General features: G+C 46.3%; 1 protein-coding gene and 1 pseudogene across 1 annotated transcript; one reads left to right on the forward strand and one right to left on the reverse strand.

Annotated features, from left to right (window-relative positions):
- Positions 1–15,940: 15,940 nt before the first annotated feature.
- On the reverse strand, positions 15,941–39,768 carry LOC126990065 (neogenin-like). The gene is made up of 11 exons (XM_050848630.1): positions 39,396–39,768; positions 38,940–39,065; positions 36,071–36,196; positions 30,245–30,365; positions 29,317–29,460; positions 26,893–27,016; positions 21,288–21,736; positions 19,055–19,203; positions 16,994–17,294; positions 16,602–16,823; positions 15,941–16,110 (listed from the first exon to the last, which is right to left on the reverse strand). Exons 6-10 carry the CDS (start codon positions 26,970–26,972, stop codon positions 16,762–16,764), a joined length of 1,041 nt encoding a protein of 346 aa, XP_050704587.1. The 5' UTR covers positions 26,973–27,016; positions 29,317–29,460; positions 30,245–30,365; positions 36,071–36,196; positions 38,940–39,065; positions 39,396–39,768; the 3' UTR covers positions 15,941–16,110; positions 16,602–16,761.
- Positions 27,458–28,697, forward strand: LOC126990064 (signal transducer and activator of transcription 5B-like; annotated as a pseudogene).
- Positions 39,769–55,000: the final 15,232 nt, after the last annotated feature.

The raw sequence follows: 55,000 nt of genomic DNA on the forward strand, positions 1-55,000 counted from the left end.
AGAGAGAGAGAGAGAGAGAGAGAGAGAGAGAGAGAGAGAGAGAGAGAGAGAGAGCAATAAGTATATTTTTAGTTAATTAATTAACGGACACACACACACACACACACACACACACACACACACACACACACACACACACACACACACAGAGAGAGAGAGAGAGAGAGAGAGAGAGAGAGAGAGAGAGAGAGAGAGAGAGAGAGAGAGAGAGAGAGAGAGAGAGAGAGAGAGAGAGAGAGAGAGAGAGAGAGAGAGAGAGAGAGAGAGAGAGAGAGAGAGAGAGAGAGAGAGAGAGAGAGAGAGAGAGAGAGAGAGATTCAGAGGAGCGCGTGTCTTGTGCTAGGTTTAAGCGAGTCTGCCCTGGAAGTCGCCCGCCGCGTCCCGTTCTCGCCGTGGTGCGAGAAGTGTATACAGTTGGTGAATTTGCCGCCCGCAAACCTTTCAATCGCGCGCATTTCGCCACCCGGTGCAGACTGACTGCTTTAAGCCACGGAGCGTACCATATTATGAGTATGATTAGAAGCAAACATGCAGTACTCTGCCGCTGCCTTTATGGCAGGCCATGGTCGAAAAGCTCATACTCGATTCTCTGTGGTGCGGATGCCGGTGGGTATCGTGATTCCGGCCCCGCACCCCTGCGTGGAGCTGTTGAGACCCGTGCCCTTCTGACTAAACATCGGCTATTCGGCGCGAGAAAGTCGTTCAGTTTGATACCTGATGCCCTCAGTACTCACCTGTCCGATGCGTCGTACCGCACTAAAGCCATGGCAAAATACCTTCCAAATGGAGATGTACGATTCCCTGTATTAGGCGGGGCTCCACGCTCCTGCCCCTACTGGCTCAGTCTTTTGTGTATGGGACTTTGGGTTGATATCATGTGGCGCGTTTTAAAGGGGAGGTGGAGACCGCAGTAACTATAATGTTTGTGAGCTTCTTATGGTGAACTAGGGGTCAAGGGACAGGGTCCAGCCTTATGAGACTAAATTGTGTCACTCGTAACACTTAGAGCTTACTTTAATTACTTATAAACCAGCACAAACACACTGGATAAACTATCAGTTTAAACTAACATATAAACACGAAAATAAGTAGCACCGACACACCAAGAAAACATAGCAAGTGTTCCCACTAACATGGGGTAACATGTTACCTGCTCACTCGGTTTTAACAGCACGGAGCCTTGACTACAACTAGTGAGTATTTGCATTCCACCGTTGTTACCCCAGAGAATGACACACATACCATTTGTCCTTTTCCCTCTCTCCTCCTCCCGCACACTGCTGCACACAACATGCTGGCTTGGGTCCCGACGGCGGCCAGCCAGCCTACTATCAGACAGACTTGCTTCTACGCCTCTGTATGGGTATAAGAGTCCTCATATATAATATTATAGTCAAAGTATATTGAACACTGAGAGCGGCTCTGCCCTCACCTGCATGGGGCGATACCTCGTACAAGAGTGAGCTCGCTCCCTCGGCCTAGGGCGAGGGAGGACTGGCGCCACCATAAACACTTGCCTGCGCCCTGACGGGCTGGGGCCGACTACCATCCAAGCCCTTCAAGCAAGCCTACCAGCGCTAAAGGCGTAGACGTAAAAAAAAAATCTCTTCCCAAAAATGCTTTGGTGTGTTGTCACGGAGTGCCAAAAGTATTCGCAGGTTAGGCCTGCTTGAGACCTGAGATTTCCTTCATAGGCTTCCAATATCAATGCGTATAAAGTTACTGCTATTATAATTCCATTATAAATATTTCCCGATATATATCTATATATATATCTATATATATATATATATATATATATATATATATATATATATATATATATATATATATATATATATATATATATATATATATAATTACTGCAGAGCGGGGCTATGTGGGACACTTTTTCATGTTTTGGGGGTTACTAGGGTCTGAAATGAAAATCTTGTAACATTTGAAATGCTTTGTTTCATATGAAAAGACGTACAAAACTATGTACTTTCATATACATCTATTGAAAATAATGATACTCTAAATGCTTTTTCCATAATTCAACATAATTAAAAACATTTTCTACCACAGGCATTGGGGCAATGTGGGACATGCTAAATTAGGGCAATGTTTTTTGTTTTGTTTTAATGTATGTACCTATTGCGCCAGTAGGCTTGCTTGAGGGGCCTGGATGGTATTCGATCCCAGCCCGTCATGGCGCAGGCAAGTGTTTACAGTGGCGCCATCTTCTCTTCTGGGCTCATGCTGCCCCCCGGAACTCGTTCTGGATTCTTGGACTGCTTCCTCTAGAGTCCGGGGTGCTGGGTGGTCTTCAGGACAGCATGTGGGTAGTTTTAAACCACTCGGAGGTGACTGAAAATTCCGAGGTGGTAGCGTGAGGATTCGAACTCTTGTCGTCCATCACGCGGTGAATGTGGGCCCAGCACGGTACCACTTGAGCCACCGCCTACCCAATGTTGATCAATCTTAAAGTGGTAGAGACACCAGATTAAAAATGTCATCACCTATACTGCTAATAAATTTGACCTGTGGTGCCCTTCTTGACTTTGAGTGTTTTTACAACGGATTTATTAATCCCCAGTTAGCAGCAGAGGGTAGGGGTGTCCTGCCCGAGACAGTCGCTTGCCCCGGACGGTCCCTCCCTACCTTCTCTGCTACTACCTGGGGATTAAGGACTCCTTTGTAAGGAAACACTTAAAGTGAAAAAATGGTACCACAGGTCACATATACTAGCAGTATAGGGATGACATTGTGGGATGCCAGATCAGTGGTAGTCCTGAGATATGCCTTTGCAGCAATGTGAAACGGTGAGTGCTTAAATAGGAAAGTTATTATTTTTTTTTTATTAACCTTAGTTATGTGGAACACCCGCTGGGGCAATGTGGAACACCCTCTGGGGGTAATGCGGAGCGGCCATCTACACAACGCAAATGAACCTCATTCTAATTTTCCAGGGAAAGGTACCAAACAAAACAGATCCCAATCTGCAGCCGAGCGTTGTGGGTTGCCAGTAGTCGCAGAGCTACACTGTTGCCAACCCAGTGAAACAACTCTCTCTCTCTCTCTCTCTCTCTCTCTCTCTCTCTCTCTCTCTCTCTCTCTCTCTCTCTCTCTCTCTCTCTCTCTCTCTCTCTAATGAGAGAGAGAGAGAGAGTTGTTTCGCTGGAATGGCAACAGTGTAGCTCTGTGACTACTGGTAACCCACAACGCTCGGCTGCAGACTGGGATCTGTTTGTTTGGTGCCTATCGCTGTAAAATTTGAAGGAGGTTCATTTGCATTGTGTAGATGGTTATATATAGTGTTAGGAAGAGAATAGATAAACAAAGGCGGAGAGTTTAGTACATAGAAACAAAATTAATGTTTAAATAGCGTCTGCTTGTCATCCTTTTTTTTATTTTTTTTACAGCTACAATAATGTAAAAAAGCCCGCTATTCGCTGCTCCTATAAAAGCTCAGTGGAGTGGCCGAAAGAAAGATAAATTTCGGAAGAAGAGTTTTTTTTTTTTAACAGCAGAGGAAGCTGTTCTGGGGAAAAAAAGGGAAAAAAAGGATGAAAAAAAGCCCGCCAATCACTGCTCCTACAAGAGTCAAGAGGAATGGCCGAAAGATTGGTCAATTTATGTCCTGATACCCTCCTCTTGAAATAGAGATACAGGTAAATGAAGATTGTTCCAGAGTTTACAAGCGTGAGGGATGAGAGAGTGAAGATGCTGGTTAACTCGTGCATAAGGGATTTGGACAGTACGTATAGGGGTGAGCTTGAGTAGAAAGTCATGTGCCGCGGGGCCGCGGGAAGGGGGCGACGGAATTTAAGAGGTTGAAGACTATCAGTAGGAGGAGGAGAGCTGATGAGACGAAGAGCCTTAGACTCCACTCTGTCCAGAAGAGCTGTGTGAGTGGAGCCCACCCCACACGTGAGATGCATACTCCATACGGAGACGATACCGAACGCCCAACATCGAGGAAGCTGATTTAGTGAGAGACGAGATGTGAAGTTTCCAGTTAAGATTTTGAGTTAAGGATAGACCGAGGATGTTTAGTGTTGAAGAAGGTGACATCTGAGTGTTGTCGAAGAATAGGAGATAGGTGTTTTGAAGATTGTGTCGAGTTGATAGGTGGAGAAATTGTTTTTTTAAGGCATTGAAGGACACAAGGTTCCTTTTACCCCACTCGGAAATGATATTAAGGTCTGAGGTTAAGCGTTGTGCAGCCTCCAGCCTTGAGTCATGTAATTCCTGTTGAGAGGGTCTTCTGTTGAAAGAAGTTGAATAATGCAGAGTGGAGTCATCAGCGTATGAATGGATAGGACAGTTTGTTATGGAAAGAAGATCATTGATGAATAACAGGAAGAGAGTGGGTGATAGGACAGAGCTCTGTGGAACACCACTGTTAATAGGTTTATGAGAAGAACAGTGACCGTCTACCACAGCTGAGATAGAACGGCCGGAAATGAAACTGGAGATAAAGGAACAGAGAGAAGGATAGAATCCGAAAGAGGGCAGTTTAGAAAGCAAAGACTTGTGCCAGACTCTATCGAAGGCTTTCGATATGTCTAGTGCAACTGAGAAAGTTTCACCGAAACGGCTAAGAGAGGATGACCAAGAATCAGTTAAGAGAGCAAGAAGATCGCCAGTAGAACGCCCCTTGCGGAACCCAAACTGGCGATTAGATAGAAGGTTAGAAGTGGAAACTGGCTTTTGAATCTTCCGGTTAAGGATTGATTCAAAAGCTTTAGATAGACAGGAAAGTAAAGCTATAGGGCGGTAGTTTGAGGGATTAGAGCGGTTACCCTTCTTAGCCACAGGCTGAATGAAGGCGTACTCCCAGCAGGAAGGAAAGGTAGATGTTGACAGGCAGAGGCGAAAGAGTTTGACCAGGCAGGGTGTCAGCACAGAGGCACAGTTGTCGAAGGACAAGAGGAGGCACTCCATCAGGTCCATACGCCTTCTGAGAGCTGTGAACAGAAATGTTTTTACTGCTAATATTTTTATTGCCATTTTCATTGACACAATATTTGTCTTTATATTATGGGCATTGTCTTGTTCCCTTCATATTATTGTCATTGTTTTTATTGCCAATATTTTACTGGCACTTTATCTTGCCATTATTTTATTCTCATCATAATACTGCTAGTATTTTATTGACACTTTATTGCCATTATATTACTCCCATTACTTCCTTATTACTTTATTTGCATCATTTTATTCCTATTATTTTACTGAAACAGAGTGATAACACGATGCTAAAAGGTTATAATTCTTTACCGACCAGGGCAAGGTAAAGTAGGCTACCCTGAACGCTCCCTTATTAGACTATATGTATTCAGTAGAAGATCCAGGAGGTTGTTCCTCGGGGCAAATAATCTTTACTTGAGGAGAACGAGCAGGAGGGAATGAGGGATGGCTGGCTGCAGGGCGTGGCTGGACGAACCTTCCTTTGGCACCTCTGAAAAGTGTGAGATCGTATGAAAGTTGCAATACCAGAAAATATATGGAAACTTGTTATTTGGGGTAAAGGTACAGGCCCCCGAAGTCTTGAACGGTTATGATGAAGCTAGGAAAGTAAATGGACCCTTTGTATTGACTAGTATACTTTAATTAAACCATTTATTTAATTATATTCACTTAACTTTCGCGAACATAAGTACAAAGTCGGTAACCAGTCGAGCTATGGATGTCCCCACTCACAGGATACTTGTTCTGCATCTTGTGAATTAACCTGCCTTTGTGTGTGTGTGTGTGTGTGTGTGTGTGTGTGTGTGTGTGTGTGTGTGTGTGTGTAATTCACCTCTTGGTCTGCTGCGGGTCTCTCCCGAGACAGACAGCCGTTCCCCTACGGAAGAGCACAGAGCTAGTAGTACCGATCTTTGGGTAGGACCACTCACACACAGCACACCTCGACAACGAGGTCACAACTCCTTGCCTGACGTCGCGTACCTACTCACTGCTAAGTGAACAGGGGCTACACGTGAAGGAAGATAAACCCAACTTATCTTCACCCGACCTTGGAATTGAACCACGGACCTTCTGGTTGTGAGTCAGACGCTCTACCCTGTGTGTGTGTGTGTGTGTGTGTGTGTGTGTGTGTGTGTGTGTAGAATTGGAAATTCAGTATAATTTGAGGGGATAAAAACATTCCGGCGAGTTAGTGAGAGATCTGAGGCTCGAGACGTCCACAACAAGGAAGGAGTTAATTAGACAAATAGACCCTTCGTGTTTGATGATGACGATGATGATGTTGATAATGCGAAAATAGATCCCTTACTAAGGCCGGTGTCACACTGGGCGGTTTTGCCGCGCGGTATTACGCGGCAGCCGCCCAACACCGCAGCACGCTGCGGCAGAATCGCCCTGCCGCGCTGCCGTTGCCCGCCGCGATTGAGGACACAACACACAATTCAATGCACGTGGTCACACAAGGTGGTTCTGCCGCGCGGTCGACCACCATGCTTGATGTTGATTTGATAGTTCATTTAGTGTAATTGTCAATCTTTCCCCGGCAGATATTGCCCTCCAATACTGTGTGTTTTGTTTGGAGATGTGAGGCCTTAGAACTTGCAGCAATTTATCAAATGACCTTGGTCATTCGGCAATTAGAAACATAAGAACGTCGGAGTCTGCAAGAGGCCGATAGGCCTGTACAAGGCAGCTCCTTTGAACCTAAGCTCCAGTGAATCTAACCCCACCTGATATCACTGTCCAAGAATTTATCTAATCTATTTTTTTTAATGCGACAGTTGTATTGCCACTCACCACATGACTGCTTAGCCGGTTCCTCTCATCTACCAATGTTAGTAAACCAATTTTTGTCTATGTCCTTGTTGAATCTGAATCTATCCAGTTAAAACCCATTACTACGTGTCCTACCTGGTTCTCTTACCAACATAACCTTATTAATATCCCCCTTATTAAAGCCCTTCATCCATTTATAAAACTCGATCACGCACCCTTCGCCTTCTTGAGAATGCATGTTTAACTGTTTCAGTCTTTCCTTGTATGGCGAGTTTCGTAGCCCTTGAATCATCATAGTCATCCTTCTCTGCATCGATTCTAACATTTTGATATCCATTCTATAGTAAGGTGACCATAACTGAACAGCATAATGAAGATGAGGTCTAACTAATGCTCCATATAGTTTGAGGAAGACTTCAGCGCTTCTATTGATTACGCTCCTTGAAATAAAACCCAGTACCCTGTTTGCTCGATTTCTAGCTTGAATGCATTGTGCCCTTGGACCAAGAGCAGAGCTCACTAACACCCCCTATTCTCATAAAACTTCTCAAACTTTTCTCTTGTTTTCCTCCAAGCATGAAATGGGTGAACCCAATTTCTCAGACATGTGGACTCTTAAGTAATCCCTCTGCCTCAAGGACACAAACAACCTTGAAGTTGGCGCTGCCGCGCGGCGAAACCGCCCAGTGTGACATGAAGCTGGTCAATGTCATTATAAGGAATGTCAGGACACGAGCATCGGGGGGAGGGAGTATGAGGGAGGGATGGGAGGTATAGCTGTGACGTATAATGGGGTAGCGATGACAGAAAACGGATGAAGTAATGCTTGATTAGAGACTACAGTAAAATGTCAACTTTTAACGTTTATTTAGTTCTTACATTAAATTTTTGTTACCACACGCAATGTAATGTTATAGTTTTTTTTTATTGTGAAGACTTGGTAATAGGTTAATTTTCATGACGATCAAGAATCGATCAATTTAACAATTCGTTTATGAAAAGTTAGATTGGAAAACTGGTTTAACGATAGACTTATATGGTTTCCTTGCTCTTCATATGTGTTTCATAATTCAGTAAACATGAGGATAAGGTAGGACATCTACTACTACAACATTTATAGTTATAAAACTCTTTGGGCCCACTCATTTACTACAACCATAGGCGGCGGGGGAGGGTGGCTTTTAGGGCTTCAGCCCCAGATCTTTCATCAAAAGACCCAGATCTTTCTTTAAGGTTTTAAGGTGTTAAGATATTTTTTTTTTACTTAATTCATTATACAGTAAATTGATTCTAGTGTAGGACGTATCATAAATTAATTTTGTCATTATACCAAAGCCCCTTATATCTCCAGAAGAAGAAGAAGAATCTATGGGGATGTTTTTCTTTTTTTCCCAGGAGCATACGGACCCTCCCCATTGCCAGACAGGGTTTAAGTCCCCGATGTCTACAATGACTGGCATCGATCCTGATTACAGCAGAGGATACTATCTGATGTTACACCAGACAGCCTATATTAGTGACATCACTGCCATAGTAAATCTGATATTTTGCTTATATATATATATATATATATATATATATATAATATATATATATATATATATATATATATATATATATATATATATATATATATATATATATATATATATATATATATATATATATATATATATATATATATAAAGTGTTCTGCAGCCTCTAGCCTGGAGTCATGTAATTCCTGTTGAGAGGGTCTTCTGTTCAAAGAAGTTGAATAATGCAGAGTGGAGTCATCAGCATATGAGTAGATAGGACAGGTTGTTATGGAAAGAAGATCACTGATGAATAACAGGAAGAGAGTGGGTGACAAGACAGAGCCCTCTGGAATACCACTGTTGATAGGTTTAAGGGAAGAACCGTGACCGTTTACTACAGCAGAGACAGAACGGTCGGAAAGAAAACTGGAGATAAAGGAACAGAGAGAAAGATAGAATCCGAAAGAGGGCAGTTTAGAAAGCAAAGACTTATGCCGGACTCTATCGAAGGCTTTCGATATGTCTAGTGCAACTGAGAAAGTTTCACCGAAACGGCTAAAAGAGGATGACCAAGAATTAGTTAAGAGAGCAAGAAGATCGCCAGTAGAACGCCTCTTGCGGAACCCATACTGGCGATGAGATAGAAGGTTAGAAGTGGAAAGGTGCTTTTGAATCTTCCGGTTAAGGATTGATTCAAAAGCTTTAGATAGACAGGAAAGTAAAGCTATAAGGCGGTAGTTTGAACGATTGGAACGTTCACCCTTCTTAGGCAGAAGCTGTACGAAGCCGTACTTCCAGAAGGAAGGAAAGGTAGCTGTTGATAGGCAGAGACGAAAGAGTTTGACCAGGCAGGGTGTCAGCACGGAAGCATAGTTTTTAAGGACAATAGGAGGCACTCCATCATGTCAATAAGCCTTCTGAGAGTTGAGACCAGAGAGGGCATAAAAAACATCATTCCTAATAATCTAAATAACAGGCATAAAGGAGTCAGAGGGGGGGTGAGTAGGAGAAACATGCCCAGAATCGTTCAGAGTGGAGTTGTTACAGAAAGTTTGAGCGAAGAGTTCAGCCTTAGAGATAGATGAGACGGCAGTGCTGCTGTCTGGGTTAAGATGAGGCGGGAAAGAGGAAGAAGTGAAATTGGAGGAGATAATTTTGGCTAAGTGCCAGAACTCTCTGGAAGAAATAGAGAAAACAAGGTGTTGACATTTTCTATGGATAAAGGAGTTTTTTTGATAAGTCGAAGAATATATTTGGCACGATTCCGGGCGGAAATGTAATGATCATGGTTAGAGGGAGTTCGAGGGCCTTGGTACATTTTGTGAGCTGCCTCTATCTTTGACAGCACGAGAACAAGCGTGATTAAACCAAGGTTTTTTAGCATGGGGAGTAGAGAAAGTACGTGGAATGTATGCTTCCATTCCAGAGACAATCACCTCTGTGATGCGCTGAGCACACACAGAGGGGTCTCTATCCTGGAAGCAAATCGGAAATCGGAAAAGTACATCCTCAGGTCGTCCCACCGAGTTGAAGCAAAATGCCAGAAGCATTGCCTCTTTGGAGGGTCCAGAGGATGTACAGGAGTGATAGGACAGGATACAGAAATAAGGTTGTGATCGGAGGAGCCCAACGGAGAGAACAGGTTGACAGAGTAAGCAGAAGGATTAGAGGTAAGGAAGAGGTCTAGAATGTTGGGCCTGTCTCCAAGACAGTCGGGAATACGAGTAGGGTGCTGAACCAACTGCTCCAGGTCGTTGAGGAGAGCAAAGTTGTAGGCTTGTTCACCAGGCTGGTCAGTGTAAGAGGATGAAAGCCAAAGCTGGTGGTGAACATTGAAATCTCCCAAGATGGAGATTTCAGCGAAGGGAGAGTGGGTCAAGAATCAAGATGTGCTCCACTTTAGAGTTCAAATAGTCAAAGAGTTTTACATAGTTAGCAGAGTTAGGTGAAAGATAAACAGCACAGATGTATTTAGTAATAGAATGACAATGAAGTCTTAGCCAGATGGTGGAAAATTCAGAAGAGTCAAGGTCGTGGGCACGAGAGCAAGTGATGTCGTTGCGCACGTAGGCGCAACATCCAGCTTTGGATTGAAATTTAGGATAGAGATAGTAGGAGGGAACAGAGTAGAGGTTGTTGTCCGTAGCCTCAGAAACCTGTGTCTCGGTGAGGAAGAGTAGGTGAGGTTTAGAGGAGGAGAGATGGTGTTCCACAGAATGAAAATTAGAACGGAGGCCGCACATGTTGCAGAAATTGATAAGGAGGAGGTTCGAGGAGTTATCAGGACACCTCTCAAGTCGGCAGCCAGAAGGGGAGTCCTCCCTGGGGGAATTTATGGTCCCCCCCCCCAGGTGGGGACTCCGAGGTAGTGTTTTCGTTAGCCATTTTGAATTTTGAATTTTGGGAAAAGGTGTTTGTGTTTTGTGAATGTAGTGTGGTGTAGAAAGAGAGAGGAACTGTCTTTAGAGAGCATGCTGAACTGCTCTCTGGTGTTAATGAGACAAAAGGGAAACGGTTAGTGAGGACATGGGAAGGGTCTTTGTAGGGCTTCAGCACCCTCCTCGCTTCTCATATATCCTCACCGGAAGTAGCTCACGCCCGTTCGGTAGGTGTCTTCCTACCTACTCCTACTAAATATATGGCTCTTCGTCTCATCAGCTCTCCTCCTCATACAGAGAGTCTTCTACCTCTTAATTACCGCCGCCATGCTGCCTCTCTCTTTTTTATTGATATTTTCACGAAGACAGCTCTGCTGAACTTGCCAACTACATATCTACCCCCCTCCCGCGGCCCCGCTGCACATGCTCGACTTTCTACTCAAGTTCATCTATATACTGTCCAAACCCCTTATGCAAGAGTAAACCAGCATCTCAACTCTTTGATCCCTCACTCTGGTAAACTCTGGAACAATCTTCCTGCATCTGTATTTCATCCTGCCTACGACTTGAACTCTTTCAAGAGAAGGGTATTTGGACACCTCCTTCCGATATTGACCTCTTTCGGCCACCTCTGGATTATATTTAGGAGTGGTAAGTAGAGGCATTTTTATTATTGTTTCTTTTTGGGTGCCCTTGAACTGTTTCCTATGTTGTATATATATATATATATATATATATATATATATATATATATATATATATATATATATATATATATATATATATATATATATATATATATATATATATATATATATATATATATATATATATATATATATATATATATATATATATATATATATATATATATATATATATATATATATATATATATATATATATATATATATATATATATATATATATATATATATATATATATATATATATATTGATTAATGTTAAATTAAAGGTCTTGCTGTATTGTAAGTTGCCAGATAGCTACATGATGTTCTCTTAAACTGCCGGTAAATAATAAGCATGAAATGAATAACTCAAGTCTAAGCTATCCACACATATATTGGCAAATACTGCTATAACTCACTGACAGCCTTTGCGTCGTCATTGAGGTAGATATGTATTATGTAAACAGTCGCAGCGCTTCAACATGAGTTTTTAATACGAGTCTATCCTTAAAATACGTTTTCTTCGTTATTTACTTCTTCAAATCGTGTTGTCGGTAAACAAATTTGTAGAAGTAGAGAAAAAATATATTAATGAAATCATGAATGTTAACCAATAGATTGCATGTAAAATAACTAAGTGACTTGAAAACTCTTTGTGAATTATTTAAGTCCTGAGTATATTTGGTCATTAAATGCTTAATTTTTTTTTTTTTTTTTTTTTGCGGAAAATTTAAAACTCAAGCCAAGGCTATCCACGCTTATGTTGTCGTATAGCGCCTCTCTGACAGGAGAAGGATGCTTGGACGGGTGATTTCTGACATCAGTGCCCTAAATTACGTAAGATAAGGCCATGTCCACACTTGCATCACGTATGGTGGAGCGAAAGACTTTGATTGGCCCATAAGAACCGTACTATATAGCGACAATCTCTCTCTCTCTCTCTCTCTCTCTCTCTCTCTCTCTCTCTCTCTCTCTCTCTCTCTCTCTCTCTCTTTCCATAGACTCTGGCTTTACAGCAATGCCTGGCAATGTTACCCGGAGACCTCATGACCTATTAATACCATTGTGCAGGACATCACATCGTATGGAGTATGCATCTCATGTGTGGGGGGGCTCCACTCACACAGCTCTTCTGGACAGAGTGGAGGCTAAGGCTCTTCGTCTCGTCAGCTCTCCTCCTCATACTGATAGTCTTCTACCTCTTAAATTCCGCCGCAATGTTGCCTCTCTTTCTATCTTCTATCGATATTTCCACGCTGACTGCTCTTCTGAACTTGCTAACTGCATGCCTCCCCCCCCTCCCGCGGCCCCGCTGCACTCGACTTTCTACTCATGCTCATCCCTATACTGTCCAAACCCCTTATGCAAGAGTTAACCAGCATCTTCACTCTTTCATCCCTCACCCTGGTAAACTCTGGAACAATCTTCCTTCATCTGTATTTCCTCCTGCCTACGACTTGAACTCTTTCAAGAGGAGGGTATCAGGACACCTCTCCTCCCGTATTTGATCTTCCTTTCGGCCACCTCTTTTGTTTCTTTTTAGGAGCAGCGAGTAGCGGGCTTTTTTTTATTATTGTTTCCTTTTTTTGTGTGCCCTTGAGCTGCCTCCTTTGTTGTAAAAAAAAAAAAGAGCATCCTATCAAGAGGAGCTAAAATCTGGAATGACTTACCACAACACTTAAAAACTGATGAGAATATAAGATTGTTCAAACCAAATTAATAAAAAGGCTTCTTAGTACCTATGAGAACTTATGGTCACATTGATTTTTGAATTTATTTTATAGTGTTTTTGAATGGTTCATTGCGTTTTTTTTCTCACATTATTTTTGCAAACTCCGACTGATTGCTGTAAATTTCATTATTTCAATAATAATCAAGCTATTTTCAAGTTTTTATTTCACATGTACACTTGTTTACTGCTAGAGTGATGTCAACTAAGTTTTTTTTTCACATGTTCGTATTGTATACATTTTTCACTTCGACTGACCTATACATTTATACATTGTTGAAATATATGTAAGTTATTATGCTTTATGTGGCCTAAACCTGTCCCTTGTTATGTACTTTCTTTACGAGTCTTCAGGTCCTAAGAAAGCCTCGGCTTAATGGCCCTGGCTTAAAATAAAAACTACATTTGTAATTTACCAATATGTATATAACTATTAAGCCAAAAATAAATATATCAATATATATATCAATATATATATATATATATATATATATATATATATATATATATAGATATATATATATATATATATATATATATATATATATATATATATATATATATATATATATATATATATCACACACACACACACACACACACACACACACACACACACACACACCGGGTTTAACGTTACCAATAATTTAGGCTTCTTAGAATAATTAGCGTATTTGTATAATGAATCGAGGCCGAGTGTCCATTTATGAGGGAGTAAGTCTGTCATTACGTGTGTTGATGGTTTGAAGTTTCTGGTTTGTGTTTAGTGAATGTGTTGGTGTGTGGTATGTTGGTATGTTGTGGCTTTTGTTGATATATGTGGTGATGGCGTTGGTGATACTGCGGTGAACTAACGTGAGATAGAATGTAGATTGAGGGGTAGAAACACATATGGCAATTGATAGACTCTCACAGAAGTAGTTGGTGAGGCAGAAGGAAAAGGAGTAAACGAGTGTCAGTCTTATTGTTGTTACCATTAGAAAATCCGCCTTCAACCTTATGGTACCTTCACTAAAAACTCTTCAGGTTACCTTGGCGGATATCCCCAGCCAAGGAAGTACCATTAACCAGCACCATCTTTTCCCAAAAAATCCCCCAATCACATGTAGCCGGAGTTGAAGGGATGTAGGGAGTGGCTTTCTTTTCGCTTGGCTAATGATATACGCGTAATGGGGAAGGGCAGGAGCTTCTATGCGCTGGTAACTGGGGGCGGATAAGATGTGGAGCGATGCAATGCGGACGTAACGATGTTGTTGGGCTCCTCATTGTTAGTCTCGTGATCTTACCTGGCGGCAGTGCTGGAATTGTATGCGTATAGTTGTGTGCTGCTCATTATTCGCTTGCTGCCTTGCTTCCTCTGATGATGCGTGTTGTGTCAGGAAGCCAAACCCATGTCCCTGCCTCCCGTCCTCCTTACACGTGACAATCTTGCCAATAATAATGGTAGTAAAAGTTGTGTGTAGCTCAATATTCTCTTGCTATCATGCTTCCCTTGATAATATGTATTGCATCAGGAAGCCAAACGCATGTGTCTGTCCCCTCGTCCTCCTTATGCGGGGAACAGAGTAATAAAGCTTCTGGTAATGGTAATAATGAAGAATAAAGCGAGGAAGAGAAGGTAGAGTGTGGGAGAAGACAGTTATGTCATTTCCTGCGGCAGTAATGATCAGGAGAGCGAGTCGAGTCAGACTGCAGCAGCTGCTAATCTAAACCAGAGTGAATGTATAGGAGGCGACACACACACACACACACACACACACACACACATGCACACACACACAGCTCAATCGGTAGAGCGCTGCGCTGCAAGGCTTTACGGCCAAACAGGCAGCGGTTTGAGCCCCCATCAGGCCGGATTCTTTCTGTTGACAAGGAGTGGTTACTGTCCTCCCTTGAGCAAGGGGGATGGGGGGTGTGGTGTGTGAGGTCCTGGCAGTACCCAGAGATCGATGATGATGAGCACTTGTTCACGTCGGGAGGGTACCTGCTGGCGGGACCGAGTCCAACTCGTGATCAGGCCGAGGTGAATTACACACACACACACACACACACACACACACACACACACAAGACTTTTTAATCAGTATTTATCATGGGAAGAATACTTTCTCTTTGTAATGTTGACGGGTATTGTATTATTGCGTGTGTGTGTGTGTGTGTGTGTGTGTGTGTGTGTGTGTGTGTGTGTGTGTGTGTGTGTAGCTTCGCCTCCTATACATTCACCGGTTTTAGGTTATCAGGGTCATTGGATCAAAATGTACATCCGCTGCATCAAAATCCACAGCCTCGCCCAAGTTTATGTTATATATGTACAGTGTGTAATTGTGGTCTCGTGGGCTCTCTTTGTGGCGCTGTGTCGCTTCAGTCTGTACATTACGTTGGTTGAGCTCCGTCAAAGCCTCTCCGACCCTAAGCTGTATACGCTCTCTGCACTAACCTGCTCAAGGAAATGCCGAGAAGCAGGACGCGGGAGAATATTTGGCAGGGCGGGGACACAGGAACAGCAAGAGGAAAAAAGAGAACATGATCAGTAGGGACAGGAAAGAGAGGGTTACAGGAGGAGGAGGAGGAGAACCAGAAGGAAATGGGAAATGAACAGCGAGAACAAAAAGTATCTGTGGCTACAATTCAATGAAGAAAAGGTAAGTCCTGCACCATGGGAGGGATATCCAGCACACCAATACCACATGGGAAACACTCCACTATCCACCATAGAGGCAGAGAAAGACCAGGGACTGTATGTTATCAGGCTACCAGTGAAGAGATATCCAGCACACCAATACCACATGGGAAACACTCCATTATCCACCACAGAGGCAGAGAAAGACCAGGGACTGTATGTTATCAGGCTACCAGTGAATGTGAAATCTGTGCCAATCGCAGCAGACGGGTTAAACCTTTATGGAGTATGTGGTGCTTTTCTTGAGGGCAAAGAGTCGTCTGTTTCCGTCTGTGGCTTTGGTCTTGGAGGAACCTGACTCGCCGCGCTCTTTGTAGCGGATCTTGCAGCTGGTGATGATCCCATTCTGGTGCTCGGCCAGCGGAGGCTCCCAGCAGATGATGAGGCTCTGAAGGGAAAGGCCGTGTGAGGGAAAAAAGTTATACGATAAATTATCAAAATACAATCTTAAAAAGTTTGAACATTGTGTGAGGCCATGAATGCTTCAACTTAACCCCCTGACTGTGGATTTCCTACCAGAAGACCTCACCAAGCTACAGGAATGGAACACAAACCGGCTGCTACAATTCAGTGGAGAAAATGTAAAGTCCTGCAGCTTGGGAGGGATATCCTGCACCAATGCCACACTGGATACACTCCACTATCCACCACAGAGCCAGGGAAAGACATGGGAGTAAATGTTTTCAGGCTACCAGTGAAGGCCAAATCCGTGCCAATCGCAGCAGACGGGTCAAATATAATGAATGTGCAAGGGTTAAAATACTGAAACAATGAATGTGCAACTTGTAGAGATGATGTGAAGGAAACGAACAGAGCAGAAAGCTATTTAAAAACGAGTTTCACAATGTATCTTTGCCTTGGAAGCCTTCCACAACTCACCCTTGAGCTGGCAGCCTCAACGCTCACATTCTGAGGCTCCTTTGAGGGCACGTCTGAGAAGGTTCTGGCAGTGACCTCCGGGTTGGCGTCTCCCCCGCCATTACTGTTGACGGCGGTGAGCCACACGCTGTGCTCAGTGAACTGGTCCAGGCCTTGGAGGTCATGTGACGTACCAGTGACCTTTACTTCGTGTTCTTCTGCTGACCCAACCTGAGGAGAAAACTACAAGGGAGACAATGGTTAAGATACACACTGGGACTTGTACAAACACACGGCTATGGTCACCCTCTACTCAAAGGAAGGTCACTAATGACACACAAGGATATGGGGAGACTTTTGTTAGGCAACAGAGACTCCACATTTAGCACACAGTTCTATAAGGCCGTCCACACCTGCGTATAGAACATGGTGTATCCCGTGATGGGCGTTTTGGCCAGTACGGGCGGCGACCAAGTGGCCTCCAGACTGGTGGGTGAGGTGGAGACAACTTTCAGACTCTGAGGCGGAGGGCAGGTCCAGGTCCGGCTTGGTGAACACCCGCACCTCGTGTATGGAGGCGCCCACCAGGCCGCCGGAGGTGTGGGCCGCCACCCGCACCATGTAGTTACTCCCGGGTCTTAGGTCGCTGATCTGGGTCTTGTATTCATCCCGTCCCTCGCTGGAGGAGCTGCACTCACGTTCTGGACGCGTTCTCTGCAGTGAAGGGAGGAAAGTGATGTGTGAATTACTTACTTTTGATGAAATGTTGTATATGTACTCGCTAAAATGTTATTATTTCTTTATAATCACTGAAATGGAAGTTGGATAACTCTGTATTTGCTAAATACATCTTAACAGTAGTAGTATTGTGTTGAATTTTTTATGCAATAAATATTCCCAGGTTGTGTCCTTTGGTTCTGACCTGAGTGATCCTTCCTGCTTGTAGAGGACTGAGTATCCCAGGAATAATTATTGTGAACAGCATAAAGACTAGTAGGCACAGTGACTGTCAAGGCCCACACCAAGAGAAGGCAAATGCTGTAAACAAGCTGTGTCAACAATGAGCAGACATTCTAAGTATTGAAAACAAGGAGTAGTAGTAGTGGTGTGCCTGAGCTGCCCCACTTACTGTGTCTGTGACCTGCCTTGTGCGTGGGTGGTGGCATGCTGCTCCTCCCTGAAGGTGAGCCCAGACAACTTATTATCAAAATACCACAACAAAATAGTCATTCTCGGGTAAATCACATTTTAGTGAGTCAGTAACTCTCAGCACCGGCTTTGATATCTCCAAACACATTACTGAAGACGTGTGCTTTGCCCACAGTGTAATCTATGCATTTTATTCAGTCTTCAAGGAATAATAAACACAACAAAGGGTTATGCTTACAGCCATGCTAAGAAAATCACATGCATCAACATCAATAACTTGGGTAATGTACACTTTTTAAAACTGCAGCGTCTGTAGCAGCGGCTGCAGCTGCCCGCCAGAAACATTGGAATACATTCAGTAACCTTGTAAATGTTTGCGTCTGGGCTTATTAGCAACCTGGAATTATCTGGACTAGTCACTGCCTGTGTCCAATGCAGACAACACTACATCAGTACTCATGAATGCAAACAAAGGGCTACAGTGTGAACAGTGTCTGCCCCGCACGGCACCGCTGCTTACTTGACTCAAGGACACACAGCTGGGCGTCCCCGGCGAGCTGTGCGCCACACACTGGTACATCCCGGTGTACTCCTGGCGCACCAGGCCAAGGATCTACAGGTTGTTGCCGCTCACACTCTACAGGGAGGCTTGGCATTACACACACCTAACACAACACAGCTGTGTTTTGTGTAGCTATTGACAGCCTTATATTTATCTCCCTGCATAGAGCCTTATATCCCTTATCTACTGAAATCCCTTATGTATCTACTTAGAACCTTGTATCCCTTTTCCTTTACTTATCTCTTTAGAACCTTATGGATTCTGATGTATCTCTTTACATACCTTATGCATCCATTTAGAGCAGTGGTTCTTAACCTTTTTACTTCCCCGCCCCTTCCAGGAAGTAGTCCTTCCCTCCACGCCCCCTTGCATCTAGCAATAAAATTTCCTTACAGATGTTAAAGAAACTGGCAAGCCCTAAGTAGACTATAGGAAACTGAAGTAATGGCGATACTTTTGCATTTGTTCATAAACTTCTCAATATTAGCCCACGCTCTTGGTAAGAGAATAGCAAATATAATTAGAGAAATTCCTAGTTTTCCCCTAGGGCTCGCACCCCCCCTGGAAATTACTGTGCTCCCCCTCAGAGGGGTGCACCCCCCAGGTTAAGAACCACTGATTTAGGGCCTTACATTCCTTTCCCCTTATGTATGTATGTATGTATGTATCCACCAATCTATCTATCTTATGAATCTACATATCTCTGTCCTTTTAAACCTGTAACAGCGATAAATTTCCACACCGCCACAGAAGTCCGGCTCACCTGAAGGTATTCCGTCTCCACCAGCAGCTCGCCGTTCTTGAGCCAGTGGAGCGAGGGCTCTGGCTGGCTGTACACGCTGCACTCCAGCTCCACGTTCTCCTTCTCATAGGCGAGAGCGTTGGCCGGCTGCCTCAGAAACCTCGGAGCAACTGTCACACAATTTTCAAGCTTTAGTAACTGAGAGAAACATGATGACTGAAGAACACTAAGATTCTTACTATGCCAAACTTTATACTCAAACCGCAAAAATATTGCTAGTCTTTGTTATTCCATTTTCAACATTTTTACCACTCTAGTAACTGAGAGGAACTTAATGATTGACAAACACTTAAGATTTTTACAATGGCAAAATTTATCCACACAAATCACAAAAAAATATGCAGTCTTTGTTATATCACTGAAAACACTTTAGTACTGAGACAAACATCTAACCTAACCTAACTTAACGATAACTGGCAAATGCTAACCTTTCACAATGCCAAACTTTATATACTCAAACCACAAAGATATGAATAGTCTTTCTTATACCATTTTCAATACTAGTAACGGAGACAAACATATGATCATCATTTCCTGGATGCCTGCTCCTAGGAGCTCCCAGCAGGGGATGGCCACGGCAGAAGAGCTTCCATCTTTCTCTATCCAGACACTCCCTCCTTGCCTGCTCAAAGTTTCTCAAAGATTTTCCCCCCCTCTCCCCAACGTACTCTTGCACCCTATCCCTCCATTTCACTGGAGGTCGTCCTCTAGAATTCCCTCCCTCTATCTCACTCACATACACCCTTCTGGTCATCATACTCTCCTCCATTCGCTCCATGTGGCCAAACCACTTTAAAGTCTGTCGCTTCACTTCTTCCACCACTCCACACTTCTTCCCTTCACCCCTGTGACACATTCCAAAATGCTCGTACACACTTTCATTACTCATTCCATCCAATCTACTCATACCACAAGCACTCCTCAAATAATGTATTTCTCAAATCCCTCTTTACCTCCATGCTCACACTTCTGCCATTCATGATTCGTCCCAAAGACCCTAAAACCCTTCTTCCTTGCAATGCCCTTTCTCTTATCTCTCCCTCCATACCACCATGCTTACACATAACTGATCCAAGATACTTAAACTCATTGACCTCCTCCATTTCTTCACCATTCAAAATTATTTTGCATTCTTTTTCACATTAAATTCTCACTCTATATGGGCATACAAAATCTACAACCTCACTTCTATTTCGCTCACAAACCATCACTTCACTTCTGTTGACATTTACTTTCAGCTTTCTCCTGTTACAGACACTATCAAAAACACTGACCAAATTTTGTAGGTCACTTTCATTTTCTGCAATGAGCACCGTGTCATCAGCAAACAGTATTGAATTCAGTACCCACTTCCTTCCCTCATCGAACAGTCTTACTCCATCTTCTCCAACTTTGCCCTTCATTTCTCTAATGACACCATCCATATAAATATTGAATAACCATGGTGACATGACGCACCCTTGTCTTAAGCCCACTTTTATCTCAAAATGTTCACTTGTTTCTCCAGTAATTTTGACACATGCAGATGCATCATCATATTGAGAGACTGTATTAGCTCTAGCTTTTTCCATATTCATGAAGGCAGCGTATAGTTTCTTTCCTTTTACTATTATTTTTTCTACTTCCATCCTGAAGGCAAATATCTGATCCACACATCCCCTTCCCTTCCTGAAGCCTCCTTGTTCTTCACTGATTTTCTCTTCTGTAAGTCTTTGCACCCTCTATATTATGATTTTTCCATATACCTTTCCGGGTATACTCAGGAGACCTATACCTCTATAGCTCCCACATTCCCCTCTCCTGCCCTTCGCCTTGTAAACTGGGACAGTGATGGCTTTCGTCCAGTCTGCTGCCCCCCCCCCATGCTACTTCACATATCTTGACCATCCATTTCACGACTTCATCTCCTATGACAAACATATAATTCACAATCACTAAGATTTTTACCATGCCAAACTTTATTCCCACAAAGCACAAGAGTTAACCAGCATCTTCATTCTTTCATCCCTTTCACTGGTAAACTCTGGAACAGCCATCATGTGTCTGTATTTCCTCCTGCCTATGACCTCTACACCCAATATTAACCTCTCATTTTTTTCTTTATAGGAGCAGTGCTTTATTGTTTTCATTGTTTTTTTGCCTTTGAACGCTTTCATTGCTGTAAAAAAATATATATGTCATAGTTTTGTCTCACCTTGGACCTGTATGTGGGCCACGGCGTCGAGCGAGTCCTCCCTGTTCTCCGCCCGGCACTGCGTCCCTCCGTCCTCCCTCCTCCCATGGGATGTGATGTGCAGGCTGCTGCTGCTGGTGCCGCAGAACAGTGTGTCCAGGTCCCTGTTCTCCGCCCAGCACCTGTACGTCCCCTCGTCCTCCTCCTGCAGGCCATGGATGTGCAGGCTGCTGCTGCTGGTGCCGCAGAACAGTGTGTCCAGGTCCCTGTTCTCCGCCCGGCACCTGTACGTCCCCTCGTCCTCCTCCTGCAGGCCATGGATGTGCAGGCTGCTGCTGGTGGTGCCGCAGAACAGTGTGTCCAGGTCCCTGTTCTCCGCCCGGCACCTGTACGTCCCCTCGTCCTCCTCCTGCAGGCCATGGATGTGCAGGCTGCTGCTGCTGGTGCCGCAGAACAGTGTGTCCAGGTCCCTGAGGAAAGGCAGAAAGGTACTGTAAGCAAGTGAGTTTTGTATCTAATTGCTGTTTGTCCCAATTCTTTTTTTTTTTTTTTTTACAGTAGAGAAAGCAGCTCAAGGGAAAAAATAAATACCAACAAAAACAGTCCATTACAATAAGCCTGCTGCAACACTTACCTTATATACAGCAATAACTGCAACACACACACACACACACACACACACACTAAAAAAAAAAGTAATGGGTATATATTTATTTGATTCTGAAATCTCTCCCTCAGTCACTGTTATCCAAGCTCTCAAGACACATCAAAATACCCCTCTCAGTCATCATCATCATTTCATCGACGCCTGCTCCTAGGAGCTCCCAGCAGGGGATGGCGACGGCAGAAGAGCTTCCACCTTTCTCTATCCAGACACTCCCTCCTTGCCTGCTCAAAGTTTCTCAAAGATATTCCCCCCCTCTTCCTAACGTACTCTTGCACCCTATCCCTCCATTTCACAGGAGGTCGTCCTCCAGCATTCCCTCCCTCTATCTCACTCACATACACCCTTCTGGTCATCTTACTCTCCTCCATTCGCTCCATGTGGCCAAACCACTTTAAGGTCTGTCGCTTCACTTCTTCCACCACTCCACACTTCTTCCCTTCACCCCTGTGACACATTCCAAAACGCTCGTACACACTTTCATTACTCATTCCATCCATTCTACTCATACCACAAGCACTCCCCAAATAAGTCATTTCCACTGCCTGCACTCTAGACCTCTGACTTTCATTCCAGGCCCACGTTTCATATGTGAGGGTTGGTACTATTATTGTATCTCTCAAATCCCTCTTTACCTCCATGCTCACACTTCTGCCATTCATGATTCGTCCCAAAGACCCTACCACCCTTCTTCCTTGCAATGCCCTTTCTCTTATCTCTCCCTCCGTACCACCATGCTTGCACATAACTGATCCAAGGTACTTAAACTCATTGACCTTCACCATTTAATGCGGAAGATTACTTTACAGTTGATCGATCAAAATAGAACAAGAAGAAATCACAATTTGAAGATAAGCGGTAAAAGATTCTCGTCACACGAAGCTAAACACTTCTTCTTCAATCGAGTTGTTAAGGTTGGAACTCTCTACCCTGTGATGTCGTTGATAGTACAACAGTTATGGCCTTCAATAATAGATTAGACAAGTGTTTTGAATCCAACCAGCAACTAAGATATTACTCATTGTCGTAATAACGTTAAGTTATTTCGAATACTGGTGTCCTTGTCCGCTTTATCGCCCAGGTAGTGGTAGCAGTAATGGTAGTTCTTTCCTCTTTCCTACATAATTTCCATGCAGTTTTTCCATGCTGCATGGTTCTTTTACATTTCCTGCCAGGTTTGGCTGGAGGGAATGGGGGGGTGGGGAAGAGCCTTCGCCTTTGCTGTCCTTCATCTTCCACCTTTGATTAGATAGTTAGTGTAGCTTGTCACAAACAGCCTCGTAAGGACCAGCAGGTCTGCTGTTGTTTGTTCTTCCTTTGTGTCTTTGTGTTCTTCAAAATTCAAAATTATTTTGCATTCTTTTTCACATTCAATTCCACTCTATATGGGCATACAAAATCTACAACCTCACTTTTCAGAAACCATCACTTTACTTTTGTTGACATTTACTTTCAGCTTTCTCTTGCTCTTGTTACAGACACTGTCAAAAACAGTGACCAAGTTTTGTAGGTCACTTTCATTTTCTGCAATGAGCACCGTGTCAACAGCAAACAGTACTGAATTCAGTACCCACTTCCTTCCTTCAATCAGTCAGCCTTTGAAATGATGAAGGCTGAGCACCAGGCAGGGAAGAGAACATTCCAGCAAACTATAATGTAAAAAATGTAAAGCCAATAAAATATTCCTGTGGATTGATGAACAACTCATGATTGTATAGAGCCTGTGGCAGCCAGCAACATAAAACATTTTCTTGTCATGAAAGTGAGCATAAATACTCACTTTAAGGCAGTTCACACAGCTACAAAGAATAAAATACAAAATGAACAACATACATCACAAGACAAAGCCCCTGCTGAGAGTGTTGGCCACACAGTGTTAGGCCTTGGCACAAGTATGAGAGAGTATTAACATGCACAAGGTGTCTTAACCATCCTCTTCCCCGCCGCCTGTGAGGAGAGAAACCAAGCATGAGTCTTGTCAGCCGGGCAGGGAATTGGTCAATGCTATTTGTCATGCCATACACTGCTTGTGGGAATATTTACAGGTTCATCACATGCAGCAAAACCATTCTTCCTTGTTGTTACTAAGGCAAACAGCTGATGTTGAGTTTTATTGTAATGCCTTGAAAACTAAGGACACCTTCCTGTACAAGATACTACAGAGATACTTAGTAGCATAACCACTTTTTAATGTATATGAAACTAGTCCAGAATTCTCCATTTCCTGCCTCTTGAGCCACGAGGCTGGGGGAGTAAGGCTCAGCACTGCCCACAGACTGGCTGACCAGCTCCAGGGCTCTCTCCAGGGCCGAGTCCTGGCCAGAGTGGGCACCATGGGCAGCCTCCCCTAACCTGAGTCTCCTCTACACCCACCACTGAATGGGTATCACGTATCAACAGGGGCTGTGCCCTTCCTCCCCAGGGGGGGCTCTAAACTCTATGCAGAGATCTGTCACTTATGAGCTTCATGCCTTCTCGGGGAAGGTAGTGACGGACAATCCTGAGTCTATTGTGTGATGAGATCATGGTGAATTACACACACACACACACACACACACACACACACACATTTCTAACTAACAGGGAAATGAGGACAATAATCAAGGACAAGGTTTCCAACTGGTGCCCAGTGAGGAGTGGGGTCCCACAAGGTTCAGTGCTGGCGCCAATAATGTTTGCTGTTTATATAAATGATATGGTGGACGGAGTGACCAGCTATGTGAGTTTGTTTGCAGATGATGCAAAGCTGTTGAGACGAGTCAATGATGTGAAGGACTGTGAGGCATTGCAGAGGGACCTGGACAAAATATGGGAGGAGTGGTACATGGCAGACAGAACAACCTTGGGATATGTAAAAAAATAGTTTGGTAGGAGTGGTAGAAGATGTGAATACAATTATAAGATGGGAAGTGAGATAATATGCAGAGGAATGGAAGAAAAAGATTTGGGAGTGACTGTCTCAGAGAACATGTCACCGGACAAACACATCAACAGGATAACATAAGGACAGCATTTGTGTATTTTGGACGAGGAGATGATGAAGAAAATAATAGTTACAATGATAAGGCCAAGGTTGGAGTATGCAGCAGTGGTCTGGTCTCCTCATGAAAAGAAGAACATAAGAAAGCTGGAAAGAGTGCAGAGAGTGGCAACTAAGGTAGTACCGGAACTTAGGGATCGGACTTACGAGGAGAGACTCAATAGCATGGGGCTCACAACCCTGGAGAGAAGAAGAGAGAGAGAGGAGACCTGATAGCGGTGTACAGGGTGGCGAGTGGGGTGGAGAATCTGGACAGAGAGGACCTGTGTGTGTGGAGCGAGAGAGAAACGAGAGAACATGGAGAGTTGAGGGCGACCACGTGTAGGCGAGATGTGAAAAAGTTTAGCTTCCCAAACAGAAGCATTGAGCTGTGGAATGGACTGGAGGAGGAGGTGGTTTGTGCAAGAAGCATTCATGATTTTAAGAAAAAGTTGGATAAGAGGATATGGAGACGGGACAGCGCGAGGGTAGCTCTTTTCCTGTGTCACAACTAGGTAAATATACACACACACACACACACACACACACACACACACACACACACACACAGACACACCCACACCCACACCCACACAGCCCGGTAGCTCAGGGGTAGAGCGTCTGGCTCACAACCAGAAGGACCGCGGCTCAATTCCCCGGCCGGGTTAAGATAAGTTGGGTTTATCTTCTTTCACGTGTAGCCCCTGTTCACCCAGCAGTGAGTAGGTACGCGACGTCAGGCAAGGAGTTGTGACCTCGTTGTCGCGGTGTGTTGTGTGTGAGTGGTCTCAGTCTTACCCAAAGATCAGTACTATGAGCTCTGTGTTCCTCCGTAGGGGAACGGCTGGCTGTCTCGAGAGAGACCCGCAGCAGACCAAGAGGTGAATTACACACACACACACACACACACACACACACACACACACACAGACAGACAGACACACCCACATCCACACCCACACACATGTAAGAAACAATAAAGACTGTAATTCTGCAAGAAGACCTAAACAAGATTTGGAAGTGGACTATGGAATGGGAGATGAAATTCAATGTGAAAAAAATGTCATGTTATGGAAATGGGAAAAAGAGAAGGAAGACCAAAATGGACACATAAAATGGGAGATGGTGAAACATTAAAGAAAGTACACGAAGAGAGAAATCTGGGAGTAACAATGCAAGATAACAAACAGCCAGAGAGTCATGTTAATCGGATATTCGGTGATACGTACAACATGGTGAGAAATATAGGAATAGCATTCCACTACCTGGATATGATGAGAAGGTTAATTACCACCATGACCAGACCAAAGTTGGAATTGCAGAGGCAGTGTGGTCTCCTCATAAGAAGAAACACATAAAGAAACTAAAAGAATACAAAAATGGTTCCAGAGCTGGAGAGATTGACACATGAGGAAAGGCTAAAGGAAATGGACCTACCAACACTAGAACAAAGAAGAGAAAGGGGAGACCTAATACAAACCTATAAATTATTGAACAAAATGTAAGAAGTAGACAACGAGGAGTTACTACTAAAAGAGGAAATTACTGCCAGGAACACAAGAGGACAGCAAAAAATTGAGGAAAGGAAGATGCTTGAGAGACATAAAGAAATATATCTTCCTGCAAAGAAATATAGAGCTTTGGAACAGACTAAGTGAGGATGTAGTATTGGCGAGGAGTGTGCTAAGGAAAAGTTGGATAAATGTAGATACGGAGACCACACCACCACCAGCGTAAAGCCCTGGCCTGTAAAACTACAACTAGGTAAATACACACACACACACACACACACACACACACACACACACACACACACATGATATCCTTCTCTTTGATCTTCCTGTGTTAGTCTTCCCTAAGCTGTCCTTCCCTTCCCTTCACTCTCTCTCTCCCTCGCCTTCCATCCTGAACAAACCCTTGCAGCCCTTCATGCTCCCTCTTACTCTTTGTCTAGGAGTGGCCCATCATCTGTAGTCCTGGCCACCCTGCCCTTGGCCATGGCCGGCACCGTGGGCAGCAGCATCTTGGTGGTCAGCTCACGGCCACAGACCTTGCCCACGACCTGACCTATGGAAAAAAGAATGGAGGTGATTTCCAGCAAATACCACTGATAAATAAATGGCCAGGAAGGGGCAAGTTTAATACCTGTGAACACTACGCTGCTTTAATAGCAACATCTCACAAAAAAAAATCTCTCTCTCTCTCACACACAAAACTAGGTAAATACACACACACACACACACACACACACACACACACACACACACACACACACACACACACACATCCTGCCTCGCCGCCCCAAGAAACATCAGATTACCTCAGGCAGTTGTGTCAAGAACAGGAGTGAGTCCTTTGCTCTCCAGTACTGAACAAACATCACATCATGAAGCCAAACACCAGATACTCATCAAGTGTGCGTCTAGTGGTGGGTGGCAAGTGACCACGACCCACCTCAGGTGAGGCTGCCCATCATGAGTGAGGCCCCAGCCAATGCTTTCCTCAACAATGAGCAAAGCTGAAATGTCAGGGGAAATTCTCAACAATACTGGCAGCATGGAGCATCACCAGGGCTCAAGGCAGCTCTCCCTTAGTTTCCGAGACATGAAAATAAAGAGAGCTGAGAAGAAGGGCGCGGACTCAGTTCTGGATGACAAGTTTTCCCTACTCTTCCAGGCACAGTTCAGTGTTGGTGAGGTGGTGTTCCAAGTGTGTCACTGCCTGCAGTGTTCATGGCAGCCAGGAGCCTCATGCTTGGCCCACAGTCTGCTGGGATGATGCATTTGCTGCAAGGGCGCACACACTGCCTCAGAAGGTTCCATGGCCACAGGTTTTGGACGTGTTTGATGCCAAATTCCAATCTGCCACAGGAAGAGGCTTGACAGAAGACAACCTAAAGTTCTTAGCTGGAAAGGCATTCAGGAGTCCTCAAGTACAAGATTTCACTAACATGTCATGGTCATGGTTCTGCAAGGAGCCTCTGTCAGGACGGAACTTAACTTTTTGGGAGTGGTTCTTTGAAGGTCACCAAGGAGCACAGCCTTAGAGCTTTGGGCTTTGTGGGACACCCGCAGGCTGAGGAAATGATACAAAACTCCAAACCTAGGGCTCCTGCGCTTCTCTGACTCAGAAGTTGGGGGAGGCAATATGGCATGGAAGACACCACTAAAGACTGTGTTCAGAGGCAGGTATTCCCGCTCCAGCCTTGTACCAGTAACTCCTTTGTCCGCTGGGTGAGGTGCTAAGGTACAGTCTGGGGCATGTGCTATAGCAGACCTTCAATTCGTCCTGTACCTGAACCTAAAGAGCAGCAAGTACTACACCACAGCCAACAATGGGTGTGTCAAGCCTCGTCTAATTCTTAACATCCCAGCAGCAGGGCACGTCAGGGGAATCCTAGCCCAGTGCTCCACAAGCAATGTATCCAAGGCATGATGCCGTAGATCCACCTCCTGTGAGCACCAAGCCATCTCATTGTGCTCGGTATTATAAGACACTTTGGCTTCTCACATCGGCTATTTCTGAAGGTCAAAGAGGGGGTCAATCAGGTTCTAATGAGTGTTTTTTAAGGTTCATGCTACAGAAGAAGGATCAAACTACCACCGGGCTCATAAAACCACCCCTGGAAATGCTCACAACTCCTAGGAAAGCCTTGCCAAATATGTGAACTTGGTTAACAAGATGTTTTAATATAGGAGTGACAATGTGTCTCCACAACGCCCCCACAACAACCCTGCTGATTATCCTGACACCCTGGAAAGCCTGCCAGACACAGACTTCTCAGCCTCCGTGTGGTCCTCAGTGTTTGGCAGCGTGACAGACAGGGACTGACTGGAAAAGTGGACACTTGTCCGTGGTGGAAAATATTATTTGCATGCTGTTCACAACCAATGGATGTTAAGAAACAGTACAGAAATCTTCTCATATTTGTCTGTCATAAACCTAGTAAATGTTTATCAGTGTTTGTAGGAGTTCCTTTTGGGTGTTGTATTAGCTAATATGAATACAAGTGTGCCGATGGAGGCTCATAAGTGCTGCAATCCCATTTTTTCATAATAATAATAATAATAATAATAATAATAATAATAATAATAATAATAATAATAATAATAATAATAATAATAATAATAATAATAATTAACAAAATTCTGTGGGCCAGGTTTAACACTTTGCTCTTGTTTAGGAAGAAATTAAGTATGATTTGCAGGTACCTGAAAGGATCAATATAAATATTGCCTCAACCCATGGAGCTAGTCTGCTATCAGGAACACTCAACTGAGACTTTCCATTCATCCACACACACACACACACACACACACACACACACACACACTCTCTCTCTCTCTCTCTGCGGCTCAGTCACCCACCTTTCCCACGACCCGGCCTCCCAGCACAGAGAAGGTCACCCCCACGGCCTTGCTCATCAGGGTCTTGATCCTCACCACGCGGGACACCTTGGCGCCATTCAGGTAACACTTGACCTGCGGGATGCCACTGCCGGCAGCCACGGGCTGTGAGGCGGAGGGGAGGAGGGAAGGAGTGTCAGTGAGGGCCGCAGAATGGTCCCCAAAATAGTGGCTTCAGAGCTAGTGACGTTTTCTTACTTTTTGATATCGCTGGGCACATGAGAGCAACAGCATCACACAGCATTGACTCAAAGCCTGTGTACTGCTGCAAGGGGATGAAGGAATGAAGAAGCTGCTTACTCTTGCATAAGGGACTTGGACAGCATAGGGAAGAGCTAAAGTAGAAAGAGTTTGTAGGATGGGTCAGGCCAGGCTGGGTTAGGTTAGAAAGGGGGTGAAAGAATGAAGAAGCCAGTTAACTCTTGCATAAGGGATTTGGACAGCATTGAGATGAGCTAGAGTAGAAAAAGTTTGTAGGATGGGTCAGGCCAGGCTAGCTTAGGTGTGGGTTAGGGTGTGGGTTAGGTTAGGAAGGGGGTGAGAGAGTGAGGAAGCTGGTCAACTCTTGCATAAGGGATTTGGACAGCATAGGGATGAGGTAGACTAGAAAAAAAGTTTGCAGGATGGGTCAGGCCAGGCTGGGTTAGGTGTGGGGGGCTGAGTTAGGTTAGGAAGAGGAGGGGACAGTGGGATTGGTTGGTTTAGTAAGGGCAGGAAAGAATGAATAAGCTGGTTAACTCTTGCATACAGGATTTGGACAGCACAGGGATGAGTTAGTGTAAAACAGAGAAATACAGACACACAAACCCTCACATAAAACTCAAAAGATCAACACAAGACTTAACTCAACTTGTGTCTACTCCAACAAGGCATATCCGGACACACTCACCTCCACATAAGAGCCGAGGAAGGCAGCCACAAGCGCCGGGCCAATGTTCAGCGCGACAAACAGCGGGTAGGGGAGAGTTAGCGCCTCCTGCTGCACCCGGCACTCACTGTCTGAGGCCCGGCTAAGGAAAGTTGGTAGGAAACTTAAGACAGTATTCATTTGTTAATCATTTACTAGCATCATAATTCTTTTCATCACTCTCCACTCCCCGTCCTAACCTATCCAAAGATGCCACACCTGACCCAGCCTGGCTTGACCCAGCCTTCAAACTTTTGTTCTACTCAAGCTCATCCCGATGCTGTCCAAATCCCTTATTTTATTATTTTTTTTTTTTTACAGCTAAGGAGACAGTTCAAAGATAAGTAAAAATTGCCGTAGAAATTCAAAGATAAGTAAAAATTGCCGTAGAAATTCAAAGATAAGTAAAAATTGCCGTAGAAATTCAAAGATAAGTAAAAATTGCCGTAGAAATTCAAGAAGTAAAAATGGAAAGACTGAGTGGCGGGAATGTGATAATTGAAGATCCTTAAGACATGACTGAGCAAAACAAAAAGTTCCAGCAAGTTTTTACAATAGAATCAAATTTCAAGTTACCGCACCACCACAACCGCACTGATGATTTTTCAGTACCGCGCCACCTCTGGCAAACAGTTAAACGAGCCTGTTTGCAGATGATGCAAAATTGCTAAGACATATTAGAAACAGTAAAGACTGTGATATTCTCTAAGATGACCTGAACAAGATTTGGAAATGAAGTATTGAATGGGAGATGAAATTCAATGTGAAGAAATGTCATGTAATGGAAATGGGGAAGAGTGAAGGGAGACCAAAATGGACATATAAAATAGGAAATGGAGAAATATTAACCCGGCAGCTTCGGCGGACCCCATTTGGGGCTTGACTCAAAACCCCTAATTCCAGCTAATTGTTGGTGGTGGCGGCATAGCACAACCCACCATGCATGGTCATTGTGGTGGGTGAGTGATCTTGAGGTGGGCTTATTTGTCATAGGTTGTGTTGTAAGGTCATGGCAGACTGAATTAGCTACCCATACAGTAATCACTTGTTAAACTCTCTAAAGTAGACAACAAGCGACTCTCGGCTAGATGCCGCACGTCACGACTGCTTGTTTTGTAACAAACACTGCCCATAACAATGGAGTAAAAGTAAATATTTTTAACGGCTTTATGGTCATGAGAGGAGTACTCTGATGTATGTTCCATGCTCTTTTTTTAGTCTCAAAATGCAGTGTAATGTTGCCGTTTCTCGGCCACCTCTCGGCTTTCCCACAGCTGAAGCCCACGGGCTAAAGAGAGTTCAAGAAGAGAGAGATCTGGGAGTGACAATACAAGATAATCAACAGCCTGAGAGTCATGTAAATCGGATATTCAGTGATACGTATAATATGGTGAGAAATATAGGATTAGCATTCCACTACATGGATAAGGATAAGAAGAAAAAGTTAGTAACCACTATGATTAGGACAAAATTGGAATATGCAGAGGCAGTGTGGTCTCCCATAAGAAACACAAAAAAACTAGAAAGAATACAAAGAATGGCAACAAATATGGTTCCAGGGCTGGAGAGATTGACGACATATAAGGAAAGACTAAAGGAATTGGACCTACCAACACTAGACCAAAGAGGAAAGGGGAGACCTAACACTAATTTATAAATTATTGAGCAAAATGGAAGAAGTAGATAATGAGGAGTTACTACTAAAAGAAGGAATAAACACCAGGAACACAAGAGGACACAGTAAAAAGTTTAGGAGGAAGATGCTTGGGAGACATAAAGAAAAATAGCTTACCGCAAAGAAATATAGAGGTTCGGAAAAGACTAAGTGAGGATGTAGTATCGGCAAAGAGTGTGCAAAGCTTTACGGATAAGTTAGACAAATACAGATACGGAGACGGGACCACACGAGCGTAAGCCCAGGCCCTGTAAAGCCACAACTAGGTAAATACACATAATAACAGCCAATGTCTCCCCTAAAACCAAAGGTTGGAATGAGGCAAGATGTAACACTATGCTGGAAGACACAATACGGGCACTGACAGATGAAATAAAAAATATTAAAAAGGTATTATTAACAGGAGACTTAAATTGCAGAGAAATGAAATGGGAAAATTAGAGAACAGAGGGTGGTGGAAATACCTGGGGAAGTAAACTATTGAGGGTGGCAACAGATAACCTGGTGACGCAGTGGGTGCAAGGAGAAACAAGGCTGAGAGGGGATCACCAACCATCAAGACTTGACCTAATTTTCACAAAAAACGTGGAGTTGGATGAAGGAGTCAGTCACGAGTGCCCCTTAGGAAAGAGTGACCATGAACTATTGGCGATGAAAACTTTGGAAGGATGTGAATATTGAGATGAGGCTTATAAGGAAAAACTATGCTCAGGCAGATTACGTTGGACTCAAGACTTTCTTCACTGGGGTAGACTGGAGTGGTATGAAGAGGAGTACTGATATTCAAGAGAAATATGACTTTTTTATGAATATTTACAACAGAGGAACAGAGATATATGTTCCATACTACACAGTAAAAACTAAAGGAGAGAAAACATGGTTTGGATGGAGGTGTGGAACAGCAAGAAGAAATATCAATAAGGCAAGGAGGAATTTAAAGAAAAGACCAAATAAGAACAATAGGGACAAATATAAAAAGCAAGAAATGATTACGTGAAAATAAGGAGAGAGGAGGAAGCTAAATTTGAAAGAAGAATAGTTTTTATATGTAAAGAAGAACCAAAAATGTTTTATAAATTAGTAAACGGGAAGTTGAAAAGAAATGAAGGAGTGGAAAGGATAAAAGAAAAAAATGTATTCTACGAAACAAAGAAATTGCAGAAATATTAAATAAAAAATTCATAAAGTGTTTACGAAAGAAACCGACTTTGACTGGGGCTCGGAAATTGCAATGAAGGGAAATTAAATCTTGTAAAGGTTGAGAAAGGGGAACTGTTGCAGCTGATGAAAACCTTAGAGGGAAGGAAAGCTACGGGACCGGATGACATCTCCGGTCAAGTGCTAAAAGAGTGTAGAAATGAATTACTGGAGCCACTTCATGACATAATAACATGCTCTATGAATACAGGAAAAGTGCCCTTAGAGTGGAAGAGAGCGAACATTGTACCAATTTATAAAAGTGGAGATAAAACTGAACCACTAAATTATAGGCCAGTCTCTTTGACAAGTGTAATGTGCAAGATTTGTGAAAGTATAATAAAAAACAATGGGCTGATCATTTAGAAAAGGAAAACATGATAAATGAAGGACAGTTTGGATTTAGAAAAGGGAAATCGTGTGTCACCAACTTACTGTGTTTCTACTCAGGAGCAACAGACAGGGTGCAAGAAAGAGAAGGGTGGGCTGATTGTGTGTATCTCAATTTGAAAAAAGCTTTTGACAAGGTTATGCACAAAAGGTTAACCTGGAAACTACAGCAGTGGGGAGGAATGGGCGGAAAGGTTATAGAGTGGATGAAGGATTACTTCACAGGAAGAGAAATGAGGACGGTGATTAGAGAAGAGAAATCAAATTGGAGGAGAGTAGAGAGTGGAGTTCCTCAAGGCTCAGTTCTGGCACCAATAATGTTCATGATATATATAAATGATATGCCCATGGCTATAAAAAGTTGTATGAGCCTTTTTGCAGACGATGCAAAGTTAATGAGAAAAGTGAGGACGGAGGAAGACTGTGAGGAGCTGCAAAAAGACTTGGATAGGGTGTACAGATGGAGCCAGTTATGGGAGGTGGAGTTTAATGCAAACAAATGCCATGTTATGGAAATGGGGAAGAGTAAAAAAAGACCGAGGAAAGCATACAGGATGGGAGAAGAGAACTTAAAGGTGGTACATGAAGAAAAGGATTTGGGAGTAACAATGCAAGACACACTATCCCCAGAAAAGCACATAAACAAGCTGTTTGGAAAAACCAAGATGCAAAATATAACAGGAGCTGCCTTGTATAGGCCAACCGGCCTCTTGCAGACTCCTTACATTCTCAAGTTCATTCCATTTTATGGACAAATAAATGATATAGAATTGCAACTAAAATGGTCCCAGAACTCTGGAATATGACGTATGAAGACAGACTGAGGGAGACGGACTTGACGACACTGGAACAAAGAAGGGAGAGAAGAGATCTGATCACGCTGTATAAGTTGGTAAATAAGTTTGATGAGGTGGATAGGGATGATCTCTTCTCTACTGCCAGAACGCAGGGGCTGAGAGGACATGGAAAGAAACTTAATAAAGGAACCTGTTTGAGTGACTTGAAAAAGTAGGTATAGTTTTCCACATATAAGTGTTAACACATGGAACAGCTTGCAGGAAGAGGTGGTGGAGGCGAGCAGTGTCCACCAAATGAAGGAAAGGCTGGATGAATGTAGACATGGAGAAAGGACTACTAGAGCTTAGCTCGGGCCACCTAGACTACAAATAGCTAAATACACACACAGACACACACACATATAAAATGAGAGATGGTGAAATATTAAAGAAAGTAAATGAAGAGAGAGACCTGGGAGTAATAATGCAAGATTATATGGAACCAGGAAGTCATATAAATCGGATCTTCGGTGATACATATAACATGGTGAGAAATATAGGCATAGCATTCCACTACATGGACAAAGAAATGATGAGAAAATTAATAACTACTATGATCAGACCTAAACTAGAATACGCGGAAACAGTGTGGTCTCCACATATGAAGAAACACATAGTAAAACTAGAAAGAATACAGAGGATGGCAACAAAAATGGTTCCAGAACTGGAGGGACTGACATATGAAGAGAGACTAAAGGAAATGGACTTGCCAACACTAGAACAAAGAAGAGAAAGAGGAGACCTAATACAAATATATAGGCTATTGAGTAAAATGGAAGAAGTAGATAACGAGAAATTGCTACTAAGAGAGGAACCTTCCAGCAGGAATACTAGAGGACACAGTAAAAAGTTGAGGAAGGGAAGATGTTCAAGAGACATAAAGAAATATAGCTTCCCACAAAGAAATATAGAGGTTTGGAACAGATAAGTGAAGAAATAGTATCGGCGAAGAGTGTGCAAAGTTTCAAGGAAAAGTTGGATAATTATAGATACGGAGACGGGACCACACGAGCGTAAGCCCAGGCCCTGTAAAACTACAACTAGGTAAATACAACTAGGTAAATACACACACACACACGCACACACACACACACACAGGGCAAAACATTTTTCCTTATCACAGTTTACTGCATGCTGGGGTCACACATTTTGGCAGAAGTCCTTGACCTTACCCTCCTTGACCTTGCCTGCTGCTGCTGCTGATCTCAGGGAGAGAGAGATTTACACAGATATTCAAACCACAAACACACACCTAATGGTCCACACTGGGCGGTCTGCCCTTAAACCTGCCCTGAGTGAAATTATATTAATCAAATGGCACCAAGACTTTGCATTTCTACTTTAGTGATACTGAGGTGAAGGAAGTGTTGGTCAAGCTTGTTTTTAAGGGGAAGAGAGAGAGAGAGAGAGAGAGAGAGAGAGAGAGAGAGAGAGAGAGAGAGAGAGAGAGAGAGAGAGAGAGAGAGAGAGAGAGAGAGAGAGAGAGAGAGAAAAATATGCAATTGAAATTGAAATGACCCACGATGACCCAGAGAGATGCAGGGGTCAGGCCACAGAAAAAGAGCAAGTTTGGAGCACTACAATGACCCAGAAAAGAGCAAGTTTGGAGCACTACAATGACCCAGAGAGATGCAGGGGTCAGGCCACAGAAAAAGAGCAAGTTTGGAGCACTACAATGACCCAGAGAGATGCAAGGGTCAGGCCACTCACCAGCACAGTGGACATCCTCTGGTCCGCCCAGGAGCACCTCATCCCCTGGTCTATGGTGCTGGTGATGAGGGGACCAGCTCACTCCACGCCCAGGCCAGGGAGACGCTGCTCAGCTTCTTCACACAGCTGGGGACACAGGGCACAGAGTTATAATGATAATACTTTCCTCTAGGTTCATGGTACACCAGAAGGGTCACACTGCCATCTTTCTTTATTTCTGTTTAGGTATTTTAATTGTTTATTTTCCAGAGAGAAGGAAAACAAAACTAATCCAGGTTAGGTAACATTAGTTTTGTGAACCTTCCCACCATGGCGGTGTTATGAGTTACAGGAGGCAGGAAAGCTGTGTTACTGATGCCAAGATTCTGAGTTTAAAGAGAAAGAGAGAGAAAAAGTATCCAGGTTGGGTCAAGTTAGTTTTGTGAACCTTCCCACCATGGCAGTGTTATGAGTTACATGAGGCAGGAAAGCTGTGTTACTGACACCAAAATTCTGAGTTTAAAGAGACAGAGAGAGAAAATGTATCCAGGTAAGGTTACGTTAGTTTTGTGAACCTTCCCATCATGGCAGTTACATGAGGCAGGGAGGCTTGCAAGGCTGTTTTACTGACGCACAACTTCTCAGAGTTTCAGGAGAGAGAGAGAACGAAACTATCCAGGTTAGGTTAGGTTAGTTTTGTTGTGGCTTTCTGAGGTGGCTGAACAATGCTACACATTTATATACCTGGACTGACTTTTCTTTTTCCTTTTTTTCTTTATGATTATTTTGGGGCAATCACTGTTTCAAGGGAGAAAACAAAACTATCAAGGTTACTTTAGGTTAGTTAGTAACAGTAGTAGTAGTAGAAGTAGTAGCAACAATTACCAAAGACTAGAACCTTATATTCGTTCCTTCAATAATGATGATAATAATGATAACAATAATAATGATATTAATAATAATAATAATAATAATAATAATAATAATAATAATAATAATGATGATAGTAATAATAATAATAATGATAATAATAATTGGCATGGCACTTATGACATAACTAAGATTTAACTCATTAGCAATTATTTATTTATCAATTATTACTGTCATTTATTTACCATTACTTTATTAAGTTAGTTTTGTGTGCCTTCTCACATCATGGTGATATTTTGAGGCAGCAGAACTAAACTATACATTTACCACATTTTCTTTTCTTTCTTCTTTATTACTTTATATTTAGTGTAAGCAAGAACAAAAGGTGCCAACAGAGAGACAGGGGAGCCACCAGGAACAAAATAGCATTGCCTGCATCAGGAGACACAGTGCTATCAATGTAACCAGTCTGTCTGCCTTGCCTTCCTGCCTAAACACACCGCCGGGCCGCATATTCCTGAAGTCTCTGCAGGTGTGTGGTTCCTGAGTGAAGACACTCGGCTGTAACTTGAAAACTAACCACGGGCCATTCTGGAAAATACTTTCATTGTGATTCCCGCTCAACATTACCTGTAATACTTCCTACCTAACCTTACATAGCCTAACCGCCAAGTGGCCACAGACTACCCACATGCTGTCCAGAAGACCACCCATCAATCCAGACTCTAGAAGAAACCGCCCAGTGAATCAAGAGTGAGTTCAAGGGGGCAGCATGAGCCAAGCATAACTGGCGCCACAATAAAAAATTGCCTGCGCCATGACAGCCTTGGGCCGACCACCATCCAGGCCCCTGAAGAAAGCCTACCGGAGTTACAGGCGGAGATGTAAAAAAAAAAAATAATAATAAAAAATAAAAAAAATAAAAAAAAATAATCTATCCTGCCCTGTTCAAGAGTAGGCGGAACACACCCGTACAGACTTCAGGAATATGCATTCCTGCCACCATCAACTCATATTTACAGGCATTCCAGGCCTCCCGGGGCACAAAACCTCAGGTGGGATTATTCACGAGAGGGTCGCCTAATAATTTTGAGATGCTGACTGCTTATTTCTGGACAAAATATGATGCTGTTTATTATGGAGATAGTATTCATTTCCAGATATCACTATTTGATTGACTTTTCAATGCCTGTTGTACACCCGTCACCTCCCACTGCCTCAACATAGCTGACAGAGAGGTTCACTTTGCTTACTGATTAAACTCAGCGCTCACCAAGATCACAAGTGGACAAACCAGAACAAAACCAGGCAAATTAATGTTTTTTGCCGCTGTGCGTGTGTTCCCCCAGTGAGCGTTGGACGCCAGCGACTTATCCAAAATCTCTAGAATCACACCCAAGCTTATTGAGGAAAAAAATGGACAAACCAGAACAAAACCAGGCATATTAATGTTTTCCTGCTGTGTATTGCCCCATGCATGGTGGACACCAGAGCCACTCATATCTACAGGAGGCATTTTTCACAACACCGGCCCGCATAGTGGGCCACCCCCGCCCTGCACTGTGTATTCCCGCCACCCCTCACTGCCTGCCCAGTATATTTAAACTAACCAAGCCTTACTTTACGTAACCTAGCGAACAGGGGGACTTTGCTCCCTCTCAACCCCCTTCTATTTCTAGGAAGTCCCTTGTTAATGCACTGCATTCAGGCACTAAAAATAATCCATGCTGTAAGCATTAACTTGGCCAGAGGTGGCTGTGCACGCTTTCCTAAATATTTTGCAGAGTCAGTCTTATTAACTGAATGCTGTTTCAATCATCTGTTTATATATTAAACCTTTTTTTCACTTCCTTCCTTCTCTCTTCATGTAACTTAGTATTGAGCTGTTCATCCTTCCATAGGTGTACCTCAGGACCCCTGGGTAAGGAACACACTGTGGTAACCCAATGTGACAGAGATGAGCACCAAGGCAATGAGTAGCTATGCTCTAGACCCCAAACTTCACCTGTCACAAGCTTACCTCTTGAGTCTTTAATTTGACAGAGATGAGCACTGAGGCAAGGTGTCCCGGAGCGATGGGTGCCTGTACCCCGCACCCCCATAGGCCCCCCAGGGTAACGGAGCTACGCCCTGGAGCAACGAGGACCTGGGGAAGGCACACTGTGGTAACTCCGATGTCACGCCCGCCCTGTTACAACGCAGGATGTGACAAAGATGAGCTCTGAGGCGACGCGCACCTATAGTAGTAGTAGCAGCTATAGCATAAGCCCTAAACTTGACCTTACACTCAAATTTAAGGTCTGCAGGAAGAGGGAAGAGAGAGGAAGAGGAGGAGGAGGAGGAAGGAAGAGAGTACGTAGTAGAAAATTTTACCTAACCCTCACCTAGCACCCATATTTATAGGCCTACCGCTCCACTAGACCGCCCAACTATAAGCTTACCGATGCCCCAAGGTCTCTCCCATAGGCCTACTTACTTTTAAAGGCGGGCGAGGTCAGGAACGTGAAATAAACGTAGATCATTTTGAACGCCGCCCACACGTGCAGCTCCCCGCGGCAAAACGTAAACAAACCGAGTCGACGCGTTCTAGCGGCTCCTTTTTTTCTTTTCCCTTGTCTCTTCCTCTTTTCTTTCTTTCTCTTTGCCTTTTCTCTTCCTCTTTTGTCTCCTTATCTTCCTTTCTCTTTCTTTTTTTCATCCTTTTTCTTCTTTTCCTCCGTTCGTATCTCTCTCCTCGTTCTAACGGTTTCCTTTTTCCTTTTTCTTTTGTCTCTTCCTCTTTTCTTTCTTTCTCTTTGCATTTTCTCTTCCTCTTTTGTCTCCTTATCTTCCTTGCTCTTTCTTTTTTCATCCCTTTTCTTCTTTTCCTCCGTTCGTATCTCTCTTCGTTCTAGCGGTTCTATTTTTTTTCTCTTCTTTCTTCCTTTCTCTTTTCTCTTTCTCCTCCTTTCTTTCTGCCTTTCTTCTTCCTTCCTTTCTTCCTTTCTCTTCTTTTCCTCCGTTCCTATCCCTCTCCTCGTTCTAGCGGTTCATTTTTATATGTATTTTTTCTCTTAATTATCTTTTATTATGACTTTTAAGGTTGAATCAAGGAATATTAAGTTAGTTTAAATATAAAGGGAATATAATCAGACCTTAATTATGGCATCGTTTTTCTCTTTTCTCTCTGTCTTTTCCGTTTCTCTTTCCTCTCCTTCTCTCTTTATATTTCGCTTCCTTCCTTTCTTATCCTTTCTCTCCTCTTTAATTCTTCCCTTCGTATCTTTTCTCTTCTTCCTTTCTCTCTTTTTCTCTTCTTTTATCTCCTCCATTCTGTTTCCTTTTCTTCCTTTCTTTCTCTCCCTTTCTCTTTTCAGAAAAATATTTTTAGAAAAAGAAGTTTAAGAAGTAGTGTAATTTTGTAGATCTCAAAATGTTCCTCCATCATTTGGCTCTTTAGGCTGCTAATATGACGCTCGTAGCTATTTCCAGTTTTCAGATGTAGGCGATGAGAGACAAGTCTCTAAATCGTGCGATCCGTCCCCACCCGTGGCGATGGTTCGGCCAGGGAGGTGGGTGGTACGGACACTCATAATACTCGCCATAATATTAATATAACTTAAGCTTGATTGGCTAATAAACAAGATTATATCTTCTACAAAACATTTGTATAAGGACAAAAGTATCCTCTCAATATTTAGAGGGGAAAAAAATATAAGGAGAACTACAAGAAATATCTCAAAAATTTTGGTATTATGTCTTCCTTCTCTTTTCACAAGCATAATATCTGAATATAAATCAACCAAATTAACCTTTTTATAATCGTTGCAACACCTATAATGTTTAAATTGATATAAATTTAATAAAAATCATGAAAAAATCAACCGTCCGAATCATCACGACTCTGTAAAAAGCAAATGTGTGGTCACGTCCTTTTCCAGCACGAGGCTTCACGGGTGATACACGGCAACACCTTCGCCGGGCATCGCTGCGTCACCGAAATAATTTACATCTCGCTAATTGGCACGTTTTTGAAGCGAGAGCTTACGATACACCCTGACAATATTACATATGAGATGCAAAAAAACATAAAATAGGACTTGCATCGAAAATAACAGCTCTGAGGGCGTGGTTGTCCCTTTGTGGGCCAAGGCAACAAAGTTTTGCACATTCACACAAATCTCGCGGCACTCAGTCCCATACACTTTACAATAAGTGCTATGGCCGGACCATCCCACTGTCCGAATCATCACCGCTCTCCCCTACTAATTAAATAGGCTACACTAGAGGGGGGGAGAGGGAGGGAGGTGGTTTGGGAGAGCTAAAAATAGACAAAAGTGTGTGTGTGTTCATGACATTGGCTAGAGCGTAACGGTTTGTCGGGACGAGAGAGAGAGAGAGAGAGAGAGAGAGAGAGAGAGAGAGAGAGAGAGAGAGAGAGAGAGGGAAGAGAATGAAACGAAAATGAAGGGTTAGGAAGGGAATGGTAGGGAAAGGTTGAGAAAGGAAGGATTGGGAAGAGAAGGGTATGAATGGGATGGGAGAGGAAGTAAGGAATGGGATGAGAAGGGAAGGGATGGGAAGGGAAGGGAAGCAATGGAAAGGGAAGGTATTTATGAGTTGGGATAGGTTGAGAAGGGAAGGGAAGGGAAGGGACGTGAGGGGTAGGGAACGGATGGGAAGGGTAGGGAAGGGGAGTGATGAGAAGGGGAGGAAAAGGAAAGGCAGGGATGGGAGAGGAAGGAAAGGGAAGGGAAGAAAAGGGTCGGGAAGGGAAAGGTAGGAAAGGGTTAGGAAGGCAAGGGCATAAGGTTGGGAAGGGAAGGGAACAGATGGGATGATAAAGGAAGGAAGGGAAAGGAAACGGAATGGAAGGGAAGGGATGAGAAAGGAAGGGAAGGGAAGAAAAGGATGAAAGGAAAGGATCGGGAAAAAAAGGGTAAGGAAAGGAAAGGAAGGGAAGGGAATGGAAGGGTTGGGAAGGGAAAGGAAGGAAGGGATGGAAGGGAAGGAAGAGGGAAGAGATGGAGGAGAAGGGAGGTATCTGTCTCTGTCTGTCCTGTCTGTCTGTTTTCTCAACTCAAGAAACGTATTTTATTGTATTTTATTATTCTTTTATATCTCTTAACATTTCTGCTTCTATTTTTCTACTTCTATTCCTTATCAATTTTCTCTTGCTATCTTTTTCTTATTTTTTCCTCTCATCATTTTTATTCTATTTTTTTCAATCCTGTTCTGTATATATTTCCTTTTACTGTCATCTTTTTCTCATTCCGTTTATCATTTTGTCTCTATCTTTATCTCTATCTATCTATCTCCTTCAAGGTCATTTTTTCTTCTTCTTCCTCTTGTTTTCTCTCCTTTTCTTCCTCTTCTTTTCATTCTAGTTTTCTTTTCCTCTCTCTCCTCCTCCTTCTCTCTCTCTCTTTCTCTTCTTTTCCCTGCTTTCTTCTTCCTTTTCTCCTCTTCCTCTTTCATTTGTTGTTCTCCTCCTCCTCCTCCTCTCTCCTCCTCCTTCTCCTTCTCTCCTCCTCCTCTCTCTCTCTCTTCATCCTCCTCCTTTTCCTACTCCTTCATTTTCTTCTACTATTTCTTCTTCCCCCTCCTTCTCATGCCTTCCTCCTCCTCCTCCTCCTTCTCTCCTCCTCCTCCTCCCTTTCGCTCCTGGGTACGCGGACGCCTTTCCTGGAGGCGCCTCCTCCCACCTTGGAGGTCTGCCTTCTTAACCCCAACACAGCTGTCCGTTGCTCTCTCTCTCTCTCTCTTCCAGTTCTTCCTTTCCTTTTCTCGTTATTTATATATTTATTTATCTCCTGTCTCTTCCTCTCATCTCTCTCTTGATTGATTGATAGTTTATTGCTGCAAGTAAAACAACAAAGGAGAAAGGAGGAGCATGCCATCCCAACCCCCAGGCAGTACAGAGTGTGATTATACAACTAAGGATACATGTGTAAGTAGCACCAGGAAACTAAAAAGATACTATGGTAGGGGACAAGTGTTAAAAATATAAAGGCCTTGATTTAGTCAAGGGAGCAAACATAAGGGACTGTACATATGGACTACAATCTAGGGGCAAATGCAGGATACTCACTAAGCACAGCTGAAGGAACATTACAGTATTAATGAACCAGCCCATCAGCCCAGGCAGGTCCCAGTGGCCCTGTGGGCGGTAGGCACTAATAGCAGAACATTGCAGGACATAGTGTTTGAGCGTGTGACCCCCTGGCCTGACACACAAGCGGCAAGGTACAGGGTCAGCCCCACTGACCTCCCAGTAATATCTATAGCCCAGCCTCAGCCGCATCACCACCAGATCATAGGATGCACTCAGCCTACCATAAGTGTGGGTGCGGATACTTGATACCTGGGCATAGTGAATGCTGGAGGGACTACCATCCTGACACCTCAAGGCACTCTGTATTCCAGTGCTTCCTCTCTCTTTATTTCCTGTCTCTCTCTCTCTCTCTCTCTCTCTCTCTCTCTCTCTCTCTCTCTCTCTCTCTCTCTCTCTCTCTCTCTTTATTCCAGTTCTTCCTTTCCCTCTCTCGTTATTTATATATTTATTTCCTGTTTAATCTCTCTCTCTCTCTCTCTCTCTCTCTCTCTCTCTCTCTCTCTCTCTCTCTCTCTCTCTCTCTCTCTCTCTCTCTCTCTCTCTCTCTCTCTCTCTCTCTCTCTCTCTCTCTCTCTCGTATAATTTACTTATATATTTTATTCTCCTTTCCTTGTTTCCTTGTTTTCCTTCACGAGAGAGAGAGTGTTAAGTGTTTATCTCGGCTATTTTTAAGAGGAATGTCTTTACTTTCTTACCATTGGGACTCGATCTGTTCACGTTGGCCATGTATGTTTTTCTCGTCTTTTCCCTTGACGAATCTTAATAACAATAACAATAACAGTAAAAATAATGATAATAACAGTGGTAATAATATTGTTGCCGTAGTGAGGTGAAAGAAATCTTGAAAACACACAGCATATATCTTTTTTCGTTTTTCCTCCTTGTCCTTTTATGATCCTGATGAATACAAGAATTTTGGGGCAAAAGGAGGAGGAGGAGGAGGAGGAAAAGAAGATAAAGGAGGAGGAGAAAAAAGATGAACAGAGAAGAAGACGAATGAGAAGGAGAAGGAAAAAATGAAGAACAGCGAAGATGATGATGATGAAGAAAAGAAAGAGAAAAAATGATGAAGAAGAAGAAGAAGGAGAAGGAGGAGGAGGAGGAGGAGGAGGACAAGATAAAAGAGAAGGAGAAAAGAAAGATGAACAGAGAAGAAGACGAATGAGAAAGAGAAGGAGAAAAAAATGAAGAACAGCGAAGAAGAAGGAGATGAAGAAGAAGAAGAAGAAAGAGAAGGAGGAGGAGGAGGAGGAGGAGGAAAAGAAGATAAAGGAGGAGGAGAAAAAAGATGAACAGCGAAGAAGACGAATGAGAAAGAGAAGGAGAAAAAAAGATGAAGAACAGCGAAGAAGATGAAGAAGAAGAAGAAGGAGAAGGAGGAGGATGAGGAGGAGGAGGAGGAGGAGGAGGAAAATAAGATAAAAGAGGAGGAAAAAAAAATGAACAGCGAAGAAGAAGAATGAGGAGGAGAAAATAGTAAGTAGAAGCAAGAATTATAGTAACAGTAGGAAAAAGGAGAAGGAGGAGAGAGAATTAGAAGAAGAAGAAGAAGAAGAAGAACCTTCGACTCGGCTCGGCTCGGCTCGGCACTGAGTCGGCAGTTCCCGGCTTGGCGTCCCGTTGCTCGTGACGGTGTGATCCCGCGAATCATTTTTGTTCATTTTACTGTAAATACGCGGTGCCAGCGAGCCATGGCGCCACAGCAAGTATAACAAGTGCCAGAGATTACTTGGGTGCCATTCCTTTTCCGCGGGAAGGCTTAGAAATGGAGGTAAAGGCGTGAACATTGTGGGGAGGAAGGGAAGATGGCGGGGGAAGGGAAGATCTTAACCCGATGTGCCAACGTTATTTTTCGTGTTTTCGTGCGATTTACGTGTATCCCAAAGTGCTGCGAGGAAAGGAGAGCAAAGGTGCCAGTGATCTTATAGTGGCAATCCGTGTGGAAAAGCATATAAAGGCTGGAAATAAGAGAAAAGTGAAGGGGAAATGGCGGGAGGAGTGTTAAGGGTGGTTTTTTCAATTTACCTCGAATTACGTGTTTGCCGGAGCGTGACGGTGCAGGGAAGGTGCCGGTGACCAAGTGGTGCTGGACGTGGTGATGGAGAGAGTTAGGAAAGTAAAAGAGAAGAAGGTGAGAAAAGGCCTTGAAATTTGTGTGCGCGTGTGTGCGTGCGTGCGTAGATGTGTCTGCGGCTATATAATTATATATGGTAAGATTGATCAAGTCCATGTTATCACCAAGTTTGTTATCGCAGGAACAGGAAGAACAAAGAGATAAAGAATTATAGCATCTACGTCAAGGCTTGGGTGGTGCTATTATCACATTATTATTATTATTATTATTATTACACATATTATTATTATTATTATTATTACTACCCTCTCCCTCCACGCCCCTTTGATACACCTCTCCCTCTCACGCCCCACTCACATCTCTTCACTCCTCACCCACACCTCACCCTCACCTCACCTCACTCTCTCCAATCTCACGCCCCACCCACATCTCTCCCTCTCCGCCCCTTTGATCTCTCCTCTCATGCCCCACCCACACATCTCTCCCCTCTCACGCCCCTTTGATACACCTCTCCCTCCACGCCCCACCACACATCTCCTCCCTCTTGTTACCTCACTCCTCACCCCACCCACACCCCTCACCCTCACCCCTCACCCTCCAATCTCACGCCCCACCCACACATCTCCCCCTCCCCACGCCCCACTCCACACATCTCTCCCTCCTCTCACCCCACCCACATCTCACCCTCACCCCCACCCTCCATCCCCACCCCCACCCACACACATCTCTCCCTCCACGCTCCCACCCACACATCTCTCCCTCTCACGCCCCACCCACACATCTCTCCCTCCACGCCCCACCCACACATCTCTCCCCTCTCACGCCCCACTCACACATCTCTCCTCTCTCACTCCTCACCCACACCCTCACCCTCACCTCTCTCCAATCTCACGCCCCAACCACACATCTCTCCTCTCACGCCCTTTGATACACACATCTCCTCTCCCTCTCAGCCGCCATACGCCCCACCCACATCACTCATTAATACACCTCTCCCTCTCACGCATCACCCCCTCCCTGACCCGGCCCTTTGATACACCTCTCCTCTCACGCCCCACCCACACATCTCTCCCTCTCACGCCCCTTTGATACACCCTCTCCCCTCTCACGCCCCACCCACACACACCCTCTCCCTCTCACGCCCCTTGAACACCTCTCCCTCCTCACGCCCCACCCACACATCTCTCCCCTCTCACCTTGCTTGTCTCCGCCCCACCCACACATCTCCCCCCCACGCCCCTTGATACACCTCTCCCCTCTCACGCCCACCCACACATCTCTCCTCTCACGCCCCACCCACACCTCTCCCCTCTCACGCCCCACCCACACACCTCTCCCCTCTCACGCTCCACCCACACACCTCTCCCCTCTCATGCGCCACCCACACACCTCTCCCCTCTCACGCCCCAACCACACACCTCTCCCTTCTCACGCCCCACCCACACACCTCTCCCCTCTGGCTCCCACCCACACATCTCCCTCCCACGCCCCTTGATACACCTCTTCTCACGCCCCACGCCCCACCCACACATCTCCCATCTCACGCCCCACGCCCTTTGATACATCTCTCCCTCCTCACGCCCCACCCACACACACCTCTCCCCTCTTGCACGCACCCACACACCTCTCCCTCTCACGCCCCACCCACACACCACCTCTCTATCCTCTTCACGCCCCACGCCCCTTTACACACAACTCTCCCCTCTCACGCCCCACACACACACCTCTACCCTTTCTCGCCCCTTTGACCCACACATCTCTCCCCTCTGCACGCCCCACCCAATATTTCACCTTCCTCTCCCTCTCACGCCCCTTGATACACCTCTCCTCTTACGTCCCCACCCACACACCTCTCCTCTCACGCCCCACCCACACATCTCTCCCTCTCACGCCCCACCCACACACCTCCCTCTCATGCCCCTTTGATACACCTCTCCCTCTCCGCCCCACCCACATCTCTCCCCTCCACTTGATACCTCTCCCCTCTCACGCCCTTGATACACTTTCTCCCTCTGACGGCCCCTCCCCACACACCCCCCTCTCTCACGCCCCTTTGATACACCTCCCTCTCAGTCCCACCCACACACCTCTCCTCTCTGCCAACCCACACATCTCTCCCTCTCACGCCCTTTGATAGTTACCCTCTCCCTCTCACGCCCCACCCACACACCTCCCCATCATGCCCCACCCACACCTCCCCTCTCACACGCCACACCCACACACCCTCCTCTCACTGCCCACCCACACACCTCTCACGCCCCACCCACACACCTCTCCCCTCTCACGCCCCACCCACACACCTCTCCCCTCTCACGCCCCAACCACACACCTCTCCCCACTCACGCCCCACACACACACCTCTCCCCACTCACGCCCCACCCACACACCACTCCTCCTACGCCCCCTTGATACAGCACCTCCTCCTTCCATGCCCCACCCACACCCTCTCCCCCTCCCCACGCCCCTGCACCCACACATCTCCCTCTCACACCCCACCCACCCACCTCCGCTCACACCCACACACCCTCTCTCACGCCCCTTTTGATAATTCTCCCTCTGCCCCACCCACACCTCTCCCTCTCACGCCCCTTTGATACCCCTCTCCCTCTCACGTCCCACCCACACACCCTCTCTCCCCTCTCACGCCCTTGATACACCTCTCCTCTCCCACACACGCCCCCACCCACACATCTCTCCCCTCTCACGCCCCTTTGATACACCTCTCCCCTCTCACGCCCCACCCACACATCTCTCCCCTCTCACGCCCCACCAACACAACTCTCCCTCTCCGCCCACCCACACCTCAACCCTCTCACGCCCCACCCACACACATCTCTCTCCCCTCTCACGCCACCCACACACACCTCTCCCTCCTCACGCCCCACCCACACCTCCTCCCTTCTCACGCCCCACCACACCTCTCCCTCTCCACCCACAGACACACCTCTCCCTCTCACGCCCCACCCACACATCTCTCCCCTCCACGCCCTTTGATACAGCACCCTCTCCCTCTCACCCCACCCACACACCTCTCCACTCACGCCACACTCACATCTCTCCCCTCTCACGCCCCACCCACACACCTCTCCCCTTTCACGCCCCACCCACACATCTCTCCCCTCTCACGCCCCACCCACACACCTCTCATCTCTCACGCCCCTTTACCCCCATACCTCCCCTCTCACATCACCCACACACACCCCTCTCACGACCCTTTGATACACCTCTCCCCTCACGCCCCACCCATTAATAACACCTCTCCCCTCTCACGCCCTTTAATACACCTCTCCCCTCTCACGTCCCTCCCAAACACCTCTCCCCTCTCACGCCCCAAACACACATCTCTCCCCTCTCACGACCCACCCACACACCTCTCCCCTCTCACGCCCCTTTGATACACCTCTCCCCTCTCACGCCCCACCCACACACCTCTCCCCTCTCACGCCCCTTTGATACACCTCTCCCCTCTGACGGCCCTCCCACACACTTCTCCTCTCTCACGCCCCTTTGATACACCTCTCCCCTCTCACGCCCCACCCACACATCTCTCCCCTCACGCCAACCCACACATCTCTCCCCTCTCACGCCGCTTTGATACACCTCTCCCCTCTCACGCCCCACCCACACCTCCCCTATCATGCCCCACCCACACCTCTCCCTCTTCACGCCACACCCACACACCTCTCCCCTCTCACGCTCCACCCACACACCTCTCCCCTCTTACGCGCCACCCACACACCTCTCCCCTCTCACGCCCCACCCACACACCTCTCCCCTCTCACGCCTCACCCACACATCTCCCTCTCACGCCCCAAACACACACCTCTCCTCTCACGCCCCACCCACATCTCTCCCCTCTCCGACCCTTTGATACCTCACCCACACACCTCCCCTCATGCCCCACCCACATCTCTCCTCTCACGCCCACCACACACCTCTCCCTCCGCCCCTGCCTCTCCACACACCCGTCCCACTCACACCTCTCCCCTCTCACGCCCCAAGCACACATCTTCTTTCCCCTCACGCCACCCACACACCTCCCTCTCTCACTTATCACCCACCACACCTCTCCCTTTCACGCCCCACACACCTCTCCCTCTCACGCCCTTTGATACACCTCTCCTCACGTCCCCACCACACACCCTCTCCCCTCTCACCCCACCCACACACCCTCTCCCCTCACCCTCCCCTCCCCACACACCTCTCCCTCTCACGCCACCACACCTCTCCCCTCTCCGCCCCTTTGATACACCTCTTCCCTCTCACGCCCCACCCACACTCCCCTCCCTCCCCATGCCCCACCCACACCTCTCCCTCTCACGCCCACACCCACACACCCTCTCCTCTCACGCCCCACCCACACACCTCTCACCCTCCCCCTACGCGCCACCCAACACACCCACATCTCTCCCTCTCACGCGCCACGCCCTTTGATGACACCTCTCCCTCTCACGCCCCTTCACCACACACCTCTCCCCACGCCCCACTCAACACACACCTCCTCCCCTCTCACGCCCCACCCACACACCTCTCCTCTCCTCCCACGCCCCTTTGATACACCTCTCCCTCTCATGCCCCACCCACACCTCTCTCCTCTCACGCCCCACCCACACACATCTCTCCCCTCTCACGCCTTTAATACACCTCTCCCTCTCACGTGCACTCCACCCACACCCACACCTCTCCCACTCTCACGACCCCTTTGATACACCTCTCTCCCTCCTCACGCCCCCCACCCACACACCTCTCCTCCTCTCTCACGCCCTTGATGCACCTCCTCCCTCTACGTCCCCCACATACCTCTCCCCCTCACGCCCCAAACCCACACATCTCTCCCCTCTCACGCCCCACCCACACCTCTCCCCTCCACGCCCCTTTGATACACCCTCTCCCCTCTCACGCCCCACCCACACACCTCTCCCTCTCACGCCCTTTGATACACCTCTCTCCTCTCACGCCCCACCCAGCACACCACTCTCCCCTCTCACGCCCCTTTGATACACCTCTCCCTCTCACGTCCCACCCACACACCCCCTCTCCCTCTCACGCCCCACCCACATCTCTCCCTCTCACGTCCCCTTTCATACACACCTCTCCCCTCTCACGACCCACCCACACACCTCTCTCCCCCTCACGCCCCTTTGATACACCTCTCCCCTCTCACGCCCCACCCACACCTCTCCCTCCACGCCCTTTGATACCTCTCCCACCCACACACCTCTCCCCCCACGCGCCAACTGCCACACCCACACACCCTCCCCTCCCCACGCGCCACCACCCACACACCCTCTCCCTCCATGCCCCACCCACCTCTCCCTCTCCTTCCTGTATCTCTCCCTCTCACGCCCCAATGACACACCTCTCCCCTCTCACGCCCCACCCACACACCTCTCCCTCTGCGCCCCTTTGATACCTCTCCCCTCTCATGCCCCGCCCACACACCCTCCCTCCACGCCCCACACACCTCTCCCGTCTCACGCCCCTTTGATACACCTCTCCCCTCTAACACCCCACCCACACCTCTCCCCTCGCACGCCCCACCCACACACCTCCTCCCTCTCACGCCCTTTGATACCCCTCCCTCACCCTCCACCCCACACCTCTCACGCCCCTTGATACACCTCCCTCTCACTCCACCCACACATCTCTCCCCTTCACGCCCCTTTGATACACCTTCCCTCTCACGCCCCACCCACACCTTCCCTCTCTCACGCCTCACCCACACCTCTCCCTCTCACGCCCCACCACACCTCTCCCCTCTCACGCCCCACCCACATCTCTCTCCCCTCTGACGTCCCCTTTCATACACCCTCTCCCTCTCACGCCCCACCTACACACCTCTCCCCTCCTCTCTCAAGCTCCTTTGATACCTCTTACGTCCCACCCATACTCCTCCCCTCTCACGCCCCACTCACCTCTCCCTCTCACGCCCCACCCACACACCTCTCCCCTCCCAGCTCCTTTGATACACCTCTTCCCTCTCACGCCCCACCCACACACCTCCCCTCTCACGCCCCACCCACACCTCTCCTCTCAAGCTCCTTTGATACCTCTCCCTCTCGCCTTACCCGCACACCTCTCCCCTCCCAAGCTCCTTTGATACACCTCCCTCTCGCCCCACCCACCTCTCCCTCTCACGCCCCTCCACATCTCTCCCTCCCACGCTCCTTTGATACTCCTCTCCTCTCACGCCCCACCCACACACCTCTCCCCTCTCACGCCCCACCCACACCTCTCCCCTCACGCCCCCACACCCCTCCCCTCTCACGCCCCACCCACACACCCTCTCCCTCTCCGCCCCACCCACACCTCTCCCTCTCAATGTGCCGCTCCTTTGATACACCTCTCCCTCTCACGCCCCACCTGACACCCCTCCCCTCTCTCACGCCCACCTGCAGCACACACCTCTCCCCTCCCACGCTCCTTTGATACCTCTCCCCTCTCACGCCCCACCCACACCTCTCTCCCTCCCAAGCTCCTTTGATACCTCCCCTCTGCACCCCACCCACTCTCCCCTCTCACGCCCCTTTGATGCCTCTTCCCTCTCCGCCCCAACCACACCTCTCCACTCTCACGCCCCACTCACACACCTCTCCCCTCTCACGCCCCACCTGCCTCCCCTCTCACTTACACCTCTCCCCTCCCCACGCCCCTTTGACACCTCTCCCCTCTCACGCCCCACCCACACCTCTCTCCTCTCACACACCTCTCCCTCCCCACGCCACCACCTCTCCCCTCCCCTCTCCTTTGATACACCTCTCCCTCTCAGGCCCCACCCACACACCTCTCCTTCACGCCCCACCCACACTCTCTCCTCTCCTCTCACGCCCCCTTGATAAAGGCCACCTCTCCCTCTCACACCCACCCTCTCCCCTCTCACGCCCCACCCACACCTCTTCCCCACACATCCCTCTCACGCCCCACCCACACCTCTCCCCTCTCACGCCCCACCCACACCTCTCCCCTCTCACCCCACCCAGACACCTCTCCCCTCTCACGCCCCAGTACACCTCTCCCTCTGACGCCCCACCCACACATCTCTCCGTCTCAGGCCCCACCACACACCTCTCCCTCTCACGCCCCTTTGATACACCTCTCCTCTCCGCCCCTCCACACATCTCTCCCTCTCAGGTCCCACCAACACACCTCTCCCCTCCGCCCTTTGATACCTCTCCCTCTCACGCCCCACCCACAAACTCTCCCTCTCACGCCCCACCAACACACCTCTCCCCTCTCAAGCCCCTTTGATACCTCTCCCCTCTCACGCCCCAACCACATCTCTCCCTTCTCACGCCCCTTTGATACCTCTCCTCTCTCACGCCCCACCCACACTCTCCCCTCTCACGCCCCTTTGATGCACCTCTCCCTCTCACACCCCACCCACACACTCTCCCTCCTCACGCCCTTGATACACCTCCTTCTCCCGCCCCTTTACCTCTCCTCACGCCCGTCCCCTCCTCTCACCCAAACCTCTCTCCTCTCACGCCCCACCCACACATCTCCCCTCTCACGCCTTGATACACCTCTCCCCTCTCACGCCCCACCCAAACCTCTCCTCCCACCTTGTCCCCACCCTCTCCCCTCTCACGCCCCACCCACACCTCTCCCTTCTCACGCCTACCCACACACCTCTCCCCTCACACTCCACCCACACACCTCTCTCCCTCTCACGCCTCCCACACACCTCTCCCTCTCACGCCCCAACACACCTCTCCCTTCTCACGCCTACCCACACCTCTCCCCTCTCACATCACCCACACATCTCCCATCCCACGCCCCTGTGATACCTCAGTCCCCTCTCGCCCCCACCCACCTCTCCCTCTCTCCCACCCACACATCTCTCCCCTCTTACGCCTCACCCACACACCTCTCCCCTTTCACGTGCCCCATCCACATCTCTCCCTCTCACCCCACCCCACACCTCTCATCTCTCACGCCCCTTGATGATACACCTCTCCCCTCTCACGCCCCACTCCACCTCTCCCCTCTCCACGCCCCTTTGATACACCTCTCCTCTCACGCCCCACCCACACACACCTCTCCCCTCTCACGCCCCTTTGATACACCTCTCCCTCTCACGTCCCACCCACACCTCTCCCTCTCACGCCCAAACACATCTCTCTGATTGGCTGGGTGGAGGGAGGGTGATGTTAGCTTCTGGGGCTGATTGGCTGAGTGGAGGAGATGTGCTGGGGCTGATTGGTGGAGTTGAAGAGGTGATATTGTGATTGGCTGGGTGGAGGAAAAGTGCTTACAGGAGCTGATTGGCTGTGGAAGGAGGGTGATGTTAGCTGGCTAAGGTGGAGGGAGGTGATCATGCTTCTGAGGCCTGATTGGCTGGGTTGAAGGAGGTGATGTTAGCCATTGGCTGGGTGGAGGGAGGTGATGTGCCCTTCAAGCAGAGCTGATTGGCTGGAGTGGAAGGAGGGTGATGTTAGCTACGGGAGTGATTGGCTGGGTGGAGGAAAGAGAGATGTTAGCTGCAGGAGCTGATTGGCTGGGTGGAAGGAGGGTGACAGCACATGTTAGCTGATTGGCTGGGTGGAGGAAAGAGAATGTTAGCTACAGGAGCTGATTGGCTGGGTTGAGGGAGGTGATGTTAGCTGATTGGCTGGGTGGAGGAAGAGATGTTAGCTACGAGGGGAGCTGATTGGCTGGGTTGATGGAGGGTGATGTTAGCTACGGGAGCGATTGGCTGGGTGGAGGAAAAGAGATGTTAGCTACAGAAGGGAGCTGATTGGCTGGGTGGAAGGAGGTGATGTACTTCTGGGAGCTGATTGGCTGGGTGGAGGAGAGAGAGATGTTAGCTACGGGAAGCGATTGGCTGGAGTGGAAGGAGGTGTGCTTTGATTGGCTGGGTGGAGAGAAGATGTCAGCTACAGCAGGGCTGGTTGGCTGGGTGGAGGTGATAAAAGAAGTTACGGGAGCTGATTGGCTGGGTGGAGGAAAGATGTTATGCACGGAGCTGATTGGCTGGGTTGAAGGAATGATGTTAGGCTGGTGGCTGGGTGGAGGAAAGATGTGTTAGCTGCAGGGCTGATTGGCTGCGGTTGAAGGAGGTGATGTTGTGATTGGCTGGGTGGAGGGAGGTGATGTTTAGCTACAGGAGGCCTGATTAATGGGTTGAAGAGGGGTGATGTTAACAATTTGATTGGCTGGGTGGAAGGAGGCGATCAGCTCAATTTTATTCGATCATCAAGTGATGGATGTGCGACGTCAGCCTGTTTTTATTCGATCAATGCGATGGATGTATGACGTTTGTTTTATTCGATCATCAAGTGATGGATGCTTGACGCCATTTTATTCGATCAAAGGAAATGATGACGTTGTTTCACTTTTGCCTGACCGAAGTGATGTGATGCGACGTTTACCACTTTTATTCTGATCTCTGGTCGGGGTGATGTGATGCTGACGTCGAAATGATCATCATGGATGGTTTATGACGTTGTACCAAATTTTATTCGGATCTAATGTTGAATGATAAGGACGTTAAACAATTTTATTTCGATCAATGAAATGATAATTAAATGACGTGAGTTCGATCATCAAGTGATGGTTATGACGTTGTACCACGTGATCGATCACTGTGATATTGAGACGTTGTTTTGAGCCTGATCATCAAGTAGTTGATGCTAAACACGAGCCGATCATCAAGTGGATGGTTTCAGCCACGAGCTCGATCATCAAGTAGATGATAAGTGACGTTTCAGTTTTGGTTTTGTCTTTGGTCAGTGATGGTTGACGTTGTTTTGGTTCGGACTGGTCAAAGTGATGGAGCAGACTAAATGTTTTATTCTGATCATCAAGTTTTGTTGATGACGTCAGCCTTATTCTGACTGGTCATGATGATGCATGATTTGTTTCACCTTATTCTGACTCCATCATGATGGGTTGAGACGTTTAAATTTTATTC

The sequence above is a fragment of the Eriocheir sinensis genome, unplaced genomic scaffold (genome assembly GCF_024679095.1).
Source record: "Eriocheir sinensis breed Jianghai 21 unplaced genomic scaffold, ASM2467909v1 Scaffold1439, whole genome shotgun sequence".
Taxonomy (NCBI): domain Eukaryota; kingdom Metazoa; phylum Arthropoda; class Malacostraca; order Decapoda; family Varunidae; genus Eriocheir; species Eriocheir sinensis.

Coding starts and splice junctions, on each gene's coding strand:
- LOC126990065 (XM_050848630.1), bottom strand. CDS start 26,972: ATGCTGCTGCCCACGGTGCCGGCCATGGCCAAGGGCAGGGTGGCCAGG. Junction 19,204..21,287: donor GGCCCACATACAGGTCCAAG/GTGAGACAAAAC, acceptor ATTGTGTGACAG/TTGCTCCGAGGTTTCTGAGG. Junction 17,295..19,054: donor TGGAGACGGAATACCTTCAG/GTGAGCCGGACT, acceptor CCTTCACTGCAG/AGAACGCGTCCAGAACGTGA.